General features: G+C 37.3%; 2 protein-coding genes and 1 pseudogene across 2 annotated transcripts; all 3 read left to right on the forward strand.

Annotated features, from left to right (window-relative positions):
• Positions 1-1,293: 1,293 nt before the first annotated feature.
• LOC115985625 lies at positions 1,294-24,308 on the forward strand (annotated as a pseudogene).
• On the forward strand, positions 8,983-9,717 carry LOC115984530 (urease accessory protein UreG-like). The gene is made up of 2 exons (XM_031107565.1): positions 8,983-9,187; positions 9,360-9,717. Exons 1-2 carry the CDS (start codon positions 9,075-9,077, stop codon positions 9,712-9,714), a joined length of 468 nt encoding a protein of 155 aa, XP_030963425.1. The 5' UTR covers positions 8,983-9,074; the 3' UTR covers positions 9,715-9,717.
• Positions 24,309-25,674: 1,366 nt separating the features above from the next.
• Positions 25,675-37,058, forward strand: LOC115985626. Its single transcript, XM_031108549.1, has 2 exons — positions 25,675-25,800; positions 36,520-37,058. Exons 1-2 carry the CDS (start codon positions 25,776-25,778, stop codon positions 37,056-37,058), a joined length of 564 nt encoding a protein of 187 aa, XP_030964409.1. The 5' UTR covers positions 25,675-25,775.
• Positions 37,059-63,734: the final 26,676 nt, after the last annotated feature.

The raw sequence follows: 63,734 nt of genomic DNA on the forward strand, positions 1-63,734 counted from the left end.
ATAGAACAAAAAATATTTGAGAAAACCTAATAACTTATTAGTGGTATAAATAGGTGGTACTTAAATAAAATTAGGTGTAAAAAAAAAAGTACCCTAACAGGATGTAAGCTTGGATTTATTAATGGAGGTAGTAAATTGATGAACGAAGGCGGTGACAGGGGATGGTTGGGGGAAACGATGGAGATTGGAGAGAGATTGGGGTTGGAAGTTTGAGATTAGGAAAAAAAAAAAAAATTATCAAGTAGTATTTAGTATTGCCAATAATTACTTTTTTTTTTTGGTTGATAAACTTCAATTCATATCTAAACAAGGATGAACAGCGAAGGTAATCTTCCTTACAAACAGTAGCAAGAATTGGGGGAAGATTACCTTTATTTTCCAATAGTTACCTTACTAAGAGCGAGTGTTACATCGTTAATTTTAAAATTAAATATACTCATTTTTATTATATATTTGGTAAATGGTGAGACAAAAAGCAAAAAATTATAAACTTTTATAATTCGACCAGAAGTATATTTGAATACAACTCTCAATATGCTAGGGAAGTATATTTGGACTGTTAACGAGAATATGGTAATAGCGCGCGTGTGTGTGTGTGTGTTTTTTTTTTTAGAAAGATAATTAAAACATGCTACTAACCTCGCAGTTCAAATCTTTTCTCCCCTAAATCCCCAAACACTTTGTACAAGAAGATGTGCCAATTCAACTATAAGGCCCTTGGCTTAGTAATAGTATGTTTGATTCTTCTTCAAGATCCCAAGATTAAGAACCATTTATAATGAAATGCATTGACCAAGCCAGGCTGGTACAAGATCAATTTCGATGCCACATGTTTTTTTTTAAAGAGGAGTGACAAACATAGGTTCATATTGATACGTACAAAGGCTATCATATTTAGGGAAATTAAAATAGGTTCATTCAATAATTTTCAACTTTGATCTTCTAACTAGTTAGATTTCTACAAAGTTTTGGGGAAGTAAATGGCTGGTGGATTAATCAAACTCTAACAGCATATATACTAGTTAAATAATAAATTTGTCTTTTTTGATAAATCTTTTTTTGTTGTTGATAAAAGTAATAAATTTGTCCTTTTTTTATAATATATTTTTTTGATAAAAAATATCTTTTATTGTATCCATGTGAATAGAATATCCATTAAATGCTGTTAATTTCTTCTCATTCCTCCAAAATTAACCTTGGATTATACATTCATTATCTTTTCCCTTCATAGATCAACTATATAAAAGGAGCAAAACTACACATAAACTTCATCAAATAAACCAGATTACAAAAATGGCTTTAAAATTAAAAGTGCTTGAAACCCTTGACTCTGCCCGCATGCAGTGGAACCAAATCACAACCATTATCATTGCTGGAATGGGGTTTTTCATTGATGCATACAACATTTTCTATATCTCAACAGTTTCAAAACTCTTGGGCTACCTTTACTACGCTGTAATTGGTGTTGCCCTAATTGGTACTCTCGCAGGCTACCTATTCTTCGGTTGGATTGGTGACAAACTTGGTCGTAAAAAAGATTGCAGCGTCAGTCTTTAACTCTCACCATCATTTGCGCCATATGCTCTGGCTTGTCCTTTGATGCAAGCAAAGAAACTATTGTCAAAACACTTTGTTTCTTCAGGTTCTGGCTAGGGCTTGGTATCAGTGGAGACTATCCCATCTCGGCCGTGATCATATCTGAGTACTCCAACAAAAAAACTGGCATAGCATTCATCGTAGTCGTGTATGCAATGCAAGGTGTAAGAATTATATTCGCTAGGCTAGTTCCTATGATGCTTTCAAGAATCTTTCTTCACTTCTACCCCCTGCTTCATTTAAAGATGATCTTGTAGTTTCCACACAACCAGAGGTAGATTATCTTTGGAGGATTGTGCTTATGCTTGGAGTGTTGGCATTTTTTATGGTGTGGGCTAGCATAGTCTTGATTGAGTAAAACTACAAATGGGCCTAATCTATGTAGTTGTAGAGTGAGATAAACATCTTTATATATATTTTTTTTAGTAAATAGTAATACTTATTAGGAAATACGAAAATAGTAATATTAGTGTTTTAAAGTGACTTTATAATACATTACATAATCAGATTACAACTATAAAATGGTCTAACATTTTGTAGTTGTAGATTGAGGTTATAAATAGCGAACACTAGATACATACAACTAATGTGGGATAAACATCCGCTATATATATATATATATTTGAATAGACAGTAATACTTATTAGAACACATATGAAAATAGTAATATTAGTGTTTTAAACTGAGTTTATAATATATTACATAACCAGAGTACAATTACAAAATAACCTAACCTTTGTAGTTGTAGACTGTGTTTATAAACAGTGGACACTAGACACACACAATCAATGTGTGATAAACATCCTTATATATATATATTTTTTTTAATTATTAAGTAAACAGTAATACTTATTAGAACACATACAAAAATAGTAATATTAGTATTTTCAAACCGGATTTACAATGCATTAATTAGACAAGCTTCGAATTGAGACTCACACATTGCTGAAAAGGTCCCTGCCAATTAAAACCAAGACAATATGTTGCAAGGAAGAGGAGTACCTAATTTTCCTCTCTCTCTCTCTCTCTCTCTCTCTCTCACACACACACACACACACACACACACACACACACACACACACACACACACTCCATTGTCAATGTTGATGGAATTTGTGGACTCCGTGTCTCTTATTCTAATTCCTCATCACGAGTATTTTAATAATCTACTCTTTTATTAAGGTGTCAAATGTATGCTAGTGATTCGAGAGTGTTAAAGATCTTTTCCTCGTTTGATTTTTTGAATCTTGAATGAAGTTATTCTATCATGGAGTTTGTTAGAGTGAAAACTCACCTTCAGTGGAAGATATTTTTAAAGAAGTGGCAATGGAATGTCTGGCTTGCCTGCAAGAAAGAAATGGTTTATCGGAGGGCACATTGGTGTGGCACCAGCCTAAAGGTCTACGATGTTTAAATTAAAACTCCAAAGAGCTATGGAAAAGAACAAAGGGAGGTATGGCACGATGGCGTTAAGGATTGATCTTGAAAAAACCTTTGATCGCCTTGAATGGAGTTTTATCAGGGAAGTCCTTGTACACTTTAATTTTCCCTCAAATCTCACTGCCATTATTATGGATTGTATCTCTTCAACCTTAGTTTCTATGCTCTTCAATAGTGGTAAGCTCCCTGCTTTCAGTCCATCCCGTGGTATCCAACAAGGAGACCTTTTATCGCCATACATTTTCATACTGTGCCTTGAATATCTTGGATTCCTTATCCAAGAAAAAACTGCAAACAAACATGGAAGCCCATCAAAGCCTCTAGATCCAGCCCAGCTTTCTCTCATCTATTTTTTGCCAACGACCTAATGCTCTTCGTCAATTAATGAAGTGCAAACTATTTTTTGTTGTCTATTTGGACAAAGAGTTAGCAAGGAAAAATCTAGAGTTCTTTTCTTAAAAACACTCCTGATGAGACTAGAAGTGCAATATGTTTTTCTTTGGGCATTTTAGAAGCATGAAAATTTGACAAATATCTGGGGTTCCCGCTAAAATTCTCTAACCGTGGTTCTAGGGATTTTAATTTCATCATTCACAAGGTGCAAGAAAAACAAGCAAGATGGCAAGCAAGTCTCCTCTCCCTTGCTGGTAGGAGGACTCTCATCAAGTCTTCTTCAAGCGCAATTCCTGACTATGTCATGCAGGGGGCCTTGCTCCTAAGTAGAGTTTGCAAAGAAATTGACCGTGCCAACATGAATTTTCTGTGGGGTTCAACCCCTTAAAAAAGGAAGATGCACCTTGTGAACTGGGACACTATTACACAGCCAAAAGACTATAGTGGGTTGGGTATCCACGAAGAATCTTGGTCTAATTGCTAAACTTAATTGGAAATTGTTGCCAAAGGACCCCTCCCCTTGGGCTCATGTCTTAAAAGCTAAATACCTCTCCAGTAATTCCAGCAGGAACCCATGGGCATCTAAAGGCTCATGCTCTTGCACGTGGGCAGCATGCAAAGCAGCAAAGCCCCTCTTGGATAGCGGATTAAGGAAAGTAATCACCACAGGTGCTTCTACCTCCCTATGGTATGATAACTGGACCTCAAATGGTCCACTAAGAGCCCAATTCATTGGTCCACTCAATATTGGAGAGGAAACTTAGCTACTAAGTCATGCTATTAATTATGGTAATTGGAAACTTTAGCTCTCATTTGATCTTCCTGATAATGTTATTAAACTCATCCAAGCTATACCCACAAACTTAGCTTCCTAGGTGGATGATCTGGTTGCTTGGGCCTTCACTAGTAATGGTAACTTCTCCCTTTGAACTGCCTATAATGCAGCAAAAGGTTTAAATGTTTTGAACCCGACCACTTCCTCTCTCTCCTGGATTTGGAAACTCAAAGTCCCTCCAAAATTCATTCTCTTTATATGGATTTGCTCTAATAATAGCATCCCTATTAAAGAAGTTTTGGGTTCAAGAGGTTTAAGCCTGGATCAGCGCTGCTCCATCTGTAATTCACACATTGAGTCCATAAGCCACATGCTCAGAGAATGCCCTATGCTCAGAGAATGCCCTACTCAGTCAGCTTCTGGAATCAACTTGGTCATCCTTCAGGGCTATACACCTCCTTTGGCCTCCCTCTCTCAGATTGGATGCATGTCAACTGCACCTCTGTATTGGTCTCTTAGCACCATGGCATTCCATGGCCCACTTTGTTTCTCTTTGGCCTTTGGTCTCTATGGACTAACAGGAATTGTGTCACTTACCAAGAAAAACATCCAAAACAGCAACTACTAAAAGGATGTGTTGTAAAAGCCCTGAAATTCAATTTTCTTACAGCCTCGACCAAACCCTCCAGTGCAAGGCCTCAACTTAATGCCAAATGGTCCAAACCCCCACCGGGTTGGCATAAGCTGAATACTGACGCCTCCATCATCAATGGTCGCACTGGTGTTGGTGGCTTACTTCGAGATTCGAATGGGAACTGGATCCAAGGATTCTCACAACCAGTAGGCACCACAACAGTCCTAATGGTTGAACTATGGGCCTTGTGAGAAGGGCTCTGCATGGCAAAACAATTTAATATTCACAATCTTATAGTGAATGTGGACTCCTTTGACATAGTTATGCTCATAACCTCCTTATCTTCTACTAATAGACTAACCCAGACTTTAGAGGCTGATTGCAGAGACATTCTCCAAGCTTTCCATCAGGTCCAGCTCACCCCCCTGCTACAGGGAGGCCAACCAAGTAGCTGACTCTCTTGCTAAGATGGGTAGTTTATAATAGGAGGCTTTTGTTTACTATGTTACCCCTCCCCTGTCTATGTTGGATGTATTATTTTTTGATAGCGCTAGTAGCAATGCTCCTAATGTAACTGCTATATCTGAAACTTTTGTAACTATTGAAACCCACTCCTTCTCGGGTTAGTTTTAATAGACTCTTTGTTTAACGAACAAAAATATGGTAGTTTAGAGAGTCAAAAGCAATCTTTGTCTCATGGAGCACGTACCTCTATTTGTGGAGATGTGTTGTCGTTTTATAGTCATATCTTCCAACTATTGGTTATCTGTCAATTAATGTTGTGCATTTATTTGATCGGAATAATGTCTAACCTAATTAGTGAGGCAACAACTATTTGTCTATTGCTTGGAGTAATTGTAGACAGTTATTCTTCTTTGAATGCTAGCATTAAATGCTGGCTTTGGACGATACTTATTGCACTTATCAATTATTGCTCCGATTGAAGTGTCCTTTAATTTAATGGGCATGTAGTTGTTGGATAATGGTTATCTGTTACATTATTAAATGCCCTCGTTAGTTGTGCTTTTCATTCATTGTTGGATAGCTGGTAGTAGAAGATGATACTCTTGTATGAAAGACCTTCTATATAGAACACCTTTATGGTCATCTACTTGAATAGTAGACTTTAATTTCTTGATTTTTTATGTACTAATAGAGCTCTTCCAACAGTCTTAACATACTATTGGAGAATGAAATCCTATCATAACCTTGGTCAAATTAGGCACACTATTTCTATGCCATTTTAATGCGACACGTGGATACCAACAAACCAGCTTTAACATTTACCAAAACAACTTTGTGCTTGTAGATGGAACCATTGGGAGTGACACAGTTGTGTGCATAGTTTTTCCAAATGGGTTCAGTTTTCACAATATGCTTTGGGCGCGTGGGTAAGAGAGATAAGGGCTTGGGGAGGAAGAGGGCTTGGCCTGAAAGACGGGATCAATTTTTACGATGCACTAGGTGGGGAGCTTGGGGATGGGAGATGAAGGTTTTGTTGAGAAAATGAAAAGGAGGATAATAGCAAAGAGGAGTGACAAACCAATAACGTTTTTGGCAGGGAACTGGTGCCAGAATTCCAGACCTTTTCCTTTAAATTCCAGGCCTTCTCCACTCTTCCATAAGCATCAAATATCCTCTCCAAGGTCTCCAAACGTTCTGAAAATGTCCTGAATTTTCTATAGCCTCCACCTTCAATGGTAATTTCTAAGCCTTTTTTTTCTACCTCTTTTCCCTTTGTTTTCATGCTCCATTATTTGAATAAAATGTTGTGTGCTTGTGTCTATGGTGTGAATATAATTTGTGATTCATTTCCAAGCATGTTTAGAGTAGGATTGGATTTTCCATATTATGAACAGTGTTTTAATTTAAAGGCATTTATATGGATAAATTGTTGAGTACGTGAATATTGGCTTCCTTACCCATTCTTTGATTGCTTGGCTAAAAAAAGGGTATGGTCATATATATATATATAAATAAATCATTGTAGTAAATCCAATTTCCACATATTTAGCAACCAAAAAAAAAAAAAAAAAACCAATTGTAGGAGACAAAATTTTAAGCCAATTATAAAATGCCACATCAAAATTTAGTGGCAAATTCTAAATTAATATCATTAAATTAATTAAATTAGATGATGACATGTGTCATCCAAATTGACATCACATTGGCATATTGAAATTTGCCACATGTCATTTAGTCCACAAGATAAAGATAAATTTCCTATTCAAAATATATGGATAATTATCTTTATTAAAATAAATAAATAAAATAAAGATAAATTTTTTATTCAAAATTGATAGATAATTATCTTTATTAAAATAAATTAAATAGAGATAATTATTTATCTTTATTGATTATCATCTTTATCAAAATAGATAAATAGAGGTAATTATCTCTAAGAAGAATTTGGGCCAATAAAAATCTACTACATACTTTCAAGTATATCAATTCAAAGTGGAGCTTATCCTCTAAAATCATTATAAATAGAGGACATCCCCTCTCATTTTGAAGACAAAGTTTTGAAGAGGCCCAAGTTCTGGAGAAATTCTGTCTCAAGAATCTTTGAAGAACTTGAAGGACAACAAATCTCTAACAAGCTCAAGGCTAGAGATTCGTTGTGAATACCGTTCAATCCATCTTCCAACCAAAGTCAAAAAGATCTCTTGTTTGAGTTCTTTGAAGTTTTATTGGAATTAAACTAAAAAAACCTCCATAAACCTCAACAAAGCCAAATCTTTGAAGCTCAACGGATCATGCCTCTAAAACTCCAAAGAACTTTAACCTAAGAGCCTTCACATTCGAAGACTTGAAGAACAATAAATCTATAATAAGCTCAAAGCTATAAATTTGTTGTGAAGATCGTTCAATCCATCTTCCAACCAAAGTCAAAAAGATCTCTTGTTCGAGTCAAGTTCAAAGAAGATAGAATCAAAGGATATTCTTTTGTAAAAGAATTGAAATAGAAATTGTACTCATTATTTATCAATACAAATTTATATTTGCAAACCATATTTCTTTTCAATTGTTTGATTTTCTGCAATTGGGAAATTTTGTATTTACACCAATTTCCACATGCTTGTTTGGATAGGAATAAATATATACATGTAAACATGCATGCTGGATTTTGAGATTTGTGACATGTTGATAAACCACCTTGCATAGTATATTCATCCGGTGGTTTTCATTATGGCTAGGTGCCCAATAGTGAGGTGAAAAGTAATAAATAAAGAGAAACAAAATGCTATTAACTAGGAAAATGAGTTTGAAAGAAATAAACATGTAACAGTTTTTTTTAACCGTTAGAAATCTGAAGTCTAAAAAAATGAGTAACTTTTGCAAAGTTATAATATGCGGAGTTTGTACAAGAAGAGAAGGGATTAATGTGTGTTGAAATGGATGAGATCCGATTGTTGAACATGTAAGAATTGGACATCTATTAATTGGATTTTTGTTTTCTTAAAGCGAGTTGAATGTAACTTAATTAGTTAATATGCATGAGTGTCCATTACTATGTTGTGGTTATATTTAATAATGGATCGCAGTACTCCTTTATTTTGGACTTGTGCACTAGTCTCATGTATGGTGGAATACAGAGTTTTAAACCTGATTCATGATGGGAGGGTGCCCACCATGGAAATTAAGTCTTGGTTCCCTTTTTCACTCAAAACACTAGACAAAATCCTATATCTCTTACTGTTTAAATATTAGGGCAGATTATTGCCATATCGAAAGCCATCTATAAACCAGTTGGAGCATATAGAGAGGATGGCTTGATCCATGCGCCAGGTGCATGCGTACGTGAATGCTTGCTGTTGGTAATTTATTCCGATTTGCTAAAGAAGTACGTGCCTAAACCATAACCTTTTATAGATTATATATCTCTTCTAGTATCTAAAAAGTGAATTCTAAAATCTTACAGGGACAAACACTTTGCAAATTTCAAAAGAATTTACGAATTAATTTATCACATTTTATACCGAGGGAGAAAAAGTACTTAATGTCTGTTGAAATGAATTGAGATTTGGTTCTTGAACAACTTGATTATAAATTAAATATATTGGAATCTAATTTGAGAGAGAGAGAGAGAGAGAGAGAGAGAGAGAGAGAGAAATCAACGTTTCATTGAAACCAATGAAATCCAGCTCTGAACAACCGGATTATATAAACATCAAATATGCGTTCATTATACTAGTTAAACAACATATCCTTCCCATAATTTCAGAAATACATATTATGGGCTTATTGTGTAACATAAAATCTAAAAGAAAATTGGCACTGATTTATTACATTACATATAGCCTAATATCTGTCAAAACACCAGCTATAGGTGTTGAAAATATCACATCGTCAACAAGAAAACATATCATTCCCATAATTTCAAAAATAAGACTATGGGCGTATTGTTTAACTTAAAAAAAAAAAAAAGACTGATTTATTACAATACATGTAGCCGCCTAAATTCCTAATATCTGTCACCACTCCAGCTATAGCCTATGGGTGTTGAAAAAATATCACATGGTTAACAAGAAAACGTGTTGTTGTCCATGTCCGCCACCATGTGGATGATGTCCTCCGCCATGACCATGATGAGCATGAGGGTGATGTCCTCCGCCATGACCATGATGAGCATGTGGGTGATGTCCTCTACCACCGTGACAATGCCCTCCTCCTCCACCTCCATGATGATGCCCACCGCCACCATGACAATGCCCTCCTCTTCCGCCATGGTCATGTCCTCCGTGATGTCCTACGCCATGACCATGACCATGTCCATGTCCTCCATGATGTCCCACACCGTGGGGGGGAGTATGATGATGATTTCCGTGGTGAGACATTTTCTCAAGTATCGCTCAAATCAAAGCTCAGGAAGTGAGTTTATAGTGAGGAAGTTGGTAAGGGGTGTATGTGTATTTATAACTTTATAAGTCGTGATGTGAACTGAAAACAAAGCCTAAAAGTCAACCTTGCTAAGCTATTACTTGGAGTGGAAGTTTAAACCGCGTACCTCCACAACCACACGATTTTAATTCGGTCATACTTGGAGGGGAAGTTTTAGTGTTTTATTTTATCACAATGCGAACTGTCCGTGTGAAGTTGTAAAATAGAAGTAGACACTCTTCTTCCTAGTTAAGTTAAATGTGTGGTCGGCTATACCGAGTTTATAGATAATTTGTCGTACAAACATTTAAAATTTTTTAAATGATCAGCTGCATGGTTGGGGTTCACCTTACCCATTCATACGTATAATCAAAGTGCATGATTGGGGTTGTTTTATTTTTATTTTTTGATAAGAATGATTGAGAGCAAAAATTCATTCAACAACTAACTAGTACTAGCAACATGCGCAAGTCTTTTACGTAATCCTTATCCTTAATTTAACAACACCTCAACGTCATAAGGAAGTTCTAGATACAAAATGAAATCTTTTTGTGGATTCCATGTTTAGTATCTTCATCCCATTCTAAACTTGACACTTTTTTTCCTATATTTCATACAATATAGGTATTTGAAATATTTTTTTAATTAAAAATAAAAATAAAACCCTAGTATTATTTCCATGCAATGTACGGTTTAGTTAAAAAATTTTATGTAAATAAATCAAAACTATATAAATAATTAATGAGTCATACAATAACACCGTATTAATTTTTAAATATATTAAATCACTTTGTACAAATACCATTTATGACTCCGTATAAAAAACATGCAATATGACATATCCAATATAAAAAAAAAAAAAAAAAAAAATACCTTGTCTTTTTTTCTTCAAAGAACCCATTATAGAATTTTTGCAAAATTAAATTTTTATGAGTATTTGTCGATACCATATTTTTTCTAACCCCGATTCATGCATCAAAACAATTGCAACATTTAAAACCTCTCTGATAGCAATTAAGACCAAAAGCTCTAACTAAGAATGGTAAAAAATTTGACTTCTTGATCTGTCTGTCTGATCGAGTTGAATTTGGACCATCTTATAGGTCATAGTTTTCCTTTCAAAACAATGGTTCACTGGTCAAAATCGGAATTAAAGTGGATGAGATATCAACCGTGTAAAGTTTTTCGAGTTTAGAAATAAGTATGGAATGAATTAAATAAGAGATAATAAATGAGATAAATTAGAATATTAGAATTAATGAGGGTCTTTTTCTAACCGTTAGATTTACTTAAATCCAATGGTTTAAAAAATGTGTAACTCAGAGTTACACCAGGTGTAAGTCTCACCAATCTCTCTCTCTCTCTCTCTCTCTCTGTCTCTCTCTCTCTCTCTCTCTATATATATATATATATATATTAAAGCTATGCAATTTGTCACATAAAGAAAAATGAGATTGATAGATAAAACCATACTGCTTAATTATCTAGGAAGATCAAACCAACCCAAATATAATAAAAGAAGATATAAAAAGAAATATAAATGAGGAACAATTTGGGGATACTTGTGTTAGACCTTCCACCCGTAGGCAACTTTGGTCATCCGTCCATCCCATAGGTTAGGAAGACTTAGTTTTTTGTCATTCACTCTTGGTGATGATTTTGATATAAGACCTGCCCACTTGATAATGATTTGGTTGTCCGTCCATCCCGTAGGTAAGAAGACTTAGTTTTTTGTCATTCCCTTTTGTGGATGACTTAGATATAAGACATGTCCACTTGATACTTGATAGTGACTTTGGGTAGTATGATTCCTTTTTATCTAACACATTATAAATGAAGAAAGTGCTCTCACTCAAATGGAAAGTTCATAGGAAAACAAGCTAAGTACCAAATGAGCAATAACATCAAACCAAAAGTTAAGTACCAAAACAAGACACTGATAAGTATTGAAGAGAGTATAAATAAAGACTTAAATCAAAGTTACAAGTATTAAACTACTGGAAGTACTTCCTCAAGTGATCGTCCTTCCAAGGATGTAGCATCCGAGCTTTCTGTCATCTTTTCGATCTAACCGTTAAGTGGTCTTTCACTATCTGTCTGTACGTGGTCATTAGCTTCATTCTTCTTCTTCTCGGGCTGTCATAGTGTCTGCAGCATTAATGTACTTCATGGCCTTAAATAGCATGTTAGTAATAGTTTTGGGGTCATTTTTTAGGACGGAGAAAAGGAATTCTCATTCATAGAGCCCATTTGAAAAGATGTTACAAGGACCATTCATCTACCTCATATATCAAAAGAGCTTCTTTGTAGAACTAGGCTACATATGACCTTAAACTTTCATCTTCTTGTTTCTTAATTTGCATCAAGGCATGTGTCGAGCGATTGTGCCTTTATCCTCCAATGAAATTAGTGACGAAGTCATTGCTTTGCTCTTTAAAGGTTGATATGGATTCTAAACCACACTCTAGCTGGTCCCTTTAAAGTAGTAGGGAAGGCTTGACACATTATCTCATTGGGCATGCCTTGAAAGTTCATAAGAATCTTTCAGGACTTGAGATGATCACAGTGGCCACGTGCAACTCAGGGTATTCTTAGGAACACCTTGACCTAAAAAAAAAAAAACTTGAAATTTTTTTTTTAAATTTTTTATATTTGATCTGTATTAGGAATATTTTCAATCACAGAATTAGGAACACCCTCAAATTTATAATAATAATAAAAAAAAAAAGCCCAAAAAAAAAAAAATTTGTAATAAAGCCAAGCCCACGGCAAGGTAGGTAACAGATTACAAAGGTAGCAAACCTTACCCACAGATTCTCCAAAAAAAAAAAAAAAAAAAAGAAAAAAGAAAAACCAAACCCCAATATAGGTAACAGAGCAAATCACTTCTAAATCAGAAATCACTAAAGGCTTTATCAAAGAAAAAGAAATCACTAAACTTCTAAAGGCTTAAAGCAAACTTAAAGACAGCAACGCCATTACGCCTCAGTCCCTCAAAGCAAGAGCAACGCTGCCGCAGATCGGATCCAGTCCAGATCGTCGTCGGAGATCAGTAGTCCAAATCGTCGTCGCTCGTCGCTCGCCCTCATCGCCGTCAGAGATAACTCATCAATCGTCGCGATGTCGCCTCGTCACTGAGTCTGCCTTAGCAGCCTCAGCCTTCAGGCCTCCCTACTCGGCTGCTCCCTCCCTCAAGGTATTTCATTTTTCTCTCTCTTTTTCTCTTTGACTCTCTCTCAGTCTTGCATTTTCTCTTTCTCTATTGAATGAAATGAAAATTATAAAATGAATTAAACTCTCTCCCTCTCTCTCTCTCTTTATTCTTTAATAAGACTAACTCTCTCTTTTAGTCTTTTGAAATTTGAACTGTGTCTCTCATTGGCCGAACCAAACTTCACCTTTATTAATTTTTTGTTTGTTTTTGACTTTTATCTTTTTGAATGTGTTGCTTTTCATGTGCAGTGTGTTTGTCAGTTTATCTTAATATCTTATCCGTTGGGTTGGTGTGTGTAGTGTGTTGGTGTTGATATTAATTATCTTTTAGACTAGTGTAATGTGTGATTGTGAAATTTTCTGATTGGCAGGGGGCATCAGGCATCATTAGGCGTGCTTGTCTGTTGAATGGGGTGGGGTGGGGTGGGGTGGGATGGGCACATGGAGCCAGGTTGCACACTGCTTTAATTATTGTGCTACACATGAGATGTGTAAATAATATGCACATCAGTGACTCTTTTAGTGTAATGTGCACATCAGCACATGGGGCTAAACAATATAACAAATTAAAACAATATAGTTTATTGTTATGCTAAACAACAATAATCAAAGCAGTATAATAAACCAATACATTATAAAAGACAAACAAATTAAATTATGTTAGGCTAAACAACAATTAATAATTTTATAATTAATGAAACAACAATATAACAAATTATAGTTTATAAAAGACAAACAAATTAATGAAACAACTAAACAACAATAATTAATAATTTTATTAATATTTCAAATGAACTTATAATTTATTGGATGTGTATATTGAAAAAAATGTAGCTTGTAGCAATCAAATATATAAAGAATAAACTGCGCAATCGAATGGGAGAACAGTAGATGAATGAATGCTTGGTTGTGTATATTGAAAAAGATATAGCTTGTAGCACTGATAATGAGACTATCATTCAACAATTTCAAAATATGAAAACTCGTAAAAGACAATTGTAAATTTTATGTATTTGCGTGTTTTTTGATTGTTGTTGTCAATATATAAAATTTTCTTTTTATTAGATTGTGTAATTTATGCTTGTTGAGGAATACTCTGGAAAAAATTCCTAGAGTCGCCACTGGATGATCAAGTGGGTCTTTCATTCCGTACGTCATAGATTTCTAAGGTTGAAATTTGAAACTTTGGTGGTAGAGGACAAGAAATGACTTGCACAGTAGAGGAAGAGTTAGTACGATGGACCAAGTTGTTAAGTGTAGCTGTTTGTTCCTTCATGGCATTCATCATAAGATCCAACCTATCCTTCATTGCCCTCATCTCTACTTCCTATCGTGCGTTACTAACTTCAATTAAGCTTATGAGGCTGCTCATCTTCCCTTCTGGTTCACTTAATAGGAGCATTGCTCTCGACCTCATATTCTCCTTAATGACGGTCACCTCTTGAAGGGTAACTATTGTCACGTTCATGATGATTTCCTTCTTCATGCCGTTGCTCTTTCAGTTGGTTGACTCGTTGCTCAAAGGTCTGATTTTGCTATGCAAGGGTTTGATTTTGCTGGGAAAGTCATTCGATTGAAGCTAAGAATGTTTGTAGTTGTCTCTCTATGGTAGTAAGAGGATTTCCTACTTTAGGGTTGACTAATGTCATCAATTGATTCTAGACCATATGACGTTTTGTCTTGGAAGCAAGGTGATGGCCAGTTAAATGTCTCTGCTTGTTGGAATTATACTTAAAAAGTAATAATTCAAGAGAAACACATATAATAAATATATCAATTAACCATTATATCATGTGCATATGTAATAAAATTCAACAATAAGATGTGAGAAATATACATACTAGATTATGTTATTCAAGGACCTCACAAGCAATCAGGATGCTTTCCCTAGTTGGTCAGGATTAACATGAGCTTTATTTTCTCTTTTCACACCCACTTGCAAGTGTGGCTTTTACAATATTTATAATATTCAGAAAGGACGTGACCACCATAGAATCCTTCCTATTGTAATAACACTTCATGTAACAGATATGTTACATTTGTTAATAAACAACTTTGTTAATTAGATTCATTAATAAAGAAGTTCATTAATGTGTTATTACTTTTGTAACTCCATGCTAATACATGGATTCATCTATCGTTCATATCCAAAACTACTAGATTGACAACACCTTTAATAGGAGTTTCAAGTTACTGGTAATGACACGATTGTTTTATTAAAGCCAACACTCAACGTGCATGAATCTAATTATGGAAGGATTTATGAGATTATTATGCACTAACCATCAAAAGACTAGCCCTTATTGTCTTCCATAGTTTAAGCAATTTTAACTTGCACCTCCTTTCCATCATAGTCCAACAATGTATCTATCAGAATAGGCTACATCATGATGGATATGGTCAAGTCAAGGACTACAATGAATGCATTCATAATCTTGGTCTACTAAATCAAGTAGACCTATTTCAATATATCAATATCTTACATCACAAAAGTATTGCAAGATGTTGAAATGGCTTGTATTTGCATGACGGTGGATTAACTTGAACAAGATTCATGCATGGCCGAAATCTTAGACTTCTTGGTTGATAAAAGTCTTGGATTCACATTGGTCTAGAACACTTGACATCTAGCCGAAATCTTTGACTTTGATGTTGATAGAAGAATTGCATATTCTCTCATGTTCTAGAACATCATAGATGCATCCATATTTCACCTTTTAGCCGAAATGAATGACTTTATGGCATTCATGAATTGTCAAGAAGGCAAGGAAGCAAACCAAATTCATGCATTCTTTGTTCCAGCCGAAATGTATGACTTTATAGGCCATAAATGGATGCATGCCTATGTGTGAAAGTGTGGCTTGATCAACAAAGTCAACAATATACAATTCCTTTGTATGTAAGCTTGCGTGAAGAAACACAATATCCATGCATTGGAGGTTTCATGAATTGTAGCCACTATTGTTGACTTCCTTACCAATAGAAGTCTCTAGTGTGCTGTATTTGTAAGGGACTTCGGCTGGAGCTTGGCTATAAATAGAGATGGAGCAAATGAAAGCAATGAAAGTGAGCAATAGGAGAATTCCTATGTGAGAGCCACGGAGATAGCAAATAACTTCTTGTGTGTGTGTGCACCAGAGTTAGGAAGTTGTGTCTTGCAATTTATCTAAATACAATAGGGTGTTCTCTATTTTCTTGTGAGAGAACCAAGGGTGTATTTGGGGTTTGGTTTGTGTGAGAGTGTCTTCAAGTCATTGTTGTAATCTCCACAGTTATAGTGAAAATTTATTCTGTCGCCTCCCGTGGACGTAGGCATATTGCCGAACCACGTAAATTCCTTGTGTTATATTATCTTCTCTCTCTCTTCTTTAATCTTGTGTAAACAGATTTATTTCACCCAATTCTCACAACACAAGAGAATGAATATTTATTTGTTAATAATAAAGGCATCATATATATTATGTTGGGCCACATTATTCTAACAGTGCTAGCAATCATTAGAAAACTTGAAGAATGAAAATACTTTTAGAGTGCACTGATGTGGTGCTGGCCAAAGACCTTCAAACTTTAAGTAAAAAAAATTATAGTGATCTCTATGAACTCAAAGAAGTTAAGAGTTTGAGAATTGTATTTTCATGTACCTTAGGTTAAGTAAAAAAAATTATAGTCATCTCTATGAACTCAAAGAAGTTAAGAGTTCGAAAATTTTGTTTTTATGTACCTTGAGATTGTGGTATTTTATTGTTTATATAGGGATCTGGAATAATCTCTTTTTTTTATTGAATTATAGGGGTTTGGAGTAATCACTTTTGCTAAATTGTAGGCATTAGCATAGTGGAGATCAAGGGCTAATGGCACTGAGATTATTACGTTCAGTATTCCCATACTTGGCGGTTGCAAAAATGTAGGAGGGCCTTGAACAATGTTTTTTTACACTTAAGCGTTAGCTTTTGAGATGCCCTTACTCTTCCGTCTTTAGAGATGACAGAAGAGTGGTAAAGTTGTACTACTTAATTAGATGGTTTCAGCTGAAGTGGAGTAGATGAACGGGTTAACCAATTCAGACTGGTTAACTTTGCCGGCTTGTGGTTTCAGTTCTCTGAAGCTGACTGACTAATAAAGTTGACTAATGAAAATATGATGTAGAATAGAAATTACTATTTTTTTTTTTAATTTATTGATTTTGGTATTTAATTTGTAATTTTTGTTATTTTAGGTTTAGGGTTATTATTTCCTTATTTTTAGGTGTTTTTAATGCTTTTTAATTCAAATTTGATTCCTATTATAGTTAGATATTAATTATAATTTATTTTATAATATATTTTTTTTCCCGTCAAGTTTTATAGAGCCCTCAAATAAACCTCAAAAAAGGAAGTACGAGTCTAAACCCTAATCTTTTATAGCTTATATTTATTCTAGTATGTAACACGTGTATTCTAGAATCTTACTTGAAAAACAATTCGCAAATATCATATGGATTTACTAATTAATTGATCATATTTTATACAGTCCAGGGAGAAAAAGTACTCAATGTATATTAAAATGAATTGAGATTTGGTTCGTGAACAACTTGATTGTAAATTAAATAATATTGGAATCTAATTTGAGAGAGAGAGAGAGAGAGAGAGAGAGATCAATTAATGTTTCGTTGAAACCAACGAGATCCATCTCTGAACAACCGGATAATATGTCATCAGACAAATTTTTTGTCACATGCACGAAATCCAATTAGATTACATGCACTAATGTCATTTCAAGTGTTTCCAGAATACGTCTAAATTGATTCAATTTCATCAGAAAACTTTATTTTATTTGTACCTCATCATGCATAGTTGTGAAACGAGTGAATAAGTCGTGAAGACAAACCAAGTAATTACAAACATCATGCATAGGTGTGTTTGGATAGAACTTATTTTGTTGAAACTGAAAACTGAAAACACTGTAGCAAAATAATTTTTAAATATGTGAATAGTATCGTGAGACCCATTTTTAATGAAAAAGTTGATAAAAAGTGTAATCCAAAAAGTTGATAAACAGTGCATATTTGTTGGATTACTCATTTATTATTTAAACTTGATATTTCTTACATAAACAGATATTACAGAACGCACCCATACGGACGAAATCCAATTAGATTACACACACTTTGTCATTTCAAGGTTCGATCCAGCGTATGTCTAAATTGTTTCAATTTCATCAGAAAACTTATTTTATTTGTACCTCAGCATGCTAAATAGCGAAAAGAGTGAAACGGTAAATTTTGCAGAGCTCCCTCGGAAGAAAATTCGATGCCCCCCCTTAGGTAAGCTATGCCATTGGCAGCCATGAAAACCATTAAAATTAAAGCAGTCCACAAATATAAACCTCAAATATGCGTTCAATACACAAGCTAAACAACATATGATTCCCATAATTTCAGAAATACATATTATGGGCTTATTGTTTAACTTTAAAGTCTAGAAGAAAATGGACACTGATTTATTACATTACATATAGCCTAATATCTGTCACCACACCAGCTATAGGTGTTGAAAATATCACATCGTTAACAAGAAAATGTGTTGTTGTCCATGTCCGCCACCATGTGGATGATGTCCTCCGCCACCACGATGACCATGAGGGTGATGTCCTCCGCCACCACGATGAGCATGTGGTTGATGTCCTCCACCACCATGACAATGCCCTCCTCCTCCTCCTCCTCCATGAGGACCATGACCATGACCATGACCGCCGTGATGCCCACCGCCACCATGACAATGTCCTCCTCTTCCGCCATGTCCATGTCCACCGTGATGTCCTATGCCATGACCATGTCCATGTCCTCCATGATGTCCCTCAACGTGGGGTGGAGTATGATGATGATTTCCGTGGTGAGACATTTTCTAATGTATGGCTCAAATCAAAGCTCAGAATAATATTGGAAGTGAGTTTAGTGAGGAAGTTGCTAAGGGTGTATGTGTATTTATAATTTTACAAATCGTAATGTGAAGAAAGAACCTAAAAGTCAACCTTGCTATTACTTGGAGTGGAAGTTTAGCTGATTAAACAGGGTACCTCCAGAACCTAAAAGTCAACCTTGCATCAGTTGCGTGTTAGTGTTTTATTTTATCACAATGCGAACTGTCCGTGTGTGTGAAGTTGTGAAATTAATCGAAGTAGATACTTTTCTTCCTAGTTAAGTTAAATATTTGTATGGTCGGCTATACCGAGTTCATAGATGATTTGTTAGTGTTTCTCAAACAAAAAAAAGATGATTTGTCGTACAAAAATTTAAAATATTTTAAAGGATCAGCTGCAAGTTCACCTCACTCATTATCAGTAACACGCGCAAGTCTTATACGTATATTCAACGTACTTGAGTGGGGTTCTCAGTTTTTCTTGTTGAGAGCAATAATTGATTCAAGAATTATCTAGTACTAGTATCGGTAACAATGTAACATGCGCAACTCTTATAAGTCATCCTTATCTTTGACTTAGGGTGTGTTTGATTGAAGTGAAACAGGAAAGATTGAAAATAACGAAAGGAAAATAAAGTGAAAAATGTTGTTTTTTATTGTTTAGTTGGGGAAGAAAAATAAGAGAGACATAAAATAGGGAAGAAAGTTTTCTCTCCTGGACCCACTTTTTTAATCCTCCCAAATCGGGAGGAAAATGTGGAGAGAAAAGTGCTGTGAAAGCACTTTTACACAAATACCCCTCACCTACCCCTCATTCGTGACCTGATGACTTGATTTTTGCCTTTTCTCAATTCTTATCACTTTTGCCTCTTCTCATCCTTACCTTCACAGCACACCAATGTCCAGGTTCTCTCTCTCTCTCTCTCTCTCTCTCTCTCTCTCTCTCTCTCTCTCTCTCTCTCTCTCTCTCTCTCTCTCTCTCTCTCTCTCTCTCTCTCAATGTGACCTAATCAACATTCTATTGTTTCTTGCATCCAGGTTTTGTATGACATTGAGATTTTGTTTTTTTTTTCTCATTCATTTATCTACCATGTATTATGTACATGTCCTTTGGAAAAGCGTAAACTTTTTTTTTTTTAATAAAATTGTCTTAGCTAAAAGGGACCTTATAATAATTGAGGGGGAAAAAAACAAATAAAAACACTATTGTATGTACACTATAACCACGTTTTTGCCCAATTAAATTTATATGTACACTATTGTAATTTTTACATTATAATAATAATAAAAATAATAAAAATTTATATGTATGATGTGGTAAATTTTATATTATTTAATGAGTACAAATAAATCTATTTTTTATATATTATGTAACAAGGGTATAATAGTCAATTTATATAAATTACATTTTCCATCATTCTCTTTTTTTCTCCAATCAAATAAAAGAATTTTCCACCCTCTCACTTTTTCACCTCTCCAATCAAACACACAAGAGAAAAAACCAAATATTTTCTATCTTCCCAATTTTCCACTCTTTCAATCAAACGGACTCTTAACAACGCATTGCATCAACATCATTGTTCAAAAAAAAAAAAAAAATAAAAAAAAAAAAATAACATTGAAGTCACCTAACCCATTAAAGAATTTAGGATGCCTTCTCCCCGGTGGGCCACCTAACCCAATAAAAAAGAGAGGCCATTGAAGTCACCAGCCCATTAAAGCCCAAAAGGTATGTAACAAGGTAGATCTGGGCTTAGGAGTTGAGAAGCAATTGAAAGGAAAGGGCCTATGGAAAATAAATAAATAAATAAATAAATAAAAATGCTGCGGAAAAGGACCAAACCCAAAACTCAAAGATGAAAGTCCAGGCTAATGTTTTGGGGCTTAAACGTATGGGAAAGTTAGATTTTTCAGAGGACGAGGAAATAGCGGCTCAGAAAAGAAGAAAGAATGTAAACTCAGCAACCAAACAACACCGTTTCAAGTGAATCAGATTGTTTCCAGTAAATGCAGATAGAAAATAATTGAAGAATTACAAAAACGCAGATGAAAAAAAATAAACGTACCAAGCTTTAGAGAAGAGAAAAAGTCCTCAACAATAACAACAAAATAAACCAATGCTATTCCTATGAAATTTGGAAGTTGTCATCAACATTAAACAGAACATACAAAAACATATTTCATCAATATTGTGGTGAGCATACTTTTGGGTCTGAGGTTTTATGATAAACATAGTCAAGCCATGCTTTGAAATTTGCTAACTCATTATCTGCATTTTCTACAATAAAAGAAAAACGAAGTCCACATGAAGCATGCTTAAAACAATTGTAAATATGAACCTCAAACCTCACATATAGTATACTGCCCAAAACTTGATATTTATCAAAATTCATCATCTACCACTATAATTTGACACAGGAAGGTCACACCTAAAAATAAATGGTTTCAAACATCATAACATAATGAAAATGATAAATGCAAGAGACAATAAGATAACAAATAAGAATGTGTCCTAATCATTTTTTAATAAAGAATATCTTTTATTGTATCCATGTGAATAGAATATCCGTAAATGTAGTTAATTTATTGTTCATTCCACCAAAATTAACCTTGGATTATACGTTGGCCTATTTATTATCTTTTCCCTTCATAGATCAACTATATAAAAGGAGCAAAAGTACACACAAACTTCATCAAATAAACCAGCCTACAAAAATGGCCTTAGAAGTGCTTGAAGCCCTTGACTTTGTCTGCACTCAATTGAACCACATCACAACCATTATCATTGCTAGAATGGGGTTTTTCACTTACGCATACAACATTTTCTGCATCTCAACAATCTCGAAACTCTTGGGCCGCCTTTACTACACTGTAACTGGTGTTGCCCCTAATTGGTACTCTCACAGGCCACCTATTCTTCGGTTGTGTTAGGTTCTAAGACTTTAGGATCTAAATGTATTAGAACTTCAATGTGTAATGTTGGCAAACCATGATCAAAACTTAGAGTCTAGATTTAGGCTGCTCAAAGTGTGTTTATGTGTAAAGTTGGAATCAAGTAATTGCAAGAAATTACTATTCAATTTTTGCAAGGCTCGATCGATCGAAAATTAGACTCGATCGATCGAAACTCGTGCAGATTATTTTTTCTGTAGAATTTCCAACTCAATCTAAGCCCATATGACGTGTAAGATTTTATGTTTTGCTTCAAGTATAAAAAGAAAAACCCTAACCACGTTTTAGTGGTTGTTGATATGCTGTGTGTGTGAATCTCTTGTGAGATCTAGATATGTCTATCTTCATACATACTTAGGGTTATCAAAATCAAGATTAATGTTAAGAGCTTGGTGATCTATTCAATTGCTGTTTCAAGAGGTTAAAGAAAACATAAGTGGGAGTACTTGTGGTTACTGTAGATCAAGGAAAGAAGTAGTCCGTGGACTCGGAGCTGTCACATGGTCGTGGTAGTAAGTTTTCTACTCGAGATAGTAATAGGATATTAGTGGTCTAAATCTTACTGTAAAACTTCAATTTTTTCATAGTGGATCTGTTTTACCTTGAGGATAGTTAGGTTAAATCCTCCCCAGGTTTTTTACAGGTTTGGTTTTCTTGGGTTATCATATTGTTGTGTTATTTACTTTTCTGCACTATTCACATGATATGATTTGAATGTGTTTAACCTAGATCTTATTAATGAACTTGTTAATCAACTTGGCTTAATATTAGGTTAAACAACTTGTTTTAAGGGGTCTAAAAATGTACAGGTTGGATTGATGACAAACTTGGCCGTAAAAAAGCTTACAGCATCAGTCTAACTCTCACCATCATTTGCACCATATGCTCCAACTTGTCCTTATATGCAAGCAAAGAAACTGTTGTCAAAACACTTTGTTTCTTCAGGTTCTAGCTAGGGCTTGGTATCGATGGAGACTATCCCATCTCGGCCATAATCATGTCCAAGTACTCCAACAAAAAAACTCGCGGAGCATTCATTGCAGCTATGTATGCAATGCAAGGTGTACGAATTATATGTGCAGGGCTAGTTCCTATGATGCTTTCAGGAATCTTTCTTCACTTCAACCCCGCTACTTCATTCAAAGATGATCATGTAGTTTCCACACAACCAGAGGCAGATTATCTTTGGAGGATTATGATTATGCTTGGAGTGTTGGCACTTTTTATGCTGTGGGCTAGAATAGTCGTGATTGTTTTATCTATTTAATAAAACTTATCTATTTTAATAAAACATGGATTAGTTGGAGTGAATTTTAATGAGTATTTGTTTGACGTAATAGTAGATAGTGATAACCACATAATGTTAATAATGGGTCATTTAGTATACCTTATAATTAATATTTTGATTTTTTTTTACTGTGTATTTATTTAGTTTTAGGCAGCATTTAATTGGACGAGCTTGGATTTGAGACTCACACATTGGAAAGGCCCCTGCCATCTACTTGGTAAAGTTTTGGTTTGGCCAATTAAAACCAAGACAATATGTTGCTCTCCCAATCACATATATATGGGAGAGGGTTGCAAGGAAGAGGTGTACCTAATTTTCCTCCTCACACACACACTCCATTGTCAATGTTGCTGGCACTTGTGGACTTCATGTCTATTATTCTAATTCCTCATCAGGTGTATTTTAATAATCTACTCTTTTATTAAGGTGTCAAATGTATGCTAGTGATTCGAGAGTGTTAAAGATCCTTTGCTCATTTGATTTTGTGAATCTTGAAGGAAGTTATTCTATCATGGAGTTGGCTAGTTTGTCCAAAGATGTCAATGGAAGATATTTTTCAAAGAAGTGGCAATGGAATGTCCGACATGCTTGCAAGAAAAAAAAATGGTTTATCGGAGGGGACATTGGTGTGGCATTGGTCTAATGGTCTACGATGTTTAAATCAAAACTCCAAAGAACTAATATGGTAGTTTAGAGAATCAAAAGCAGTCTATGCCTCATGGATCATGTACCTCTATCTATGGAGATGTATTGTTTTTTTATAGTCATATCTTTCAACTATTGGTTGTCTGTCAATTAATGTTGTGCATTTATATGATTGGAATAACTTTCGACCTATTTAATGAGGCAATGCCTATTTGTCTATTGCCTGGAGTAATTGTAGACAGTTATTCTTCTAAAAATGCTAGCATTAAATGCTGGTTTTGGACAATACATTTTGCACTTATCAATTTTTGCTTTGATTGAAGTGTCTTCTGACTTAATGGGCATGTAGTTGTTGGGTAATTGTCATCCATTACATTATTAAATACCTTCGTCAGTTATGCTTTTCTTTCATTGTTGGACAGCAGGTGGCAAAAGATGACACTCTTGTATGAAAGACCTTCTATATAGAACACCTTTATGGTTGTCTACTTGAATAGAAGACTTTAATTTCTTGATTTTTTATATACTACTAGAGCTCTTCCAATAGTCTTAACAAACTATTGGAGAATGAAAATGCTCAAAAGAAATAGGTAAATAGCCATAATCAAAGGGAATGCCAAACAAGAAAAAAAAATTACCCATTATTCTGTCACGCACGCTCATCCATTGGAACTGGCCTTGTGATTTTGCACTATTAGCAATACTCATTTTTGTTGGGCCTTCTTTCAAGATAGTTTGTGTGGCCTTTTTGGTTTTCTCTCTTCCTATAGGGAAAGGGACCCTAAACACCTCGTCACCTTTGTCGCGCACCACCCTAAGGTTTGATACCATTTGTTGGGGAAATAAACACCTTGGTGAGCCGGACACCACCTAACCTAAAAGACTTAAACCTATGAGTTTAAGCCCAATTATGTTATATTAAACACTTGTTCTTGACATTCTTATTCAATGTGAGACTTCACTCACACGTGTACTCCTAACAACTAGTCTTACAAATAATACACTGCATTAAGTGATAGCAACAAAGCTATGGTTTAGGCAAATCATAGCTTATGAGTCAAAAGAAATGGTTAAGAGAAGGACCAATACTTGTTTTTAATGTAATTATTGAACATTTTAGGATACACATGTGACCAAAAAAAACAAAAAACTAAATGTGAAAGTGAGCAATATTACTGTCCTTAGTAGAGGTCACATTACTTAGAATTCCTTCAATCGACATCAATGTTTCTACGATGCGTAGTTTGTATAAGAAGAGAAGGGATTAATGTGTGTTGAAATGGATGAGATCCGGTTGTTGAACATGTAAGAATTGGACATCTATTAATTGGATTTTTGTTTTCTTAAAGCAAGTTGAATGTAACTTAATTAGTTAATATGCATGAGTGTCCATTGCTATGTTGTGGTTATATTTAATAATGGGTCGCAGTACTATATTTTGGACTTGTGCACTAGTCTCATGTAAGGTGGAATACTAAGTTTTAAACCTGATTTATGATCGGAGGTTGTCCACCATGGAAATTAAGTCTTGGTCCCCTTTTTCACTCATAACATTAGACAAAATTCTATATCTCATACTGTTTAAATATTAGGGCAGATTATTGCCATATCGAAAGCTATCTATAAACCAGATGGAGCATATAGAGAGGATGGCTTGATCCATGTGCCAGGTGCATGCGTGAATGTTTGCTGTTGGTAATTTATTCCGATTTGCTAAAGAAGTACGTGCCTAAACCCTAACCTTTTATAGATTAAATCTCTTCTAGTATCTAACAAGTGAATTCTAAAATCTTACTGGGACAAACACTTAGCAAATTTCAAATGAATTTATTAATTAATTGATCACATTTTATACAATCGAGGGAGAAAAAGTACTTAATGTCTGTTGAAATGAATTGAGATTTGGTTCTGGAACAACTTGAATATTATAAATTAAATATATTGGAATTTAATTTGAGGAAGAGATAAATCAACGTTTCATTGAACCAAGGAAATCCAGCTCTGAACAACCGGATTATACAAACAATAAAATATGCGTTCAATATACCAGCTGAACAACATATGATTCCCATAATTTCAGAAATACATATTGTAAGAATCAAGTATAAGACCTATGGGCCTTGGATTACTATGGGCTCACAATCTATTTGTAGTGGGCTTGAAGATTTCCTACTATGGGTCGTTCTCGGCAGAGAGACTCAAAGCAACGCCCAGTTTGATGTTCACTCTTTCACTCTTTTCCCTCAAATTTTCTGAACCCCTTCTTCTCCCAACTTTCTTCTATTTATAGTTAAGGTTAGTGGGAAGATTATGATTACAGCCACCGTTTGTGCTTTTGAAGGTCCAATATTATTTGATTTAAGTGGATGTTTAGGTGAGAGGGCGGTGCTGCATTTATGATCTTGGAACTTGGTTTCAGCTGGATCGATTATGCTCGGCAACTCAGCTTCCCGTACATACTACATTTTCTCGGGAAAGATTTATATACTTGTCCGGGGACGTTTGACTGATCACCCCTTGGAACTTAATGCCCAACACTTGTCTGTGTATTTATGGAAGCACCAGGGAGGGCGCAAGATGACTGGACCTTTCTACTGGGCCTGCGCCCAAAGCCAGTATGGGACTAGACCCAGGGCCTGTATGGGCCTGGGATCCTCGCGCTGTACGATTGGGACTGGGCCCGGGGCCTGTGTGGGCCCTAGATCTTGGTGCCGTACAATAGCCCCCCCTTGATTCATACTCGGTCGTCGAGAGGAATCAAGGAGCTGCCTGGGCCTTTTGACCTCAGGAGTCTTTTAGCCTGTGACCTATGACTGTTACTTCTTATTAATGTTCATCTCAAAAGACGCACCGTTTCGCGGCGCCAGACGCAGTCGTCATTATTGTCTGACGGCTCGTGAACCGAAGCGGCGGGCGGATCGGTTACGCTTGGCATTCGCTGGGTCGCTCGTAAACTGTGCCCATTTACTGCTTGATTAAGCGCTTCTTCTTCTTCATTTCTTTTTGGCTCTATAAATAGTCTCCCTCTGAACACCATTCTATTTTTCCTTCGCCTCTAATCTTTAGAGCTCTTTCTCTGCCGATCACATTTCTGTGCGCTTGCTTACCCAGTGTTCTTTTCCTCCTTAGAACCCAAAGTAAGTTTTTCTTCCCCTTCCTGTTCCTTCAGCTTTTATTTCTTTGAGTTTACTTCTGTAGTTTTAGGCGTTATAGATGGGTTACTCTTACCTTCTAGAATCCCCGGCTGCTTTGGCCACCTTTAGGAATAAATTTAACATTCCCGATGACGTGGATGTGGCTTACTGCCACGAGAGTGATATTGAACTCCACCGAGGGCAAGGTACAGCCTTTTTTCCTTTGATGTCCATTTTAGAAGGTGGGGTCAGGTTCCCCGTAGATCCCCTCTTGATAAACACACTCACTTACTATGGGCTGTACCCCGACCAGCTTCCCCCCAACTTTTACCGGGTAGTTAGTTGTGTCAGTAAGTTGAACCACACCTTTATCTTACAGTTAGATCACCATGACATTAACCAAATGTATAGGCTCTGTGGGAGCAAAGCCACCGGTTATTACCTAAAGACAAGAGATGCACGGGTACGGCTGATATCATGCCTACCTGATTCAAACAGGAACTCCGCCGGGGAGTTCGTTAGGGTGCGCGGCAAATGGTTTGCCGGGGATATCCCATACCCCCTTACGCAGCGTGAAGTGGGTTCGTACTCTCCCCTTCATATAACTGCTTCCTTCCACCTCTCATTTTCTTCTTATTGGAGTAAAAAACTTTATTATTGTAGACTAATGTGTCACCTGATCTTTTGCAGACGGCAAAGTGTTCGGGCAGGACCTCAGAGCCGTCCACGCCAAAGACTTAAACTTCGTCCTCCGCTCTGAGATATACGTGCATTGAGACGGACAACTCCGGGCCTCGCACTTGATCCTCGGAGTGGATCCGGTTTATTCTACTTGGCAGCCTTTCAAGCAGGCACTGATAGTTGACAGCCCCCTGCTATCGTATATAGACGTCCGGTACGTAAACTTTCTGCCGCCGAATCTTACAACCGGGGAAGCAAGGGAATTTGGTTGGCGGTTTACTTGCGCGGACGAGCTAGCTCCTCTGCGAGACGAATCCGCGGAGCAAGCATCCCAGCACCTCAGGGAGATAGCCCACGAAGCCATACAGCAAGAAGGCCCAGTGCAAGAGCAGCCCATTCCCGAGAATCCAGCCGTCGTGCTTCAACAACAAGTGACAGAAGCGGCTGCCCTGCTAGCTGAAGCTATCCAGCCTAAGGGAAGGATGGTATCCAGGAAGGTGATGTCAATAGAATGGTTCGTGCCCAGTGCCCGGCAACCCAATCAGCCACCGCCTTCCCAGAGCCGGGGTCAAGCGCCTCAGCCTTCACCCTCAACGCAGGCCGGACGTGCCCGCAAGAAGCAAAAAGTTACCGATCAACCCTCCCCGGGCCCGGGAGATGCTGCTGCCCAGACTCCTCCCCGTCCAACAGGTGGCATTGTTATCCGCGAGCCGCCAACCTAAGCTGGCACGGGGGGCGCGTCTTCCTCCCAAGTGGCTCTAGCGTGGGAGCCAAAGATCCTTCTGGATGGCAAGCCATTGCCCTCAACCGCCTGCATTCGGATGTGGGATAAAGGCGAGGGCGACCGTATTGCCCAATCTTTGGCCGAAGCTCTCCAGCTTCCCGAGGACGTGCATGCTTTCGGGGAAGGGTCCGAGGAGTCCGTAGGGCGCCGGTTAGAGTGGCACGCCATTGCGGTAATTCTTTTATCTATCTGGTCTTTCATACAAATTTCCTTTTGCTTCTTTTCTAACCTTTGTGCTTGCTAGGCTGCTCAAATGGCCCACATTGTGGCTACTCGGGCACGAGAGCTTGTCGAGGAGAACGAGCGCGAGAAAGATGCGCGGGAGGCGGCGGTGAAAACGGCTAAGGAAAAGCTGAAGGCCGCTGAGTCTGCTGAGAAAAAGGCTGCTGCTACGGAGAAGAACCGGGCATTAGCCGAGAGTAGGTACGCAGAGCTCCTGACTAAGCAGAATGATACGGAGGTCAAGCTTGCCGAAGCCATCAGCCTTAACACCTCCAATGCCGAGGAGATTGCTGACCTCAGGGCAAGCCCGGCGGCAGCGGAGCAAAAATGGTATGATGTCGGCTTTGCTGATGCCGAAAACTCCGCAGAGCCGGTGGTGGCCCGTGCTCGGAATATGGGTTTTGAGGCCGGGTGGTTTGCCGCTCTACAAGCACTGGGAGTTCCCGAAGATTCCCATCTGAGAGACCCCGGCCAGATTCCATTCCCGAGCACTGCACCAGCCGCCAAGGAAGCCCTGGCTGCTATTGACGAGGAGGAGACGGCCAGTATGAGGGAGCTGGTTGAACAAATCGATGCTCACGCCGAGCCCGAGGAGATGGAAGTCACCAGTATCCCAACTGTGCAAGAGCTTCTCGGTGAGGCCCCGCCCTTTCCTCTGACCGTCCAGCAGGACGTGACACCGCCGACCCAACCTCCCAGCTGATTTTCCTTTTATTTACTTGCTTATTTTTGCTTTGTTGGTTTTATTTGCCTATGTCACCGGGATGTGGTGACCGAACAATTATCTTAATTTTCTGGTTTTATTTGCCCATGTCACCGGGATGTGGTGACTGAACAATTGCCTTAATTTCTTGGTTTTATTTGCCCATGTCACCGGGATGTGGTGACTGAACCTTTGCTTTAAGCTGTTTTAAATTAGTTGCCCGCTTTCTTTCGCTGTTTCAGTTTGTTGGAGTGAATTTACATCTATTTATACGTTTTGCTTGAATTATGCCAGTGCTATTTGCTGCTTAATAGTACGGTACCCCCGAGAAACCTGTTGTGCGGCGCTTTGTGTAATTTGAGAGCGCTATTTGACTTGGTATTTGTAAAAAGGGTTAGGTTTTCATCAGGCTTCGGTGAACCGGGAATCGTGCCTTTCTCTTAAGAGTGTTTGCTTGTTAGGTTGAGTTTAACCGAGAACCAGGTTTCTGTCCTCAGGGATTTGTTTGTAAGGTTTCCACCTGTTCGGCGAGGGTCAGGTTTCTGTCCTTAAATATTTATTTGTAGGTTTCCACCTGCTCGGCAATATTGATTGAGCCGAGGGTCAGGTTTCTGTCCTTAGAGATTCTTGTGTAAGGTTTCCACCTGCTCGGCGATATTGATCGAGCCGAGGTTCAGGTTTCTGTCCTTAGGGATTTTTGTGTAAGGTTTCCACCTGCTCGGCGATATTGATCGAGCCGAGGGTCAGGCTTCTGTCCTTAGAGATTATTTGTAAGGTTTCCACCTGCTCGGCGATATTGATCGAACCGAGGTCAGGCTTCTGTCCTTATAGATTATTTGTAAGGTTTCCACCTGCTCGGTGATATTGATCGAACCGAGGGTCAGGCTTCTGTCCTTATAGATTATTTGTAAGGCTTTCCACCTGCTCGGCGATATTGATCGAACCGAGGTCAGGCTTCTGTCCTTATAGATTATTTGTAAGGTTTCCACCTGCTCGGCGATATTGATCGAACCGAGGGTCAGGCTTCTGTCCTTATAGATTATTTGTAAGGTTTCCACCTGCTCGGCGATATTGATCGAACCGAGGGTCAGGCTTCTGTCCTTATAGATTTGATGGTTATTCTCTCGGCGTGCGGTCAAGGAATGAAAAACAGCATATACAAAAGGATTCATCATGCTTTTAATTTCGTTGGAATACAAGTTCTGGCTTACACCGATGATTATGCGTAGAATTTCTTCAAGTTGTTGGCGTTCCATGGTCGGGGGAGCGGCTTCTCGTCAAGGTCTTCCAAGTAATAAGCCCCTGCACCCGCAATGGCCGTGACCCTGTATGGTCCTTCCCAACTCTGAGCGAGTTTCCCTGCAGCCATGTCCCGCATGTTCCCTACTACCCGTCTTAACACTAGTTCCCCGGCACTGAATTCCCTGCTTTTCACATTTCGGTTGTACCTTTGGGCCAGCTTCTGTTGATACTCGGCAAGACGTACGGTTGCGGCCTCCCTGCATTCTTCTAGCCAATCCAAGTTTTCCATCATCAAGTCGGCGTTCTGTATGGGGTCAAACCCGGTGACCCGTGCACTGCATAAGCTCACCTCGGTCGGTATCACTGCTTCTGAGCCGTACGTCAGGGAAAACGGGGTTTCACCCGTGGATCTCCTGGGGGTTGTACGGTAGGCCCACAATACACTGGGTAGCTCTTCCGCCCATCTTCCCTTCGCTCCGTCCAACCTTTTCTTGAGCCCGTTCAAAATAGTCTTGTTTACCGCTTCAGCTTGGCCGTTGCTTTGTGGGTACGCCGGGGTTGAATACTTGTTCTTGATGCCAAGCTCACTACAAAAGCTCCGGAAAGCATTGCTGTTGAACTGCAGCCCATTGTTCGTCACTAGCGAATTCGGCACCCCAAACCGTGTAACTATGTTTTTCCATACAAACTTTTTCACGTCGGAATCCCGGATATTAGCCAAGGCCTCAGCTTCAGCCCACTTTGTGAAATAATCTACAGCTACCAATACAAAACGGCGGTTCCCCGTTGCTCGGGGGAAAGGCCCAAGGATGTCAAGCCCCCATTGTGCAAATGGCCACGGGCTGCTGACAGGATTTAGCTGTCCTGCAGGTTGATGGATCATTGGGGCGTGCTTTTGACACTGTTTGCAACTTCGTACGTGTTCAGCGACATCCTTCTGCATCTGCGGCCACCAAAACCCCTGTGTCATTGCTCGATGTGCTAAAGATCATCCCCCGGCATGCCCGCCGCACACTCCCTCATGCAGCTCGGTTAGAAGCTCTTTGACTCTTTCCGGATGTAGGCACAAGAGGTAAGGGCCTGCGAAGGATCTTCGGTACAGTTTTCGGTCTGAAGACAGCCAGAATCTGGGAGCCATTCGTCGAATCTTGTTGGCCTCGGCCTCATTCTCCGGAACTTTATCTTCGGCAAGGAAGTCTATGATCGGGCTCATCTAATTTGGACCAGCCACTGCCACCTGCGCAATCTCTACTCCGGCTTGGTCGGGAACATTCTTCACATGGATGCTTGGCTCCCTTACAAGTTCTACCGTGATGAGCCTCGGCGTATCCTCGGTAGCCGATGAGGCTAACGTGGCAAGAGAGTCAGCGTGCTTGTTTTGTGACCGGGCTACCTGGGATATCTTTGCCGTTTTAAACTGACCGATAATCCGCTTTGCCGTACTGAGATAAGCTTTCATTCTGGGGTCCCGAGCTTCAAAGTCCCCGGTGATCTGATAAACCACCAGTCGAGAATCAGAGTAGATCTCTACGTCCTTTGCGCCCAGATGTAATACTGCCCTTAACCCGGCCAGCATGGCTTCGTACTCGGCTTCGTTGTTCGAGGCTTTGAACCCCAATCTGAGGGAGTGTTCCAATCGTATACCCTCAGGGGTGACTATGACTATTCCAGCCCCGGCCCCCATAGCATTCGATGCGCCGTCCACAAATAACCTCCACGGGCGAATCTCCGTACTACAGATTATCTTGCCTTCATCCTTGGGTGTGAACTCTGCGATGAAGTCAGCCAGAACCTGTCCCTTCACTGAGCTTCTAGGCCGGTATCTTATGTCAAACGATCCCAACCGAGTCCCCCATTTGGCAATTCGCCCTGTGAAGTCTGATCTCTTCAATAGTGACTGCAACGGATACTCGGTGAGGACGAACACTGTGTGTGCCTGGAAGTAATGTGGCAACTTTCTCGTGGCGTGCACCAGGACCAAAACTAACTTCTCGAGAGGTAGGTACCTTGTCTCGGCATCGACCAAGGTTTTGCTCACGTAATACACCGGCATCTGCACTCCCCGGTCTCTTAGCAACACAGCACTTACGGCATGGTTGGTGACAGCGAGATACATAAACAGATCCTCCCCAGGATCCGAGGCCGTCAATCTTGGCGCCTTTGCCAAATACTCCTTTAGCTCTCGAAAGGCTTCATCGCAGCTCTCGTCCCATCGAAACCCCTTCCACTTTTTCAGAAGCTGATAAAAAGGCCGGCAACGGTCGGCAGACTTAGAGATGAATCTGTTTAGGGCCGCTAGCATTCCAGTGAGCACTTGCACCTCTTTGGGATTGCTTGGTGGTTTGAGGCGGTTCACGGCTTCTATCTGGTCGGGGTTAGCTTCTATTCCCCGAGTAGAGATCAGATATCCCAGGAACTTACCAGCCCCCACTCCGAAAGTGCACTTCTCGGCATTCAAGCGCAATTTGTGCCGACGTAGTATCTCAAACACTCCCCGGAGGTCTTCGGTGTGCTGCGACTCAATTCTGCTTTTCACCACCATATCATCGATATAAACTTCAACCGTGCAGCCAATTTTCTCTCGGAACATTCTCGTCATCATTCGCTGATACGTAGCCCCGGCGTTCTTTAATCCGAACGGCATGACCTCGTAGTGATAATTTGCATTCGGGGAGATAAATGCAGTCTTTTCTCGGTCTTCGGGCGCCAAGGCAATCTGGTGGTAGCCTTGGAAGGCATCTAGGAAGCTCATCCTCGGATGCCCGTACGTCGCATCTACCAGCTGGTCAATCTTGGGCATCGGGAATGGGTCCTTGGGACATGCCTTGTTCAAGTCTGTGAAATCCACACAAACTCTCCATTTCCCGTTCTTCTTCTTCACCACGACAGTGTTTGCCAACCACTTCGGGAAGAATATCTCCTTTATGGCCCCGGCATCCTTCAGCCGCTGTACCTCCAGGTTTACTGCATCGACGTGTTCCCTCGACGCTCTTCTCGGTTTCTGCTTCTTTGGGGGGAATAACGGATCCACGTTGAGTCTGTGGACAATGAACTCGGGATCTACGCCGGGCACTTCATACGGGCTCCATGCAAAAACATCCACGTTCTGCAATAGGAACAGCAACATATCTACCTTTTCCCAGTCGTTCATGCTTGTACCTATCTGGAAATACTTGTCAGCATCTGGGAGAATTCTTACCTTCAGCACTTCCTCGGCAACGTCCGCCCCAGCTTCCCCCTGGGGTTTCTGTAATTGCTATGAATTTTCTTTCTCGTTCTCCTCAGTTCGACCGAGCTGTTCCTTCTCCCACCGGACCGCGGCGACAAGGCACTGCCTCGCCACCTGTTGATTCCCCCTTACCACGGCAACTCCATTCTTGGTAGGAAACTTCACTTTCACGTGAAGGGTGGACGGGACAGCCCCCATGGCGTGAATCCACGGCCTTCCCAGGATTGCGGTGTACGGTGCGAATGATCGGACTACTATAAATGTAACTATAACTGTCTTGCCTTCCATGTCCACTGGGAGAGAGATCTGCCCCTTGGGAATTACAACCCTCCCATCAAACGAGACCAACGGCGTGTCATACTTCGCCAAATCCTGGGTCTTTAACCCTAGCCCTTCAAAGAGATCCGGGTACATAACGTCGGCTCCGCTTCCTTGATCAATCATTACCCTCTTCACCAGGAATCCGCCTATCCGGGCCGTTACCACCAAAGCATCGTCGTGGGGTTGGACCGTCCCCTCGAAATCGTCTTCTCCGAACGAGATGGTCGGCCGTCCACCTTTCTTCTTCTTCTTGGATGATTCTCCTTCCGCGCAAGCCACTGTCAGTATCCTTTTTGCTGCTACTGCCCTTCTTGGTGCGGCATGGATGACTTCGATTATCCCCAGGGGTGGTGGAAGGGGATTCCTTTTCTGTTGGGCTCCCTGCCCTGTTTCTCGGTCAACGGAATCTGTTACAAACTCTTTCAAGTACCCGGCCCTTGCTAGCTGTCCGAGATGATCTTTTAATACCCGGCACTGTTCGGTCGTGTGCCCCTTGTCTCTGTGATAGGTGCAGTATAGGTTTTGGTTCCTCCGAGATGGGTCGCCCCCCATTTTGTTCGGCCACTTGAAGAATGGCTCGTTTTTGATCTGTTCCAGGATCTTGTACACTGGCTCTTTAAACACCACATTGACCCCGTCGATCTGCACCTCTGGTCCCTGCATTCTGAAGTCTCGTTTCGGCTTTACCGGCAAAACGCTTTGCCGAGATCTCCCCACTAAAGGAGCTTTCCCCCTGCTTTGCAGCCGGTCATCTTCCAGGCGTTTGTACTCCTCTATGCGTCTCATCAGTTGCCTCATGTCCTCGGGGGGTCTTCTCGTCAGTGACTCCCGTAATTCAGAATCCTCAGGGAGCCCCATTCTGAAGGTGCTTGCCGCAATTTTCTCGTTCCCTCCACCAATCTCGTTGTAGAGTTCCCAGTATCGGCTGGCATAGCTCCGAAGGGTTTCCCCGACCCTCATCTTCATGGAAAGTAGTGCGTCGACCGGCTGTTGAACCCGGCTACATGTCACGAACCTGCTGCCGAATTCTTGAATCAGCTCGGCGAAGCTATGTATGGAACCCTTCCGCAAACCATTGAACCATCTCAGTGCCGTGGAACCGAGACTAGAGGGGAAAACCTTACACATTAATGCATCGTTGTGCGTATGCAAGGACATCATGTGGATGTAATGGCTAACATGCTCCACGGGGTCTGTCCTTCCCTCATACGAATTGAATGGTGGTCGTGTGAATCTGCTCGGCATAGGGGCCCGTTCAATTTCATCGGAGAACGGTGACCGGGCCGCCATCCGCAGAGCCCGGCTCATTGCGTCCATGGAGGCATTGTGGTGCAGTCGTTCTTCCGGTGATTCTGATCCTTGGTGATCATAACCGTGCGACCGTGAGCGGTTCCGTCGATGGCGTGGTTCCCGTGATTGCCGGTGCGACTCTTGGGAGCGCGACCGGTCTCGGGATCTATGCGTATTAGACCGGCTGGAGGCCTCACCCTGGTTTCTCCTTTGCTGGGAGTTGCGATTCCTTTCATCTCGCCGACCCCTTGCTTCCAGCTCTAAGTCCATTACCAGTCTGCGTAACCGTTCCAGCTCTCGGTCCCTTTCGTCATGCTGCCGATGCGCCGAGACGTCCGAAACCGTCCAATGTGTCTGAGCCGACCCTTCTCCTTGTCCGGACCCTTCCTCCCTTCTTGAGTGCTCCCTATCTTCCCGCCTTTTTTGCCTTCTCTCCCTCCATGTTGACCCCCGAGAAGATCCCATGGAGCCGCTTGGTGCACGCTCTCCTGAACGCTCCTCAGACATCCTCGTCGTTTGAGTCTCAGTCGAACCACAGTTTTGTAGGAGGGCCCCACGGTGGGCGCCAATTGTAAGAACCAAGTATAAGACCTATGAGCCTTGGATTACTATGGGCTCACAATCTATTTGTAGTGGGCTTGAAGATTTCCTACTATGGGTCGTTCTCGGCAGAGAGACTCAAAGCAACGCCCAGTTTGATGTTCACTCTTTCACTCTTTTCCCTCAAATTTTCTGAACCCCTTCTTCTCCCAACTTTCTTCTATTTATAGTCAAGGTTAGTGGGAAGATTATGATTACAGCCACCGTTTGTGCTTTTGAAGGTCCAATATTATTTGATTTAAGTGGATGTTTAGGTGAAAGGGCGGTGCTGCATTTATGATCTTGGAACTTGGTTTCAGCTGGATCGATTATGCTCGGCAACTCAGCTTCCCGTACATACCACATTTTCCCGGGAAAGATTCATATACTTGTCCGGGGACGTTTGACCGATCACCCCTTGGAACTTAATTCCCAACACTTGTCTGTGTATTTATGGAAGCACCAGGGAGGGCGCAAGATGACTGGACCTTTCTACTGGGCCTGCGCCCAAAGCCAGTATGGGACTAGACCTAGGGCCTGTATGGGCCTGGGATCCCCGCGCTGTACGATTGGGACTGGGCCCGGGGCCTGTGTGGGCCCTAGATCTTGGTGCCGTACACATATTATGGGCTTATTGTTTAACATAAAATCTAAAAGAAAATTGGCACTGATTTATTACATTACATATAGCAGCCTAATATCTGTCAAAACACCAGCTATAGGTGTTGAAAATATCACATCGTTAACAAGAAAACGTGTTGTTGTCCATGTCCGCCACCATGCTGACCATGAGGATGATGTCCTCCGCCATGACCGTGCGGGTGATGTCCTCTGCCACCACGATGAGCATGTGGGTGATGTCCTCCGCCATGAGCATGATGAGCATGTGGTTGATGTCCTCCGCCACCATAACAATGCCCTCCTCCTCCAAGAGGACCATGACCATGACCGCCGTGATCCCCACCGCCACCATGACAATGCCCTCCTCTTCCGCCATGACCATGTCCATGTCCTCCGTGATGTCCTACGCCATGACCATGTCCATGTCCTTCATGAAGTCCCTCACCGTGGGGTGGGGTATGATGATGATTTCCGTGGTGAGACATTTTCTAATGTATTTCTCAACTCAAAGCTCAGAATATTGGAAGTGAGTTTATAGTGAGGAAGTTGGTCAGGGGTGTATGTGTATTTATAATTTTATAAATCGTAATGTGAAGACAGAACCTAAAAGTCAACCTTGCTAAGCTATTACTTGGAGTGGAAGTTTAGGTGATTAAACCGCGTACCTCCACAACCACACGATTTTAATTTGCTCATATTTTATAACAATGCGAACTGTCCGTGTGAAGTTGTGAAATAGAAGTGGATACTTTTCTTCTTAGGTAAGTTAAATGTATGGTCGGCTATACCGAGTTCATAGATGATTTGTCGTACAAAATTGATTCAAGACGTATCTAGTATCAACATCATCAAGTGGATCAGGTAAAAGGGATTGATGTTGCCTTCTCCCCGGTGGGCCACCCAACCCAATCAAAAATAGAGGCCATTGAAGTCACCAGCCCATTAAAGCCCAAAAGGTAGTTAACAAGGTAGATCTGGGCTTAGGAGTTGAGAAGGAATTGAAAGAATGTAAACACAGCAACCAAACAACACCGTTTCAAGTGAATCAGATTGTTTCCAGTAAATGCAGATAGAAAATAATTGAAGAATTACAAATACGCAGATGAGAAAAAAAAAAAAACGTTCCAAGCTTTAAAGAAGAGCAAAAGTCCTCAACAATAACAACAAAATAAACCAATGCCATTCCTATGAAATTTGGAAGTTGTTGTCAACATATTTCATACTTTTGGGTCAGAGGTTTTATGATAAACATAGTCAAGCCATGCTTTGATCGAAATTTGCCAACTCATTATCACAATCTTCTACAATAAAAGAAAAGAAAGTCCACATGAAGCATGCTTAAAACAATTGTAAATATGAACCTCAAAACCCCACATACAGTATACTACCTAAAACCTAATATTTGTCAAAATTCATCATCTACCACTATAAATTGAAGTGGAAGGTCACTCCTAAAAATAAATGGTTATAAATGTCATAACATAATGAAAATGATAAATGCAAGAGTCTATAGGATAACACATTTGAATGTAATGGAGACAACAATATGAACCATAAATAAAATTTTGAAGTCAATCTACATATGGTTTATCACATTTGTGGTTTTCTTAATAAGTGCCAGTGATACCCATTGAGAAGCTTCAAACAGGGCAAAAAAAGATCCTTTCACAAATCTCTTCTTCTAAAGGTATAGATAATAGGTAATACAATATTAATTGATTTGTGGTAAATTATTATTGAATAAGCTTCAAACCCCCAATATTTATAATTCACTTAAGTCAGAAAGTAAATTCCCGAAGTCATAATCTACTTATTCTAAAGACAGCCACACACAAATACATTTAAATGCTAACAGTTCTATATAAACAAAATTAAAACTTGAAGAACTAAAACTAAAAGAACAAGAAGAAGAAATAAGAAATATTAAAAGAATTTCTTACCCCTAAATTCTCTACTACAAGTTCATGTTGTCTTTCCCACCATGCCTCTTGCTTTTGCACATATTTTCAAAACTCACTCTAACTCGAAAAACCTAAGCAATCCCAACCAAATGAAAACATCATCCATTGAAAAGCCTTAAAAAGACACAAACTTTACATATACATAGAGAAAAAGACAAACTTTACACACATACATACACATATACATGGAGAAAGAAAATCAAGTGGGCATAATTAGCAAAATCATCAAATTTTTCAACAAAACAAATATCATGTTTGATTGGCATGAAAAGAAACAATAAATAATCCAAAGGAAAATAGAAGATTTTCATAAAACAAGCAAAAAAAAAAAAAAAAAAATAAAAAATTACCAAGCTATTTTTATTGATTCTGACTTCACTTAGACTTTTTGTCAAACACTTCAGGTGATGCTATGATGGAGGAAGTATACCCTCTTTCAGGTGTATACTTCCTCCAACTCATAATTGAGTGGGTCCCACTAGCTGGAGTGTGAGGAAATATACACCTGAAACATGGTGTATTTTTCCACTATGATGAGATTGGACTATCTTCACAAAAGATACCAATTTTTTTTTGTTTGTTTGTTTGTTCTTGTTCTTTCAAACATTGCCACAACGAAAACATGAGAGAGAGGTGGAAAAATTATAGAGACAAAGTGAGAAAAATGGTGAATATGTTAGACAAAATACTATTTCGATTAGCGTATTCACTGGGGGCTCCACGTTAGAGCTAGGGTGGTCACAGGACCTGGAAAAAAAATCATTAATATGTATAAAATTTAAAATATTTATGATTTTTTTACCCTTAAAAAAATGTGTGACCTACCTAAATTTTTTTAAGCTCAATATAATTAAACTTTGGACAAAGTTTAGCAGCAAATTAACTTGGTTGTAGACTAAAGCTACAACTTCACTCAATATTTTTTTAATGAATACGAATTTTAACAAATCCACAATTAGATTATATTTTTTTTCTTATGTCTTCCATGCTTGCAAAACTTTAAGAAGATCAAAAATCAATAGCTTATGTCATCAATCAAATGTTTAAATTTTGAATTTTAGTAGTCTAAAATTACACGCAAAAAATAAGTTTATAGATCAGATAATAAATAACATCCGATTGATATGAAATTTGACATACGTTTTAAGAACATAAAGAACATACAATTCAATGGTTAGATTTTCAAAATATATAGCCATGCTAATTTGTTTAGTGAAAGTTATAGTTTTAAGTTACAACTAAGTTTGTAGTCAAATTTTGTCTTTAAACTTTGTTCCTCTTAACAATATATTGAGCCCTTACAAACAAAAAGAAAAATCCAAAAAAAAATTTATTTAACTCAAATTTTGAAAAAGATGTAACTTGCAGGATTGATAATGAGATTATCATGCAATAATTTCAAAATATAAAATAAAATAAAATAAATTCGTAGGAGAAAATTGTAAGGCTTCATGTATTTGGTTTTTTTTTTTTTTTTTTTTTTTTTTTTTTTTTGGTTGTTGTCAATATATGAATTTATCTTTTTATTAGATTTTGTTTAATTTAAGTTTCTTCATGACCACCTTGGAAAAAAACTCCTAGAGCTACCACTGAGCGTATTGAAGCCAATGAATCTTTTATCCTAGACCTCGAGTTTCAATTAATGCATGCTAGAGGGTAGAGGTTAACTCTGAATGTTTTATTCTAAGTTTTAGATAACAAGATTGGATTGCAAACATTGATTATCAAAAAGAATAATATAATTCAGAAATTAGAACGCACTTGGTGAGGAAGGTGAGGGTTTGAACAAAGCACAAAATAGAAGCCAAATAGAAATAGAGACACAATGATGGATTAATTAATGAAGGTAGTAAATTGATGAACGAAGGCAGTGACACGAGAGGGTTGGGAGAAACGATGGAGACTGGAGAGAGATTGGGGTTGGAAGTCTGAGATTAAAAAAATAAAATAAAAAAAGAGACTTCTTTTGAAAGAGAGTCGAATAAGACTGGCTTTGGGGCAAAATTCATAACTACCCAGTGGAACGGCAGAACGGAACACCAACAATAGCAAAAAAATAGTAGTGAAACGAACAAACACAATTTTCTGTGTTTTATATAGATCTTAAAATAGGAAAGAAAATTAAATTTAATTATTTTATAAAAGAGAGAGCTACTAATCTTTGATTATATTCAAATTTTGTAAAAATAGAAAGCATAAAAAAAATATAATGTAAAATTTTCAAAATACAATTTCGAAAAGTATTATCAAGTAGCATTTAGTATTGCCAATAGTTACCTTTTTTTTTTTTTTGTGATTATAAACTTCAATTCATATCTAAACAAGTTATGAACTGCAAAGGTAATCTTCCTTACAAACAGCAGCAAGAGCTAGGGGAAGATTACCCTTATTTCCCAATAGTCACCTTATTAAGAGTGAGTGTTACATCGTTAATTTTAAAATATGTTCATTTTTATTATATATTTAGTAAATGATGAGACAAAAAGAAAAAAATTATAAACTTTTATAATTCGACCAGAAGTATATTTGAACACAACTCTTAATATGCTAGGGAACCACATTTGTACTTTTAAAAAAAATATAATAATAGTGCGTGCGCATGTGTGTGTGTGTGTGTTTTTTTAGAGATAATTATAATATGCTACTAATTTCACAGCTTGAATCATTTTCCCTCCTTAAACCCCCAAGCGCTTTGTGCATGTAGAGATACCAATTTAGCTACAAGGCCCTTGGCTTAGTAATAGTGTGTTTGATTCTTCTTGAAGATCCCAAGATTAAGAGAGTGTTTGGGAACCGCTGAAATTTTCAGCTTATTTGCTTAATTAGCTTATTTTTGCTACTATTCATGAGTCATACTATACTTTTTTATACTATTCATAGGTCCCACTGTACTATTCAACTTTTTTTTTTTAAAACTTTTTTTTTCCTACACTTTCAACAAAAAAATTTCAGTTTTAGATAAATAAGATGTTTCCAAATGGACACTAAAAACTATTTATAATGAAATGCATTGACCAAGCCAGGCTGGTACAAGATCAATTTCGATGCCACATGTTTTTTTTTTTTTTAAGAGGAAAATTTGTCGGATGTAGGAGTGACAAATTGATACGTACAAAGGCTATCATATTCAGAGAAATTAAAATAGGTTCATTTAATAATTTTCAACTTTGATCTTCCAACTAGTTAGATTTCTACAAAGTTTTGGGGAAGTAAATGGCTGGTTGATTAATCAAACTCTAACCGCATATATACTAGTTAAGTAATAAATTTGTCTTTTTTGATAAATCTTTTTTTGTTGATAAAAGTAATAAATTTGTCTTTATTTGATAATCTTTTTTTTGATAAAGAATATCTTTTATTGTATCCATGTGAATAGAATATCTTTTTTTTTTTTTTTATTTATTTTTATTTTTATTTATAAAGAATATCTTTTATTGTATCCATGTGAATAGAATATCCATTAAATGCTGTTAATTTCTTCCCCATTCGTCCAAAATTAACCTTGGATTATGTAAGTGGAACTAGTGAATCTACAAACGAAGAAGATAAAGTGGATACTGTTCACACTGTTCCAACGGTCACTTGAGATTTAAATGTTACTGAGGTTCAAAACGATGACATTTGTCTAAATGATAAATGACATTGTTTCTCACTTATGCCTAGCATGATTTATTCAAGGCAGCAAATGGTGTTGTTTATGGAGCTATTCTTTTTCACTAAGCACGATCTTGACTTGCTCTGTTTCAACGGATTGAGCTTCAAATATTTTGTATAGATTGAAGATATTTTCTGTGTATAGTTTATCATTTCTGTTATAGGGTTGTTAGAGTTTGTTAGATAGGATCTTTCTAGAAATAGTTGTAAACTATATATTGTGATGTATGTGTATGAAATTATAATTAAGCTTGAATAGAAAATACAGAGTTCTCTTCCTAACTTCTTTCTCTGTGTTTTTTGTGTTTTTTCTACATTGTTAAAACTTCAAGCTTTTTCCTTATCTCACATGGTATCAAAGCCACAATCCATGGCTTCCTCTACTCCTTCAAGCTCTACTCCACCACCAAAATAGTTACTTCTACTCAGTCTCCTTCACCACTATTACTTCTTTCCAATATGTCAAATCTGATGTCCATAAAGCTTGACTACACCAATTATATCCCATGAAAGCACCAGTTGACCATGATTTTGGAAGCTTACTCGTTGATTGAGCATATAGATGGCTCTTTTTCTCAACCTTGTCAATATCTTCTTGATGCTCAAGGAAGTTTGACTACGAATGTGAATCCAAACTTTCTGACTTGGAGAATCAAGGATAAAGCTTTGTTATCCTTGATCAATTCTACTCTTACTCCACAAGTTTTTTCACTTGTAGTTGGAATTACTACTAGAGAAGCATGGTATACTCTAGAACAACCTCAAGGGCAAACATTCTAAATTTGAAACTTGAGCTACAAAGCCTCAAGAAAGTATCTGATTTTGTCAATGGCTTCTTGCAGAAGATCAAGATCGCATGAGACAAACTCCTTGCTATTGGAGTTATTGTTAATAATGAAGAACTTATCTGTATTGTTCTTCGTGGTTTGCCTAGAGAACTTGCTCACTTCTTCTTTGCAATTCACACTAGGAGTGATCCAATTACCTATGAACAACTCTCTATCATGTTACAGAGTGAAGAACAAGCTATGGCAGAGAATTCTAATGATCTCTCTCACTCTCTAGCCATGTATGCTTCTAGTAATAAGCATTCTAACAATTCTCAGTTTCAGTCACATAATAATGGTGGATCTAACCAAGGAAGAGGTAAAAACAATACTAACAGAGGTCGAGGTGGAGGAAGGTACACCAACAATGGTGGTGGAGGGCAACAATAGTAGTTTTACTCACCTTAACAACAACAGCGGCTTTACTCACCTCTACTTTAGCAGAATTACTCTTCTAATCAGACCTCTCAGTTTGGTGACCAAAACTTCAAGAGTGATAGACCTATAAGCCAAATTTGTGGAAAGGCAGGTCATCTAGCTCTTAACTGTTATCACAGAATGGATTTTGCCCATCAAGGCAAGAATCCACCAACCAAACTTGTTGCAATGGCTCAAGCTTCTAATGTTGCTTTGATAAACAACCAAGATCCTTGGCTAGCTGATTCTGGTACCTCAGATCATCTCACTGCCAATCTTGGTAATCTCTTTGTTCAGTCACAATACAATAGGCCAGAGCAGATCACAGTAAGCAATGGCCAAACTCTTCTGATCAACCATATTGGTAATGCTTCTCTTTCTACAAAATATCATAACTTTGTTCTCAAAAATGTTCTTCATGTACCTAGAATAGCCATGAACCTTGTTTCTGTTCATAAATTTTGTTTGCATAATAATTGTTCTTGTCATTTTGATGCCAATGAACTCAAAATCTAGGATTTTCCTACGGGGAGAATCCTTTACAGGGGCTTGAGTGAAAATGGAGTATATCCAATCTACTCAAAGAATTTCACCAAGCATCATCATTCTATTAAGCATCATCCTCATTCTGCTACTTCACCTTTACAATCACATATGCCTATCTCTACTTCCTTTTCATGTTCAAAAAACTAATAAGTGGTTGTTGTGGCACCATAGACTAGGTCATCCTAGTGATAGTGTTCTTAGAACAGCTCTCTCCTCTTGTAGTAGTACAGTGAGTTGTAATGATTCAATTTCAAGTTCTATAAATCATTGTATACATTGTCTCAGTGGGAAAATGCATAAACTTCCTTTCAATAAATTTGTTTTTCTTGCCTCTAAACCTTTTGAATTAGGTCACAGTGATGTTTGCGGTCCAGCTCCTATTACTTCTACAAATGACTTTAGATACTACCTTGTTTTCATTGATGAGTTTTCCAAATTCACTTAGGTATATCTACTAAAGAATAAATCTGATGTGTTTGATGTTTTTAAGTACTTTAAAGCATATATTGAAACTGAACTACATACACAGATTAAAATCTTGAGAACTGATGGTGGTGGTGAATATACTTCTAATGCCCATAATCATTTCTGTTCTAGTTATGACATCATCCATCAGACCTTATGTCCTCATACCTTTCAGCAAAATGGTACTGCTAAAAGGAAACATAGACATCTTATTGAATGTTCCCTCACAATGTTGTCACACTCAAACCTCCCTTTGTCCTATTGGTCTTATGCAGTTTCTACTACTACTCATATCATTAACAGACTTCTCACTCCTTTACTTCACAACAAATCTCCTTGGGAGGTCTTATTCAAATCTAAACCAGATCTCCTACACCTTAGAACTTTTGGTTGTACATGCTTCCCTCTTCTTAGACCCTATAATAAACATAAACTTCAACCACACACAACACATTGCATCTTTCTTGGCTATCCAGCCTACTCCAAAGGGTATATTTGTTTAGACCCTAATACACTTCGGATTTACATATCAAGGCATGTCTTATTCAATGAATCTGAGTTTTTAGCTTTACAATCCACCTCTTTACTTGCTGGTTCTTCCTCTGATACATCATCATCACCTTCTGTTGCACATTGGTTATCCTTCCTTTCCCATTTTTTTTGCTGACAATTCCTCATAGCCTGTTGTCCCCCCTAGTGTCAGTCCTACCCTTACTCCTAGTGTCAATCCTATCCTCACTCCTAGTGTTAGCCCCACTGTTTCCACTGCACATGTCCCATCTCCTGCACCTACTCCTCAACCACATGTTCCAGAATCTCTTTTTTCTACATCTCAATCTCCTCCATCATCTTCCATTCCTGCATCTACTTTAGTTGAGCCATGGCCATCCCCTACTGTGACTTCTGTGCCTACTCAAAACATACACCCCATGATCACCAAATCCAAGGATGGTATTTTCAAGCCTAAGGCTCTTGCAGTCACTATATCCAAACTTGCATCCAAGCCTCGGATTGATTATACCATCACTAAGCCTCCCACTTATAAAATAGCTACTTAATTTCCACATTGGTGCTCAGCTATGGATGAGGAGTTTGCTGCTTTAACTAGACAGAGAACTTGGATCTTGGTACCATCTTCACCCACTCAAAATATTGTGGGGTGCAAATGGGTGTTCAAGCTGAAACATAACAGTGATGGGAGTATAAGCAGGTATAAAGCTCGGTTGGTGGCAAAGGGGTTTCATCAACAATATGGTGTTAATTTTGAAGAAACCTTTAGCCCTGTGGTAAAGCCTCCTACTGTCAAAAGTATTCTCTCACTTGCTATTCAGTTTAATTAACCTTTGAAGCAATTGGATTTAAGGAATGCATTTTTACATGGATTCTTAAAAGAGGAAGTTTTTATGGTACAACCCCCTGGTTATGTGGATCTTGCCTTCCCTAATCATGTGTGCCTCTTACAGAAATCACTTTATGGTCTCAAACAATCCCCTAGGGCCTGGTTTGAGAGATCTTCACTTGGGGTTTTAGGCTTTATTAGCTGATTCATCCTTGTTTATTCTAAGGCATGGTAAGTACTTGGTGTTTCTACTAGTATATGTAGATGACATTGTTCTTGCTGGCAATTGTCCCTCCTTCTTGCAAACACTGATTCAGCAACTTAGTTCTGAGTTTGAGCTTAAGGATCTTGGCAATCTCCATTATTTTCTTGGCTTGCAAATCACTTGCACTTCTAAAGGATTGTTTCTGAATCAATCCAAGTATGCTTAGGATTTGCTTCTTAAACATAACATGCTCTCTGCTAAGGCTGCCAAGACTCCTTGTGCTCCTAACCTAAGATTGGTTCCTGCCGAAGGCTCTCTTCTTTCCAATCTTGATGTTTATAGGAGTATGGTGGGTTCCCTCCACTACCTGACCTTTACACGGCCTAACTATAGCTTTGCAATTCATCAGGTATGTCAGTTCATATCACCTCTAGGTGAGGCCCATTTAATTGCAGCCAAACGGATTCTGAGATATGTTAGTGGCACTCTCAATTTTGGGATTTTCTTTCAACGTGGTTCTGTCACTCTCAGCCTTTTCATACTCAAATTGGGCTGGAAATCCTTTTGATTGTAGGTCCACTACTGGATATTTGGTTCATCTTGGCTTTAATACTATCACATGGAGTGCTAAGAAACAAGACACTGTGTCTCGATCCTCCACTGAGTCTGAGTATAGGGCTCTTGCCACTGCTGCCGCTGAGCTCTGTTGGATTTGTCAAGTTTTGAAAGATCTTGGTATCTTCCTTTCCTTTCCACCAAAGCTTTGGTGTGACAATGTTTTTGCCCTTGCCATTGCTTCCAATCTTGTCTTTCATGCCAGAACCAAACATGTTGAGGTTGATTATCACTTTGTTCACAAAAGGGTCCTTCGCCATGACCTTCAAGTGCATTACATTGCAACTGGTGATCAATTGGCAGATATATTTACAAAGAGTCTTTCTTCTTCTCATTTTCAATTTCTACGCTCCAAAACCATGGTGTCTTTTGACCTCTTGGTTTTGAGGGGGGATGTAAGTGGAACCAGCGAATCTACAAACGAAGAAGATAACGTGAACATTGTTCACACTATTCCAACAATCATGAGCTTAGCAGTCACTTGAGATTTGAATGTTACTGAGGTTCAAGACGTTGACATTTGTCTAAATGATAAATGGCATCGTTTCTCACTTATGTCTGGTATGATTTATTCAAGGTAGCAAACGGTGTCATTTATGGAGCTGTTCTTTCTCACTAGCATGATCTTGACTTGCTCTGTTTCAACGGATTAAGCTTCAGATATTTTGCATAGATTGAAGATATTTTCTATGTACAGCTGTCATTTCTATTATAGGGTTGTTAGAGTTTGTTAAATAGGATCTTTCTAGAAACAATTGTAAACTATATATTGTGATGCATTTGTATGAAATTATAATTAAGCTTGAATAGAAAATACAGAGTTCTCTTCCTAACTTCTCTCTCTGTGCTTTTCATGTTTTTCCTCCATTGTTAAAGCTTCAAGCTTTTTCCTAATCTCACAGATTATACGTTGACCTATTCATTATCTTTTCCCTTCATAGATCAACTATATAAAAGGAGCAAAACTACACACAAACTTCATCAAATAAACCAGGTGGCTTTAAAATTAAAAGTGCTTGAAGCCCTTGACTCTGCCCGCATGTAGTAGAACCACATCACAACCATTATCATTGCTAGAATGGGGTTTTTCACTAATGCATACAACATTTTCTACATCTCAATAGTCTCAAAACTCTTGGGCCGCCTTTACTATGCTATAACTGGTGTTGCCCTAATTGGTACTCTCATAGGACACCTATTCTTCGGTTGGATTGATGACAAACTTGGCCGTAAAAAAGCTTACAACATCAGTCTAACTCTCACCATCATTTGCGCCATATGCTCTGGCTTGTCCTTTGATGCAAGCAAAGAAACTGTTGTCAAAACACTTTGTTTCTTCAGGTTCTGGCTAGGGTTTGGTATCGGTGGAGACTATCCCATCTCAGCCGTAATCATGTCCAAGTACTCCAACAAAAAAACTCGTGGAGCATTCATCGCAGCCTTGTATGCAATGCAAGGTGTGCAAATTATATTCGCAGGCTAGTTCCTATGATTCTTTCAGGAATCTTTCTTCACTTCTACCCTACTGCTTCATTCAAAGATGATCCTGTAATTTCCACACAACCAGAGGCAAATTATCTTTGGAGGATCGTGCTTATGCTTGGAGTGTAGGAATTTTTTATGCTGTGGGCTAGCATAGTAGTGATTGTTTTATCTATTTAATAAAACTTATCTATTTTAATAAAACATGGATTAGTTGGAGTGTATTTTAATGAGTCTTTGTTAGACGTAATATTAGGTAGTGATAACCACGTAATGTTAATAATGGGTCATTTAGTATACCTTATAATTAATAGTATGATTTTTATTTTTTTATTTTTTACAGTGAATTTATTTAGTTTTAGGCAGCATTTGGTTGGACAAGCTTGGATTTGAGACTCACACATTGAACAGGTCCCTACCATATACTTGGTAAAGTTCTGGTTTGGCCAATTAAAACCAAGACAATATGTTGTTCTCCCCAATCCTATATATATATATATATATATATATATATATATATAGTGTCTAGTTGGTGGGTTTAGCCGAATATGGGAGAGGGTCGCAAGGAAGAGGTGTACCTAATTTTCCTCTCTCACACACACACTCCATTGTCAATGTTGCTGGAACTTTTGGACTTCGTGTCTCTTATTCTAATTCCTCATCACGTGTATTCTAATAATCTACTCTTTTATTAAGGTGTCAAATGTATGCTAGTGATTCGAGAGTGTTAAAGAGCCTTTGCTCATTTGATTTTGTGAATCTTGAATGAAGTTATTCTATCATGGAGTTTGTTAGAGTGAAAACTAACCTTCAGTTGGGAAGTATGGAAGATATTTTCAAAGAAGTGGCAATGGAATGTTCGATGTGCCTGCAAGAAAGAAATGGTTTATCAGAGGGGACATTGGTGTGGCACCAGCCTAAAGGTCTACGATGATTAAATCAAAACTTCAAAGAGCTAATATGGTAGTTTAGAGAGTCAAAAGCAATCTATGTCTCATGGAGCATGCACCCCTATCTGTGGAGATGTGTTGCATTTTTATAGTCATATCTTCCAACTATTGGTTGTTTGTCAATAAACGTTGTGCATTTATATGATTGGAATAACGTTTGACCTATTTAATGAGGCAATGACTATTTGTCTATTGCTTGGAGTAATTGTAGACAGTTATTCTTTTATAAATTTTGGCATTAAATGCTGACTCTAGATAATACTTTTTGCCCTTGACAATTATTGTTTTGATTGAAGTGTCCTCTGACTTAATGGGCATGTAGTTGTTGGGTAATGGTCATCCGTTATATTATTAAATGTCCTCATTAGTTACGCTTTTCATTCATTATTGGATAGCTAGTGGTAGAAGATGATACTCTTGCATGAAAGACCTTCTATATAGAAAACCTTTCTAGCCGTCTAGTTGAATAGAAGACCAGGGCCGGCTCAACAAGTTTTGGGGCTTTAGGCGAAAATCTTAGGCGAAAATTTTAAATGTGACATTTTTATAATTAAATATTAATAAAATAAAATATATTTATATATTGAATTTTTTTATTTAAAATCTATTTTTCTTGCTTTTTGAGATGCAAAATTACTAATTAAGTTTTTGTATTTAAGTTCCTCTAACATTTCTTTTTCAATTGATAATATAGCTAATCCACTTAATCTTTCTTGTGACATAGTAGACCTTAAATAAGATTTTATTAATTTTAATTTTGAAAAACTTCTTTCTGCAGATGCAACCGTAACAGGTATTGTTAGTAATATTCTATAAGCAATATATGCATTTGGAAAAGAATCTAGTCTTTTTAAATAATTAAGTACATTAATTGGAGTATTTTCATCTATTTGCACAACTTCTTTTAAAACTATTAGTTCTGAATATAAATCTAAGCCATTAATATCATAATAAATATCATGTTTGAGAAAACTTTCAAGATTAAGACAATAATTTTTCAAACTAATATCATCTAGTGCTTTTAGTTTTTCAAAATTAAATAAAAAACCAAAAATATCCTCATATATTTGAAATTGTTCAAACCTACTTTCAATTGATGAAATAGCTTGATCTACTATATATAAAAAATAATTAATTCTAAAAGATTCTTCAGCAGATTGTGTTATCTCATCATTGATATTCTCATCAAATTGTTTTTTTCTACGAATTATACGTTTTTCATGAAATATAGGCTCTATTTCCATTTTGATTGCAATCTCTTTAGATGAAATCATAGCAGATGTAAATCCATCTTCTCTATATTTTTTTAAAAAAGATATGAGACCCTTTAGTTGATCTATGGCAACGTCAATATGCATGTCTTTTGATTGTAAATTTTTACTAACAGAGTTAACAACAAATAATATATCATACCAAATAGTCATGCCTAACAAGAATTCAAAACTTTCAAGCTCATATGTTGCCAAACAATCAGCTTCACTTTTTGTTTTAGGATCTTCACTCGTTTTTGCTAATTGTAACAAAGCATCTCTTATTTCTAAAGCTTGAAATTTTATTTCTTTTACACTTTCAATTCGACTTTCCCAACGTGTTTGTGACAATGGTTTAAGAGTTAAACTTGAAACATTATTTTGTAAAATTTTCCATCGCTTTGTGGAAGAAGAAAACAATGTATATATATGTTGTACTACTCCAAAAAAAGATATAGCTTTAGGACAAGAATTGGCCACATCGCATAGCACAAGATTAAGATTATGACAACCACACGGTGTGTAAAATGCTCTAGGGTTTATATCAATTATTCTTTTTTGTACCCCTTGTTTTTTTCCTTTCATATTAGACCCATTGTCATATCCTTGTCCACGTACATTATTAATATCAAGTTCAAGACTTTTTATTACACTTATAATTTCATTAAAAAGACATTTTCCAGAAGTATCATCTACTTTTAAAAATTCTACAAAATGCTCATCTATTTTTATTGGACTAGTTGAAATATTCACACATCGTAATACTAGAGTCATTTGTTCTTGATGACTTACATTTGGAGTACAATCAAGTATAATTGAAAAATATTTTGCTTCCTTAATCTTTTTAATAATTTTACCTTTAATTTCATTTGCTAACAATTGTATCAATTCATTTTGTATATTATGTCCAAGATAATGATTATGAATTGCACCATGTTGAATACGTTGAACATGTTCTTGCATTACTGGATCAAATTCTGCAATCATTTCAATTAGACTTAAAAAATTTCCATTATTTTCTTGATAGATCTTTTCATTTTTTCCTCGAAAGGCCAAATTATTTTTTCCAAGATTTTTTACTACAACAATAATTCTTAACAACACTTTTTTCCAATGATCTTTCTCTTTGTTTACTTGTTCTTGGAAATTTTTATCAATTGTTTTATTTTTCAATAATCTCATTTCTAAATCAATCCAAGCATTCATGTTAGTAACATGCTCTTTGCTTGTTTCATGATTTTTAATCTTATTGCTAATATTTCTCCAATCATTAGTTCCTTCATTAGTAAGTTGATTTGTACTATTACCATGTGTTGTTGAATTAAACAACTTGCAACAAAAACAAAATGCTTTATCCAAATCTTTTGAATACACTAGCCATCTTCTATCAAATTGCTCCCCATTTGATAACTTTTTAAAATAAAATGTACTAGAAAAATGTCTACGCTCTTTATCTAAAGGAAATTTTATATCATTCTCTCTAATTGGACCCTTTTCTACTAATAAATCTCTTCATTTTGTATCAATATTTTCCCATTGACTTGGATCATAGATATTATTAGTAAGTAGGTTAGTCATTTTTTCATTTTCTTCTAAATTATTTTGTTTTTCATTATCAATTATTGTTACATCAGATGTTTCAACATTATTAGGACTATTTTCATTATTCTCTTTTTGTTGTATAATTTCATCATCTTCCAACTCTTTTTGATAAGTTTCTTGTTCATTTGTAATATTTTCACCCAAACTTTCTATTGTGTTTTTTTTAATACTAGTAACAAATTTATCCATAGATCCTTTTTGAGATTCAATTTGTTTTTCAATTTTTCTCTTTTTAAGAAGTTTTTCATATCCAGATAAATATTTTCTAGTAGACATTTATAATGAGAAAATATTTATAGATAAATAAAACACAATTTATAATTAAAAATGATAATTTAACTAAAAATAAAATTTAAAGTATAGAACAATAGAACCTGGTTATTGCAATTTTTCTAGAGCCGTGACCACTTGAAAGTTTAAACCTGTACAAATAAAAATTAATTTAATACATGATTTAATAAATTAGTGTCATTATAATACAAATGAGTTGATATGATATACATCAAATTATTAATTGGCATAATAATTTATACTAATAAATAAAGTGTCAGATTATAAATAAATAAATTTAAAAAAAAAGGTTGAGAAACCGTCGGACCAAAGTGAATAACTGTGGTCTTTAACCCAAAAAACTGTGCTGTGGTCAGTGGTTTGTCACGTGACGTGACAGACCATTGACCACAGTACTCCTATTAAAAAAAAATTGAGAACCAATGAACCATCCAGCCGAATCAGCTTTTTTCTCCAATTTCTATGGCTAAGTTTTAAAGTAAATAAAGGTCCACAGAGGGGCAGAACAAAAAACGTGTCCTATCCCATCAAAAAGTTGTGCAGTGTAGTGAATGGGTGAAACAAACTAAATATATATATAATATAAGTTAAAGAAATAGATGACAAAGAAATAGATGACTCTTGCGTCTTTATTTTCGGAAAGACAAAGAGAGAGAGGGGAAGAAAAAACTGAAGCAGAAAAATACCTTCTGTGACTGCCGGCTGGTGCCTGGTAGAGTGGTATGCAATAATCAACAAAGAAAAATTTTAAGCTAGAGGGGCTGACTGAGTTGATGAAAAAAGATCAAAAATCAAGATGAAGATGAAGAAAAGAAAGGTAAAACCGTAAGAAAATAGATGAAGAGGCAGAGAGTTGAGAGGTTTTTCTTTTGTTTTTGACATTTATAATCTCTATTTTAGCATATTTTAAGACAATTACGTTATATTATTAATGAATTTGTCTGCTATTAATTTTAATTTTAGCATATTTCAAGAATGAGTTAATACATTTGTCTCCTAAAATTTAATTGTGTTAGTTGAACTTTGACTTTTTTTTTTTTTTTTTCCTTTTTAATCTTTTGCATTTTAGATACAATGAGGCCTTTTAAATGCATTTTCTTGACCAATAAAAATGCTTAAAATTTTTTTTAACTAAAATATATAAATAAATATATTATATATAAATTTTTTTTTTACAAGTGGGGCCTTCTTTTATTTGGGGGCCTTAGGCGATTGCATCTCTTGCATCTGCTATTGAGCCGGCCCTGTAGAAGACTTTAATTTCTTGAGTTTTTATGTACTAATAGAGCTCTTCCAACACTCTTAACATACTATTGGAGAATAAAAATGCTCAAAAAAAAAGGTGCATAGCCATAATCAAAGGGAATGCCAAACAAGAAAAAAATTACCCATTAATCTCTCATACACGCTCATCCATTGGAACTGGCCCCGTAATCTTGCACTATTAGCAATACTCATTTGTGTCGGGCCTTCTTCTAAGATTGTTTGGGTGGCCTTTTTGGCTTTCTCTCTTCCTATACGGAAAGGGACCCTGAATACCTCGCCACCTTCGCCGCACACCACTCTAAGCTTTGATACCATTTGTTGGGGAAATAAACACCTTGGTGAGCCAGAAAAAACCCAACCTAAAAAACTTAAACCTATGAGTTTAAGTTTAACTATGTTATATTAACCACTCACTCTTGACATTCTTATTAAATGTGGGACTTCACTTACACGTGTATTCCCAATAACTAGTCTTACAAATAATAAACTATATCCAGTGATAGCGGCAACCAAGCTATAGTCTAGGCAAATCATAATGGCAAACTTGTCATGTTTTTATTACTTATGAGTCAAAAGAAATGGTTAAGAGAAAGACCAATACTTTTTTAAATGTAATTATTGAACATTTTAGGATACACATGTGACCAAAAATAATAATAATAATAATAATAAATAAACTAAACTAAACTAAACATGAATGTGAGCAATATTACTGTCATTAGTAGGAGGCGGTATATCCTGTACCCGGCATATTACTCAGAATTCCTTAGATCGACATTAATGTTCCTAATTTGACCAATCAACAAGCGCATTTGATAATTTCTATATGGCATTATATCTTCTACCTTCTTTTCCATTAGGATAGGAGCTACCAGAAAATCAAAAGATTATTATCTACTTTTTCCAATTTTCACAGCATTAATTATTACAGGAAATACTTACTAAGATGTATCGTGATACATGTTAAGAATATATAGCTAAGGAAGATGTCTTTGAATATTGCCTCAAGATGTCCTTGATGCCCTTGGTAATATAGTCATCCACCTTTTGCAAACAAGGTTAACCAAGAGAGAGTAGGTGGACTGACATTGATTTACCTTGTACTTAAGGTAAAATTTTCTGTCACAAAAGACTTAGGCTAGGTCTGGATAGCGGCAGACCACGCGTATGCGTTTTTTTGGTTGGATCCCGTGCATTGTTCACGGGGCCCGCAAGTACGAAATTTAGCAAAATCAACTTTAAAACTGGGTCCCACGACACTATTTACACATTTAAAAATTATTTTGCTACAGTATTTTCAATTTTCAGTTTTCAACAATAAACGGTATCCAAACAAACCCATAGTATGATTGATCAAATTAGGAACACCATCTCTATGTCGTTTTAGTGCGAGGGACATGTGGATACCAATGAACCAGTTGTAATATTTATCAAAACCACTTTGTGGTCGTGGATGGAACCATTGGGAGTGATGGAGTTGTGTGCATAGTTTTTCCCAATGGGTTCTATACGGGCACTAGGAGTGGGCCCAATGCATTAGCCTCTGTATGCTTAAAAGTTCAAGGCCAGAGCTAGATCAAGACCCATATTAATTTGGGGCCTAGTGCCAAGTTGGGGTCTAGTACCAAGTCAAGGCCTACATCAAATGGGAATGGTAATGCCTTAGGGGAAATCACTCACTGAGCACTTGATGACAATTGCAAGTTTCAAGAAAGTCACGTCAATCATGAGTAGTGGGCCCCATCTGATCAGGAATATATCTTAGAGAGACCTACTAGTATTGAAAATCACCCTTCCATCATGACACCCCCATTAAGGGAAGTTTAAAAATAAAAACTAACGGGAAAAGTGGAGGGTGTTTACAATTTTTGGGGGAGAGATACACGAGAGAAAAGAGAGGACCGACCAAAAAGGGTAAGCTTTAGCTCAACTAAGCTCAAGCCTTCTTGGGAAGCACACACACTGGGTAAAGGAATATAGATTGGGCCTAAAGCACCATCTCTTGGGCCATCGGGTTGATTCTAAGAGGTTTTTCTATTGTAGGAAATTTCATACTCTTCAAAAACAAGTAAATTGGGAGCTTGGCCTAGAAATTCATCAAGTAGCTTGGGCTTGAGCACCACAGGTTCAGTTTTCACAACACGCTTTGGGCATGTGGGTAAGGGAGATAAGGGCTTGGCCTGAAAGATGGGATCAGTTTTTACGATGTACTAGGTGGGGAGCTTGGGGGTGGGAGATGAAGGTTTGTGGAGAATTATGAAAAGGGGGATAATAGCTAAGAGGAGTGACAAACCAATAATTTTTGGCAGGAAACTGGTGCCAGAATACGAGTTAGTGGTTTTTTTCCTTTTCCATTTTGTGTGCTTTCTTGGTCCGCGGTAGTGGGAGGGAAAATTGAAAGGAGATTTTGTTGGTTTATATGTGTTGGAAAGTTGAATGAAAGTTTTAGGCTTGGTTTGGTTTGGTTGGTTTGCAACGTTAGGTATACAAGAACAAAAAAAAAAGGCACAAGGGGATTAGTTTGTATTGATCACAAGGAGATAATTAAGTGTAGTGATTTATATTTATCTCTTAGAGATATTTATATTTTGGTATTCATCTTTGAAGAGTTGGATGAAGGTGTAAAGTTGGGATTAGTACGAAATTCCCAAGTTTTCTAAGAAAGAGAATTAAAATGATTTTGATATAGAATTATAGAAGCGTATTCTAGTTAATATAATATTTGTGAAGTCCATGTTTATTGGCGTGACAAATTTATATGTATTTTCTTCCCATTTTAATGAATATTTCTAGGCTTAATTGTATTTTATGGTAGAAAGTCCTTGAGCCATATGATCTTTGTGAAAATTGCATTCTAAGCTAACTCGTTACCTCAGGCGACCTACTTAACCCGTGAGTGGTACATGGCAAAAGATCCAAAGAGATTGCTGACTAGGCAAGTCGTGACCGTCTCACGACCAGCCAGGTCGTGATGAGGTCGCGAATTGCACTGGCAGTTTGCTTTGTTTCTTGATTTGTTTTATGTCCACATCAAATAAGCCAACACGCATGCATACACTTTTTGCATGTTGGACATGGTCAGGGGTAATGATCTGAGTATAACTCCCTATCTTCACATCTTTCTACTCATCCCACCTTGTATAGGAAGAGAAGGCCTTTGCCTTTGAGCCTAAATACTCTCATCCTTTCTTCTCCGTCACTCTCAACATTTGTCATCCTTGAGAGTGTTTTTTTTTATTCCCTTCATCTCATATACATACAATTGACCCTTGTGAGATATTAGTGAAGCTATGGAAACTTAGGGAGCCATCTAAAATCCAATTCTATTGGTGGTGTTCCATTGGTGGTTCAATGGAGGTGTTTCTGCAAGGTAGGCGGAGAAAAGACTTGGAGTAGTTGGTTGCTAACTATGAAGGTCTCAAGTACATTAGGTGTATGGGTTTGGATGTCTCATGGTATTTATTGTACTGCAACTATTTACATTATCTAGGGTACCTTCTTTGTGCATGATATCCTTGTAGCTCATGAATATTGGAGCCAAAAAATTGGTACCACTTCAAAGTAGATATTTATCTTTATCCTGGAAAAAATGGCATTTCTTATCTGGATTGTGAGATTTTGCACACACAAGTTTGACAAAAAACAACTTGGAAGTTTGAATCCATGTTAACCAGCCAACTTCAACAGGCCATAACTTTCAACACAGAGCTCTAAATGATGCAAGATTGGAACCATTGAAAATTTCATTGCGTCCGTTAAGACCTCCAACCAAGTGCAGTAAGTTGTTATCATGAAGCGGGAAACTATTGGAAAGTGCTAGTGAATCGGAATAATTGTCGCACTCATATTAAAGCTGAGCCCAGAAAGCTGAGCCCATTCTAAAGGTGGGCCTAGCCCTAGGGAGATCTCCTTTAAATTCCAGGCCTTCATTTCCAAGCATGTTTAGAGTAGGATTGGATTTTCCAGATTATGAACAGTGTTTTAATTTATAAGCATTTATGTGGATAAATTGTTGAATATGTGAATATTGGCTTGCTTACCCATTCTTTGTTTGCTTAGACTTTGCTTGACTAAAAAATGGGTATGGTCATATATATATATATATAATCATTTTAGTAAATCCAATTTCCGCATGCTTGTTTGGATAGGAATAAATATATACGTGTGAACATGCTGGATTTTGAGATTTGTGACATGTTGATATAGACCACCTTGCGTAGTATATTCATCAAGGATGTCAATACCGTACCAAAGGTCGTACCGATTTGGCCACCGGTACGATATATTTCAGATACCGGTCAATACCGGTGTACCGTTTTGGATTTACCGCTACTTTTTATATTTATAAATAAATATATATATATATATATTATAATAAATATAAAAGTTTACCATAAAATATTTCCTCAATTCAGAACTAATTATTCATGATTTTAGACTTTAGTATCAATTAAAAGGGAAAAAAATAAAAAAATAAAATAGAAAACTTAAAAGTTACCATTGCATACTAAGAAAACAAATAATACTAATAAGTTAATGCAAATAAGTTACCATTCTGTCCTAACAAAAATTCAAAAATTACAAAACTTAAAAAAAAAACTTTTTTCTGTACCGGCCAGTATTGCCCGAAATTGGCCGGTACAATTGGTACGAGGCCGATACGGCCGGTATTTTTTCCGGTACGAAACAGGGGGGTCGAGTGTACCGGATTGCTGGCCGGTACAGTATATTCCGGCTGTATCGGCCGGTACGGTATGAAATCGATAACCTTGATATTCATCCAGTGGTTTTCACAATGGCAAGGTGCCCAAAAGTGAGGTGAAAAGTAATAAATAAAGAGAAACAAAATGCTATTTGTGAGAACGCAATTTGTAACGACTCGTAATAACGTTGGGTTCGCACTTAAAAATGCCCAAACAATATCATTTATAGAGCGTGGGTTTGAAAAGCTAGGCCTTGGTCACCAGACGATGGTTTTTCATGGTGTTCATACATAATTAAATCGTGTTCGCCCTAGGAGTTTTTCTCCTGGAGGCGGGTTGGGAGGCTCTGGTTTTTGGCCATTTTTCCCAGCCCCTTCTTCTTGATTCTTACTTTTCCTTTTATATTAGCCTGTATCCCCTATCCAACGTCCACGTATGGGTTTGATTTTCCAGAACTGATACTTGTCCCATCAGCCCCTAACTAGAGTGGTTGGGGGTGGTTGTAAAAGCTGAAGAGTATGGCTCTGTCAGGTGCAGAGTATTGAATGGTAGTAAGGGCAGCTTTCCTTTTGTCCTTGGTCGCTATTCTATCCAACGTACCCTTCTCTATTGACCTAGATATTTTAGATTTTTTCCCAAACTGTTCCTATACCATTTTTGCCCTTTCTTCCAGGGGGACCTCGGATATGCCGAGGATTGAATCATCCTCGGCTGTATCCCAAGACTATTTGAACTTGTATTACCTATCCTTGGCTATAACCTTCCTCGACTCGGGCCTTGGGCCCCAATGAATAAATGGGCCAGGGCCACAAATTATTGGGCCCCACACTATTAATTAGGAAAATGAGTTTGAAAGAAATAAATGTGTAACAATTTTTTATAACCATTAGAAATCTAAAGCATAAAAAAAATGAGTAACTTTTGCAAAGTTATACGATGCGTAGTTTGTATAAGAAGAGAAGGGATTAATGTGTGTTGAAATGGATGAGATCCGGTTGTTGAACATGTAAGAATTGGACATTTATTAATTGAATTTTTGAGTTCTTAAAGAGAGTTGAATGTAACTTAATTAGTTAATATGCATGCGTGTCCATTGCTATGTTGTGGTTATATTCAGTAATGGGTCGCAGTACTCCATTATTTTGGACTTGTGCACTAGTCTCACGTAAGGTGGAATACAAAGTTTTAAACCTGATTCACGATGGGAGGGTGTCCACCATGGAAAGTAAGTCGTGGTCCACCTTTTCACTCATAACATTAGACAAAATCTTATATCTCTTCCCGTCTAAAGAATAATGTTAGAGATACAAACTATTTTACAAATTTTTTTTTATAAACTGCTAATATAGTGAGTGATTATTAGCAACTAAAAATGTGATATTAGCGATGAACCTAGATGAAAACTGATAAGAATTTGGCCGTATTAATATTTTGAAAAAATTTTGTAAAATAATTTGTGCCTATAACATTATTTCTGTCTAAATATAAGGGCAAATTATTGCCATATCGAAAGCCATCTATAAACCAATTGGAGCATATAGAGAGGACGGCCTGATCCATGTGCCAGGTGCTGCGTGAATGTTTGTTGTTGGTAATTTATTCTGATTTGCTAAAGAAGTACATGCCTAAACCCTAACCTTTTATAGATTATATCTCATCTAGTATCTAACATGTGAATTCTAAAATTTTACTGGACAAAACACTTTGCAAATTTCAAATGAATTTACTAATTAATTGATCACATTTTATACCGTCGAGGGAGAAAAAGTACTTAATGTCTGTTAAAATGAATTGAGATTTGGTTCTTGAACAACTTGATTATAAATTAAATATATTGGAATCTAATTTGTGTGAGAGAGAGAGAGAGATAAATCAACGTTTCACTGAAACCAATGAAATCCAGCTCTGAACAACCGGATTATATAAACATCAAATATGCGTTCAATATACCAGCTAAACAACATATGATTCCCATAATTTCAGAAAAACATATTATGGGCTTATTGTTTAACTTTAAAATCTAGAAGAAAAGGGACACTGACTTATTACATATAGCCGCCTAATATCTGTCACCACACCAGCTATAGGTGTTGAAAATATCACATCGTTAACAAGAAAACGTGTTGTTGTCCATGTCCGCCGCCATGCTGACCATGTGGATGATGTCCTCCGCCATGACCATGAGGGTGATGTCCTCTGCCACCACGATGACCATGAGGGTGATGTCCTCCGCCATGAGCATGTGGTTGATGTCCTCCACCACCATGACAATGCCCTCCTCCTCCTCCTCCTCCATGAGGACCATGACCATGACCGCCGTGATGCCCACCGCCACCATGACAATGCCCTCCTCTTCCGCCATGTCCATGTCCTCCGTGATGTCCTATGCCATGACCATGTCCATGTCCTTCATGAAGTCCCTCACCGTGGGGTGGAGTATGATGATGATTTCCGTGGTGAGACATTTTCTAATGTATTTCTCAACTCAAAGCTCAGAAAATAGGAATTGAGTTTACAGTGAGGAACTTGGTAAGGGGTGTATATGTATTTATAATTTTACAAATCGTGATGTGAAGACAGAACCTAAAAGTCAACCTTGCTAGTACTTGGAGTGGAAGTTTAGCTGATTAAACCGCGTACCTCCATAAAAAAAATAAATGTATCAGTTGCGTGTTAGTGTTTAATTTTATCACAATGCGAACTGTCCGAGTGTCTGAAGTTGTGAAATAGAAGTAGATACTTTTCTTCCTAGTTAAGTTATATATGTGGTCGGCTATACCGAGTTTATAGATAATTTGTTGCACAAACATTTAAAAATTTAAATGATCAGCTGCATGATTGGTGTTCACCTTACCCATTCATACGTATAATCAAAGCGCATGATTGGTTTTTTTTTTTTTTTTTTTTTTTTTTTTTTTTGTGGGCGTATATATCATTTTGATTTCTTCATTTTGAGATAACAGTTAATTTGGTATTTATATTTTGGTAGTAGTCAATTTGATACTTGTTATTTTTAATTTGAAATCAATTTGGTTCCTACTGTTAACTCACTAACGAAAAATGCCTACGTGACAAACGGTGTACACTGTTGGCATGTCTAATGTTGACATGTCTAAATTTTAATGGCTAGGGGTGTTTACCAAACCGCAAAAACTACACAAACCGCAAAAACTGGACCAAAACCGCCCACAAAATAGCATAACTGTACTGCACCGCAAGTAATAATGCACCGCACCACATAATGCAATACGGTGCGGTTATGGTTTCGACTAAATTTTAAACCGCACTGCACCACACCACACCACACATATGACTGCACAAATAAGATGCAGTGCAATTTTGGTTTTAGTTAAACCGCACTGCAAAGTGTAGTGCTAAAAATGACTCAAAACCGCACTACACCGCACCGCGAACACCCCTATTAATAGCCATGTCAACGCTCAAAAAAAAAAAAAAAAGTCACGTCAACATTTTATATATATTATCAATTTTATTTTTTATTTTTTATTTTTATTTTTTTTTTACCAGTTCTTTCTTCTTCTTCTTCTTCTTCTTTTGTTTTTTATTTTTTATTTTTATGGTAACCAAATAGACTTTTTTTTTTCGAGAGAGACAATTACAAGATACTGTTAACTCTGCAACTCGAACTCTTTCTTCCCTAAACTCCCAAGCACTTTGAACATGAGGAGGTGTCAATTCAGCTACAAAGCCTTTGAGATAACCAAATAGATTTTAATTTTTATTTTCCCAATTTTCTTTTTTCCTTTTCTTGTATCTTCTTGGTATCCAAATGCTATACCTTGCAATTAGGTTCACCAAACTAAACCCAATTCCACCATCACCATTCCAAAGAACCACCACTACAAAGCAAAATCCTCAAGGTTAAAAACAGCAATCCCGTTACCTTACAAGAAATCCAATAAATTTAAAAGCAAATCCCGAGTAGACGTTGTTCCGGTTACTTATATGAAAAATATTTGTTGAATTGATGAATTCCATGTCATTCATTGAAACCCACGAGTGCTTGGCATCTGAAATCATCAAAGGTGAAGGCCGTGGTAGTGATTCCTTTCAAGGGAGCAACAGAGATTAAACAACATATTATCTTCAAAGGCATAAACTATGTTGTGACTCGTTGTGCTAGCCCATCGGAGATTCCAAAGCCGAGAGAGAGAGAGAGAGATTTGCTAGCGAGGAAGAAGAACATATGAAAGAGAAATCAGAAAAAGGGAGACAAGGCAAAAAAAATAAGAAGAAGAAGAAAGTGAGGGATTCTGTGGTGTAAGATAAAGATGAGACAAAGAGCAGATCTGTGTTGATTTTTTGGTTAGTAAGAAAGGGTTGTAGAAATTAAAAGGAAAAAGAGAATGTATTGATTTTTCGGTTAAAAAGAAACGGTTGGAAAGATTAAAAGAAAAAGAGAATATAAACAAGAAAATAGATTTTAAATTTTTTTTTTTGTTTAAACAATGATGTGGAATTTTTTAGTGTCTATTTAAATTTTTTATTATTATTATTTGCCAGGTGGGATTTAAGTGTATTAATAGTGCACACTATTAGCCATGTAGACATTTTTCATTAGTTAGTTAACGGTAGAGACCAAATTGATTGTAAGTTGAAAATAACAAGAACCAATGTGGCTATTACCAAAATGTTGGGATCACATTGACTATGATCCCAAAATGTAGGAACCAAAATAGTGGTTTCACCTTTATTTTTTGAGAGGAGTTATATCCACAACATTTTCAGAACAAATTATACGTGAAAATTTGTTATTGGTTTTAATTTAAAGTCACAACTTAAATTTCTTTTTTACCCATCCGTAACAACTAATAACAATTTGACACTTAAAATTTGTTGTAAAAATGTTGTAGACATAACATTTTTTTTTTCTTTTTTATGATAAGAAGATTGAGAGAAAAAATTCATTCAACAGCTAACTAGTATTAGGCAACATGCGCAAGTCTTTTACGTCATCCTTATCCTTAATTTAACAACACCTCAACGTCATAAGGAAGTTCTAGATACAAAATTAAATCTTTTTGTGGATTCCATATATGTTTAGTATCTTCATCCCATTCTAACCTTGACACTTCTTTTTCCCTATATTTCATACAATATAGGTATTTGAAAGATTTTTTTTTATTAGAAATAAAAATAAAACCCTAGTATTATTTCCATGCAATGTAAGGCTTAGTTAAAAATTTATATGTAAATAAATCAAACACCATTTATGACTCCATATCCTGTAATGATCCAATAAGTAAAGCCTACCAAAAAAAAAATACCTAGAGAAAAAAAAAAAATGCAATATGACATATCCAAAATTTTAAAAAATAATAATAATAAAAAATACCTCGTGTTTTTTCTTCATAGAACTCATTACAGTTTTTTTGCAAAATTAATATTTATGAGTATCTGTTAATACCGTATTTCGTCCGACCCCAATTCATGCATCAAAACAATTGCAACATTTAGAACCCCTCTGATAGCAATTAAGACCAAAAACCCTAACTAGGAATGGTTAAAAAGTTTTGATCTGACCATCTAATCGAGTTAATTTTTCCCTTTAAAATGATAGTTCATAGGCCAAACTCGGAGTTAAACGGATGAAATATCAATAAAACCTTAAAACCTTAAT

This window comes from Quercus lobata, chromosome 4 (genome assembly GCF_001633185.2).
Source record: "Quercus lobata isolate SW786 chromosome 4, ValleyOak3.0 Primary Assembly, whole genome shotgun sequence".
NCBI classification, from domain to species: Eukaryota; Viridiplantae; Streptophyta; class Magnoliopsida; order Fagales; family Fagaceae; genus Quercus; species Quercus lobata.

Excerpts from the sequence above, each read along its gene's own strand:
- LOC115984530 (XM_031107565.1), top strand. The coding sequence starts at position 9,075 with ATGGGCTTATTGTGTAACATAAAATCTAAAAGAAAATTGGCACTGATT. Across the intron at positions 9,188-9,359 it reads GGTGTTGAAAATATCACATC|GTTAACAAGAAAACGTGTTG; the intron begins GTCAACAAGAAA and ends AAATATCACATG.
- LOC115985626 (XM_031108549.1), top strand. The coding sequence starts at position 25,776 with ATGATTCCCATAATTTCAGAAATAC. Across the intron at positions 25,801-36,519 it reads TCCCATAATTTCAGAAATAC|ATATTATGGGCTTATTGTTT; the intron begins ATATTGTAAGAA and ends GGTGCCGTACAC.